The 71,636-nt window shown below is 45.0% G+C and overlaps 1 protein-coding gene across 2 annotated transcripts; it reads left to right on the top strand.

The window, feature by feature from the left end:
* Positions 1–18,811: 18,811 nt before the first annotated feature.
* On the top strand, positions 18,812–57,146 carry CAPN14 (calpain 14). 2 transcript variants are annotated; one of them, XM_053590098.1, is made up of 21 exons: positions 18,812–18,866; positions 30,244–30,523; positions 32,481–32,550; positions 33,301–33,419; positions 33,556–33,692; positions 34,652–34,826; positions 35,427–35,492; positions 37,113–37,198; positions 39,885–39,959; positions 41,348–41,511; positions 42,399–42,571; positions 44,784–44,989; positions 45,798–45,834; positions 46,321–46,377; positions 47,004–47,061; positions 49,613–49,677; positions 50,979–51,047; positions 51,719–51,797; positions 52,387–52,503; positions 52,891–52,946; positions 55,275–57,146. In XM_053590098.1, the coding sequence occupies exons 2-21, from the start codon at positions 30,296–30,298 to the stop codon at positions 55,299–55,301; spliced, it is 2,064 nt and encodes a 687-aa protein (XP_053446073.1). In that variant the 5' UTR covers positions 18,812–18,866; positions 30,244–30,295; the 3' UTR covers positions 55,302–57,146. The 2 variants fall into 2 exon arrangements, with proteins under 2 accessions (XP_053446073.1, XP_053446074.1); XM_053590099.1 differs by lacking the exon at positions 18,812–18,866 and adding an exon at positions 27,820–27,897.
* Positions 57,147–71,636: the final 14,490 nt, after the last annotated feature.

The raw sequence follows: 71,636 nt of genomic DNA, 5'->3' as shown, positions 1-71,636 counted from the left end.
TCATTCTAGAAAAATGCTATGTACCTCATTGTTCAATATCACTATGGCCACCTTCAAAGTACTCCCCTTGGAAGCTATGCACCAATGCTAGTGCCTAGTCCACTCTTTGAAGCAATTTTGGAACTTCTTTTCTGGAATGGCCATCAGAGCTATTATTGTATTAATCCTCATGTCCTGAATGCTATCCTTTCAATATTTCCTTTATTTTCAGGTAAGGAAAAAAATCTTGTGGTCTAGATCAGGTAGTAGAGAGGGTGTATCAATACAGTTATTTGTTTACTGGCTACAAACTCCCCCCAGACAGTGTTGTGTGAGCTGTCATGACAATGCACCAACTATGAGTTGTTGGCTAAGATTTTCTGTTAAGATTTTCCTGTTTACTTGGTCTGCTATGCTTACCAATGTTTACTTGGTCTGCTATGCTTCTGACAGTCAGCTTATGATTTTGATGAATAATTAGACGAACATTTGCAATGTTTTTGACAGTTTTGCTTGTTACTGGCCACCCTGACCTCTCTTATCAGTGGTGCTTTTTCCCCACAGAAAAATGTTTAATCCAATTGTACATTGCTTTTTCTTCATGGCATTATCCCCATAAACTTGGACTAACACATTCCTGATTTCACTTCCACTCTTGCCAAGTTTAATGAGAAATTTGTGAATGTTTGTTACTCTAATTTAAGCTCCAACATTCTCACAACAACACACAACAACACTGATGAAAACCACTCAGCAAGATACCACTACTTGTCCACATGAGCAAAACTGAGACACTGATATACCAAGGTTACGAAACCTTACCAAGTTGTTTGTACAGTGCTGCCAATGTGAGCTCATGGTGGCAAGTTTGCAAATTTCATTGTCAGACCCTTTTTTTTTTAGTTGAAATGAGTCTATTTTAATAAATAAAGGTTCCTGCAATGTTATAATATTGGAAAGAGATGTCATTAAGAGGTACACTGTGCAACAGGAAAAAAGATTTAACAGAGAAGTTAGAGACAGTTTCACATTTTTTTTCCACAAAATCCAAGAAGTTATGAGATTATGCCAAAAATTGTCAGACCCTTTGTACATAGGAAGAAAGGGCTAGGAATGTTGATTGTTTGTTGCAGCAAAAAATTATAAACAATTAAATGTCCCTCACTAAGTATATGGATAAATTATGCCATGTTCATATAATAAAATATATATTCTACAGATGAGAAAATGAGCAAAGTAGAGCTACCATTGCCAAAACATAATGCTGAGTGAATAAAGCCAGAAGTTGGGTATTATGCATAGAATAATACCTTCTTTTTGATGTTTTAAATCAGGCAAAAACTACTATCTGTTGTTTATGGATGCATATAGGAGGTGAGACAATTAAATTTGTGAACTTATCCCAGAAAAAGTACTATATTCCTCATTGCTGAATATCACTAGGGTCACCTTCAAGATACTCCCCTTGGGAGGATATACACCAATGCCAGCATCTGTTCTACCCTTCAAAGCAATTTTGGAATTCTTTTTCTGGAATGACCATCAGAGCTGTTGTTGTATGAGGTCTGACAATTAAGTTTGCGAACTCATTCTAGAAAAAGTGCTACATACCTCAATGCTGAATATCACTGTGGTCACCTTTGAAATGCTCCCCTTGGCCACCTGGTAATTATAGTACCTTAAAGGTGACCATAAGATAGTGAACAATGAGGTTTGTAGTGCCTTTCCTAGGATGAGTTTGTGAACTTAATTGTCCGAACTTGTATGTGTACAGAAGTCTTTCAGAAGATAAGCAAGGGAACACAAAGTTGCCAGTTATGAACTGGTGTCCTCTGGGGAAAAGGAAGGTAAATGGAATTGGGGATGGGTACACAGGAGCCTTCACTTGTATGTGCACTGTTTCATTTCTTAAGTTTGGTAACAGGTACTTGGCTGCTCCATTCTTATCCCCCCACCCCATTCTTTATTTTTTAAAAATCTGGTCCTTTTGATGCATAAAATTGAATTTTTTTGTAATGTGCTTCAATACAAACTCATTATACCTGGCTCTTTTATTGCATTTTTTTCTTTTTAAAAATTTAACGCACACTTAAGATATATAATGAACCCTCGATGAACCCATCATCCAATCCAAGGACTAGTAAAATTAGTAGTAATTTACATCTACCTATGTGTTCCTCCCCTATCCTGTCCCCTGTCTCTTCTCCATCCCTAGAGCCACCACTATCTTAAAGTTAGTGTGTATTATTCGCCTGCCTTTTACATTAGCATTACTACATATATGTGCAAGCCTAAAAACACATTGTTGAGGTTTAGAGTTTTGGGACTCCATACAAAACATATTCTGCCACGGTAGTGCCCCTGGAATTCGACTTTTCTCCCACTCAACATTTGTTTTCAGCCCCCTCTGGCTCCTTGGGGCTCTCTCCTGCCTCTTCTGCCAGCAGCCTCTTCCAAACCCAGCATGTAGCTCCTATTTCTGCTACCTGCTGGGAGCTTGGGGTTCCTAGTTAGACATAGCAGTACATAGAGTCCTGTTCTATGTGACCTTGGAGAAAGGACTTCACTCTCAAGCCTCAGATCTCTGGTGTCTGAAATGGAGATGGCAGCCCCATCTTTTCAGAATTAAGGAGACAATGTATGCAGAGTGCTTAGCACAGAGCCTGGCTCTTTGAGAGTGTCCGATACATGTTGTTAGCTCTTAATATTATAATCACTATTGCTTTTGTCCACTACATGGCACTGCCCTGTGTCCTATTTAACAAGCTGTTTAATAAGCTACTGAATAAGCTCAATATCTAATAGCTTTAATATTTAGTGAGCTAGCACCTAATAAGTTAGTGAGTAACTTCTTTCAGTTCATCTGTATCTTAACCAAGGATGACTCATTGACTCAGAGGAATATAATTGCTAACAGTGGACTCTGTGGCATTCAACATAGGCCCTGGGAGATAATAACACTATGAAACAGAGAACTTTCTCATCTCTTCCTTTCTCACCAAGACCTCCAAGTTCTGGCCAGAAGCGAAGGGAAAAGAAGATGAAAATTGCAGTAGTAACTGGGAATAGGAGTTTGGGCCCTAGCTAAGGAGATAAAAAGAATTAAGAAGTGAGGCCAAGTGTCCCTAATCCTGGCAATCTATGGTCCCTCTCAACCTGGCCCAATCTTACAGTCTGAGATTGGATGCCACGCATGCACGCACACCCCACACAGTTGCTTCCTGCTCCCTATCACTTGGGGTTCTTTGCACACCCTGTTCCCAGTGCCTCAGTCTTCCCGCCCTGCCCTCTGCCTGCAGGATGCCTGTTGATCCCTCAAGGCTCAGCGCAGGGGTGTCCATTCTGAACAGCTGAGTTAGCAGCTCTTGCATAACAGGGCTACTCCCAATCTGCACCTCCGTGTTACCTCACACGAACCTGTCACTGCATTTATCACACTTTACTATGTTTATGTGTTTAAATTATTTGTCTCCCATGTAGATAACACATGTCTTCGGCCTCGCATCGTGTTTTTTACTCATTTTGTTCACCTCAATTGAGGGGAATGTATATTACATCAGCCAATTCCTACTGGTGAGGTGAGGCTAAGTTATTAACCTGTTTTTATTATAATGTCCTCATCTGTGAAAGCAGGCCTAATGATGACATCTGACAGTGTTCCTGTGGGGGAAAGAATGAAACAACTAATATGTTTTCATATAAATAAACCAGAAGGGAGGTGAAAAGAGCAGGCCAGGCTGAGTCCAGTTGTTCAATTGTCCAGGAATAACATTCCTCATTCATACTTTCACCATCGTATCTGCTTCATAGCTCTCATGCACAGCTGCTCTTCTGGGCAGAAAGATTCATTCCTAGGCATAGCAAGAGGAGAGCTGACCTGAGAAATCCAACATCACAAAGAGGATAGCCCACATCTTGGGGGGGGGGATGGTGCACACCTGGATTTATTACAATCCCAGCTCAGTTTTCTCTCTAAGAACCTCAACTTCCAAAGACAAGACATTAATTACCTCTAAGATGTGAGCTATATTTAGAACACATCATCCTCACCACCACCGTCGGTCTCTGCTTTTGTAGTCGCATGTTTGCAGAGGGTAGGCCTTGCCATTGTAGCATCTGGTTCCTTCAGGAGTCCTGAAGGGGAAGACAGGGATGTTTCTCAGAGGGAAACTCAAGTGCAGAGAAGGGGGAAGCTTTGCCCACACAGGCCTCCTTTACTGAGCCTTTTATCATCCTACCCACTTTCCCCCTCAATCCACAAAAACTGTGAGGCAGGCTACCAAAATCTATTGTTTTCTACAAAACAGCAACAACAAACACTGGAGGCAGCAGATAGGCGGAGAATGGGCAGGTAGGTGGTACAGTCATAATGTCCGGTGAGATGTTTTATCATTCGTATGAATGTGTTTAAGTAATTATATATTGGTTTCATAATACCATTGAGTACATTGGATACTTTTCCCCCATTCTTGAGATACTTTACTAAGAAGAGGTAAAGTCTCCATATTTTTTATGGCTGCCTAGTATTCCATGGTATACATATACCACAAGTTGTTAAACCATTCATGGTTAATGGGCATTTGGGCTGCCTCCATGACTTGGCAATTATTAATTGGGCTGCAATAAACATTCTGGTGCAAAAGGCAAGCGGAGGGAGGGTGTTTGGTGGGATCTCACCTAATGTGCACAGTACAAAGGTACATTTCAAAGCAACTAAGAGTATATTATCAATGTCTTACCACAAAAAATAAGTAAGGTAATGGTTATTTAATAAGTTTGATTTAAGCATTCCACATTGTATATCAAATGATCACATTATATCCAATAAATGTTTACAGTTATGATTTAATAAAAATTAAATTTAAAGAGTACAAAGATATTTGTACCAGAATGTTTATTGCAGCCCAATTCATAATTGCTAAGTCATGGAAGAAGCCCAAGTGCCCATCAACCCACCAATGGACTAGCAAATTGTGGTACATGTGTACCATGGAACATTATGCAGCCTTAAAGAAAGATGGAGACTTTACCTCTTTCGTGTTTACATGGATGGAGCTGGAACATAGTCTTCTTAGCAAAGTATTTCAGGAATGGAAGAAAAAGTATCCAATGTACTCAGCCCTACTATGAAGCTAAATTATAGCTTTCACCTGAAGGCTATAACCCAACTATAGCACAAGACTATGGGAAAGGGGCCAAGAAAGGGGAAGGGAGGGGGGAGGTATTGGTGGAGTGAGGGTAATGGTTGGGGCCTCATCTACGGTGCATCTTAGAATGGGTACAGGCGAAACTTACTAAATGCAGAATACAAATGCCTACATACAGTAACTAAGAAAATGCCATGAAGGTTACATTGAACAGTTTGATGAGAATATTTCAGATTATATATGAAACCCGCACATTGTAACCCTTGATTGCACTAATGTACACAGCTATGATTTAACAATAAAAATAAATAAATTAAAAAAAAAACTTCTTTGAGATACCATCTAACTCCAGTAAGATTAGCCCATATCACAAAATCCCAAGACCAGAGATGTTGGTGTGGATGTGGTGAAAAGGGAACACTTCTACACTGCTGGTGGGAATGCAAACTAATACATTCCTTTTGGAAAGATGTTTGGAGAACACTTAAGAGATCTAAAATAGGTCCTCCATTCAATCCTATAATTCCTCTACTAGGCATATACCCAGAAGACCAAAAATCACATCATAACAAAGATATTGGTACCAGAATGTTTATTGCAGCCCAATTCATAATTGCTAAGTCATGGAAAAAGCCCAAGTGCCCATTGATCCACAAATGGATTAATAAATTGTGGTATACGTACACCATGGAATATTATGCAGCCTTAAAGAAAGATGGAGACTTTACCTTTTTCATGTTTACATGGATGGGGCTGGAACATATTCTTCTTAGTAAAATATCTCAAGAATGGAAGAAAAAGTATCCAATTCTCAGCCCTACTATGAAACTGATTTTTGGGTTTCATATGAAAGCTATAACCCAGTTATAACCTAAGAATATGGGGAAGGGGGAGAGGGAAGAGAGAGAGGGGGAAGGATGAGCGGAGGGAGGGTGATTGGTGGGATTACACCTGTGGTGCATCTTACAAGGGTACATGTGAAACTTTATAAATGTAGAATATAAATGTCTTAACACAATAACTAAGAAAATGCCAGGAAGGCTATGTTAACCAGTGTGATGAAAATGTGTCAAACGGTCTATAAAACCAGTGTATGATGCCCCATGATCGCATTAATGTACACAGCTATGATTTAATAAAAAAAAAAGAATTATTATTTAAAACATCCAATAATTTGGGAATTTAGAAACGATAGAACATTTAAAAATTAGCATATATTGCATTACAAAAAGGTTTCACATTTTTTGTTTATTAACCATTTGTACTTATTCTGATTATCTTTTCCATCATTTTTCTTAAAACACTTCATTTTTATTTTGTTATTTATATAGTAAGGACATTCATCATTTGTGTCTAATCTAGTTTAATTTTAAAGAAGTTTTGCCAATTACCTTTTCTGTCTCTTCTCTTCCCCAGAAAAAAAGTCATTTTAATATGTTAATCAGAGTATAATTAAACACATAAATTAGAAGAGGAGTGATATATTTTTAGTACTTAATTTTTCCATCCATCCAGGAATGTAGCACTACTTACTCAAACACCTTTTATATCTTCATAACTTCTTGTAGTTTCCCTCATATAGGTCTAAAATGTTACCTTTAAGATTGTTTCCAAGGCCAGGAGCGGTGGCTCAGGTCTGTAATCCTAGCACCCTGGAAGGCTACGGCAGGCAGATTGACTGAGCTCATGGGTTTGAGATCAGACTCAGCAAGAGCAAGACGTCGTCTCTAAAAATAGCTGGGCGTTGTGGCGGGCGCCTGTAGTCCCAGCTACTCCGGAGGCTGAGTAAGAGAATCGCTTGAGCCCAAGAGTTTGAGGTTGCTGTCAGCTATTGATACAGGACAGGTGGCGCGGTGGTGTCCCAGCTAGCTCAGCCAAGCAGAGCTGGAGAACCTGCCACCTCTGCCTTAGCAGTGTTGGTGCGGCGGCAGCGAGCAGAGGAACCAGCAGGCTGGAGGGTAGGCAAGGTGGGGGGGCCTCCCACCTCCCACCCTCACTGGAGGCTTCAATAGAAAAAGGGACTGAACAACTGCTGGGGAAACACGGGCGCCTTGATGTCTCCTTCCCCTTGCACTTATGACTGAATACAACCTCCATTTCCCATGCCTAGGTCAATTTCATGTAAGTTTCCTAGGCCTCAATTTCATGAAGGGACTGTGTCCATTCATTAATACCTTCATTCACCTTGCCCCAGCGGAAGGGACTGTATCCATTCATTTCCTGGCCTCATCCATGCTTTTCTCTCCGACTTGGGTTTTCTCTCCTTGCTGGGAGCTTTAGTGTTTTTGTATTCTTTTCTGTAAATAAATTCTGACTTACCACTGATCTGTGGTCCACGGATTTATTCTTCAAATCGCTGAGACCAAGAATCTGAAACTCCGGTATCACTATGACACCACAGCACCCTACTGAGGGCAACAAAGTGAGACTCTGTCTCAAAAACAAAAGAACCAAGCAACCGAACAAAAAGATTATTTCCAGTTATTTTATATTTTTATTGTTACTGTAAATGAGATATTTCTATTATGGCGACTTCTAACTGCTTATTGTTATGTGTTGGATTAATTTAAAAGTGTTTATCTTTTACATAGTAATTTTATTTACTACTCACTACTTTAACGATTTTTAGTTCATTCTTCGGTTTTTCTAATTATATGAGCATCATCAACCAGTGTTTTTCCTCTTATTAATACTATTCTGGTTTGTAATTTACAATTTGTATTTTTATTAGAATTTTCAGAACAATGTTGAAAATAAAAAAGGAGTGAACATTGTTGTGTTTTTCCTGATCTTGATGATATTCCAATACCTATCTGGAATATTTTTCTCTTTCTCTCCTCCACCTGCCTTCCCCTTGGCTTGGGAGTTATATGATTTATTTCAACACTTAATGTTAAATTTTGACCATATTAAAACACATTCTACCCAAACAAAGCATCTGATATGTAGCATCTTCCCCAATTTAACAGACATATTTGTGTGTACATAAAAGCCTATGTACATGAACACATACATATATTGTGTGCCCTGGGTGTTCTTCTCTGGGAGACTGGGTAGGTGGTGATACAATCAATGGAAAATGGGCCACAGGAGGGTCTCAAAGGGGGACAGTGGGTCTGAGTTCTCTGTTGATAGACACAAGAATATCAAGGCACTATTCCAGCAGCTTCTCACAGGGTTTTTCCTTTACAGAATGGAACAGGAGTCACATGTTAAAGAGACATGAGATTTAATTGACAGTGAAATCAATGTGTATCAACCCTGAGATGTAGTTGCCAAAAATGATAATAAGGTTCTAGCTACACAAACACAAACATAGGAAAATAAATGACTACCAACATTGATGGGGAGCCTGTTATATGTCAGGTATTATGCTAGGTGTTCACGCATGGGTTACTTTATTTCATTCTGAGAATGATAGCTCCAAGTGACATTGTTCTCACAGATAATGAAATGGAAGCCTGTATGTAGAAGGAGGAAGAGCAGGGCAGGAGCCACAGTCTTTCTGATGTGTGGAGTCTTGAACTCATGGGTGTGCTCCAGATGTGGTCTGATGGGACATGTTTGACAGTGTGTGAACAGGCCACTAAACCATGTTGTGAGTAATTTAAGGAGCTAGAATTTTAAAAGATGTATTTGAAGGGCTGACACATGGAAGGGCAAAAATAGTCAATAGAGGGTAAGCCCCAAGCAAGCAATCTACTACTGCAAATTGTCCACCTGCAAGATTTCAACTACCATCTGCATGTTGATAATCTTAAATATTCCCATCTCCAGCCTAAGCTTCCCCTTTGCCTTAGTTAGTGTGGGGTGCTATAATAAAGTACCCAAGACTGGGAGGTTTGTGAATGACGGACGTTTATTTCTCACATTTGTGGAGGCTGGAGGTCCGAGATCAGGGTACCAGCATAGTTGGGTTCTGCTGAGGGTCTTCTTCTGTGTTGCTGACTGCCCGTTTCTTGTTATATCTTTGCATGGTTGACGGCTAATGGAAGAGCTCTCTGGGGTACTTTTCATAAGCTCATTAATTCCATGTATAAAGGCTCTGCCCTCATGACCTAATTACCTCCTAAAGGCCCTATCTCCTAACACCATCACATTGGGGGTTAGAATTTCCACCTATGAATTTTTGAGGTCCACAAACATTAAGTCCTTTGAACTCCACCTCTATTTCTGGTGCTTTCACCTAGATATCCCATAGACCAAGCACACTCAGTCCCAGGGGTTAAGAGGTTCCTGAAAAACCTCACAGCAAGCACCAAATCCAATCAGTGGTTAACAATCATAATTATGAATTTCACAAAATGTATTGAGAGCTTATTATGTACCAGCCCCTGGACTAAATGTCATAATCATGAAAAAACAAATAATTACCTTGTTCCACTGATTATACAAAATATCAATTCCTCCCATTTTGCGAATGATGAAACTGAGGCTCTCAGAGGTGACTTAGTGTTCTCAGGCTATGAACTAGTAAGGGGCAGCTTTGGGGTCAGACTCCCAGGTTTATCTGGCTTCAAATGTTAGCTCTTCGTAGGACACAAAATCCAGAGAGGGTAGATCAGAGGGAAGCACAGCATGTTTAGGGGAGGCTCAGGTATGAGGTCACCTAGGTGACTAATGTTTTCATAGCTGATTTCTCATTCTTGAAAGCTCAGAATGGAGGGCTTATCAGACATTATTCTTTTCAGTCAAAGGGATATTTGGTCTTTATGTGTTATGCTTTGAAATGCACAGACACACCTTTCCACAGAACTATCAGAGGAAAACTTTTTCCAGTGTAAATCTGTGCCATGTTCCTGTTGAAAATGTGACTCCATACACAGCTCCATATAAGTGTGTTGTTTCTGGACATAGAGAAATGCTTTATTTTAAGATCATGCAAGCTTTAGGACGGCCAGTTGACACAGTTGTTAAGGTAAGGAATTCCTTTGACTAGCAGACCCAGAAACTCCTATGATGGATGCATCACTTTAGATGGTTATATGTGGCAAACTTTCAGGAACTGGGACTGTTGTGTTGGCAACTCTACTAGACACATCACTCTAGCCGGGGGGCTGCTGATTTCAGGACATGTGGCACCTCCTTTTTTGCATCTTCTGGCATGTCTTAATCACTTGTGTACACTTGAGATTAATCATGGTTTACTTAGGGCTTCTTTCCTAACTGTAACTCCAATGACGTGAAGCCGAAACCTTGCCATCATCTCTCAGAAAGCGATACAGAAACCAAACTCTTCTCTCTGGCAATCAAATTTCCCTGTCATGAGCATCATAATGGCAAATACATTTTATGCCAAAGAGGATAGGCCAGGAAAACCAACCAACCAACCAACCAAAGGAAAAAAAAATAGATATGTAAACAGTAAGACATTCAGGAAAAATGACGATTGGGAAGAAGAATGGTTAGAAATACATTCTTTTGGAGGCCTGGCCTGGTGGCTCACACCTGTAATCCCAGCACTTTGAGAGGTTGAGGTGGGAAGATTAATGAAGCCAGGAGCTTGAGACCAGCCTGTGCAACATAGTGAGACTCATCTCAAAAAAAAAAAAAGAAAGAAAGAAAGAAAAAGAAAAAGAAAAAATTAGCTGGGTGTGGTGGTATAACCCTATAGTCCCCACGACTTGGGAGGCTAAAGTGAGGGGAATGCTTGAGGCCAGGAGTTCAAGGTTACAGTGAGCTATGATAGCACCACTGCACTCCAGCCTGCACAGGAAACAGAATGAGACCTGTTTCCATCTCAAAAATAGAAAAAAGAAAGAAAGAAATGAAACACATTATTTAGTAGCATATTGATTTGGATACATTTGACAGTGCCAAATACACAATTAAGAATAAGGGCAGAAAATAAGAATGTACACTATGAGACTTTGAAAGACAAAGGTCTAGACAACATACTCAGGGCACTGGAGTAGGAAATAAAAAAGTAAATCCTGGGCAGCGCCTGTGGCTCTGTCAGTAAGGCGCCGGCCCCATATACCGAAGGTGGCAGGTTCAAACCCAGCCCTGGCTAAACTGCAACAACAACAACAACAAAAAAAATAGCCAGGTGTTGTGACAGGCACCTATAGTCCCAGCTACTCGGGAGGCTGAGGCAAGAGAATCACCTAAGTCCAGGAGTTGGAGGTTGCTGTGAGCTGTGATGCCATGGCACTACCAAGGGCAATAAAGTGAGACTCTGTCTCTAAAAAAAAAAAAAGTAAATCCTGATACTAAAATTGGAGAAAATATATTATTATAAAGGGGAAAGTACAAACATATGTTACTTATAAATGAGGATGCAATATCCTAAACAACATATTAACAAGTTGAATAAAAAATTAACGTGTAGGCGGCACCTGTGGCTCAGTCGGTAAGGCACCGGCCCCATATACCGAGGGTGGCAGGTTCAAACGCGGCCTCGGCTGAACTGCAACCAAAAAATAGCCGGGTGTTGTGGCGGGCGCCTGTAGTCCCAGCTACTCGGGAGGCTGAGGCAAGAGAATAGCTTAAGCCCAGGAGTTAGAGGTTGCTGTGAGCTGTGTGAGGCCACGGCACTCTACCAAGGGCCATAAAGTGAGACTCTGTCTCCACAAAAAAAAAAAAAAAATTAATGTGTAAGTAATGTACTTTGATCATATGTGAGAATTAGTCACTATTTTCTTATCTTTTCTGTTTTTTTTCTTCTTTTCCTTTCCCTCACCCCTACCCTCCTTCTCTGTCTGCTCTCCCCTTCCCCATGCCCCACCGTGTCATTAATTGTCTTCATATCAAAACTGAATACACAGGATTCATACCTCTCCATTCCTGTGATGCTTCACTGGAATAAAGTGTTCCACCTCCATCCAGGTTAGTACAAATGCTGCAAAATCTCCATTTTTTATGGCTGAATAATATTCCATGGTATACATATACCACAGCTTACCAATCCATTCCTGGGTTGAAGGACATTTAGGTTGTTTCCACATTTTGGCAATTGTAAATTGGGCTGCAATAAACAGCCTAGTACAAGTGTCTTTATAATAAAAGGTTTTTTTCCTTCTGGATAGATGCCCAGTAATGGGGTTGCAGGATCAAATAGGAGGTCTAGGTTGAGTTCTTTAAGGTTTCTCTATACTTCCTTCCAAAAAGGTTGTATTAGTTTGCAGTCCCACCAACAGTGTAAATGTGTTCCTTTTTCTCCACATAGGTGCCAGCATCTGCAGTTTTGAGATTTCGTGATACAGGCCATTTTCACTGAGCTTAGGTGATATCTGAGGGTGGTTTTAATTTGCACTTCTCTAATAATTAGGGATGATGAGCATTTTTTCATATGTTTGCTAGCCATTCATCTGTCGTCTTTAGAGAAGATTCTATTCATCAGGTGTACCCAAATCAAGTAGAATGATTTTGAAGTATTTCTTCTTTGTCTATTGTCTATAAGATTTGGCATGATCTGTTTTTCGATATTATCTTTTACTTTTATTTATAAATATTAGTTGTCTATTTTTTGAGACTTAAAATAAATAATAAGAAGTTAACAGATGACTCCATACTGAATCTCAGAGACAAAGCATTCTATAATAGACATACTCTTATTTGACATGAATGTTACTTTTTTGCATCATCATTATTATTATTATTGCTTAATATTTCAATGTAGCAATTGTCTGATTCCTTTTCTGATTGTATTTATGTTCATTCGTTCTTTGCGAGGTTTTTGTTTCTAGTCCTTATCTTACACATTGTTATTGTTATTAAATTTCAAGTCTTTTCTAGGTATATACCCAGAAGACCAAAAATCACATTATAACAAAGATATTTGTACCAGAATGTTTATTGCAGCCCAATTCATAATTGCTAAGTCATGGAAAAAGCTCAAGTGCCCATCGATTCACGAATGGATTAATAAATTGTGGTATACGTACACCATGGAATATTATGCAGCCTTAAAGAAAGATGGAGACTTTACCTCTTTCATGTTTACATGGATGGAACTGGAACATATTCTTCTTAGTAAAGTGTCTCAAGAATGGAAGAAAAAGTATCCAATGTACTCAGCCCTACTATGAAACTAATTTATAGTTTTCATATGAAAGCTATAACCCAACTATAACCTAAGAATATGGGGAAAGGGGAAAGAGAGGGGAGAGGATGGGCAGAGGGAGGGTAATTGGTGGAAACTTCTAACTGTAGAATATAAATATCTTAACACAATAACTAAGAAAAAGCCAGGAAGGCTATGTTAACCAGTGTGATGAAAATCTGTCAAATGGTATATAAAACCAGTGTATGGTGAAAAAAAAATTCAAGCCTTTTTAATTTTATGAAGGCAAAAAAAATGGAAACCTAATAAATACATGTATATGTTAAAAAAATAGTAAATCCTACTGCAAAGACTTGTTTTCTCGCTTTGGATGACTTTTTTAGAGGAATAATCTATTGCCTCATAATTGTGTGATTTCTGGGTATACCAGTGAGGCCCATCATGCCAAAAGGACCTCCACCAGTGGGTTTCCATTAATGGATGAAGTTTTAGGTATATTTTTAAATCAAATTATTGGCTCTTGACCATTAAACTGCTATCAATCATGAACATCTTTTCATGAATTAGGTTATCAGATTCTATCTAATGGTCATGGAAGAAAACATGTTAAAAAAAAAAAAAAGCCCAGAGTACTACCCGAAAATAAGACATCCTCCTAAAATAAGACCTACTTACAGGAAAGATAAGACGTCCCCTGAAAATAAGACCTAGCGCATCTTTGGGAGCACACCTTAAAATAAGACACTGTCTTATTTTCGGGAAAACAGGGTAGATGAATGTGTACTGAGCTTGCTAAAGAATGCACTACCATCTAAGTGCACCTGTCACGGGTAAGTGTGTGTCCCAATATTGCCCCAGTAAGATTCCAAGTGCTATACAAACCTTTTCCTTGGACCGATATAGATCAGGGAAGGTGGGGATAGAGAAGGCAATGACCAAAACAGAGGGTTACAGGCCCCTGCTCCTTCTGTTTCCATTTAACCTCTGTTCAGTCAAGGTTTGGTGACCAATTGTGGACCAACACTTGGGAAATATTTAAGGTGCAATTTAGACATTTTGTGGGCTCTTGAAGCCTTGTTTTGATAACCTTTCCCTTTACTTGTTTGATTTTCTGTGCTCAAGAAGTTACCTTGCAAGCTAAGATCACTCAGGGCTTCCTGCAGGGAGCCCCTTTTCCTAGAAGATGGAGGTTGGCATTAACTCTGCCACCTGTAGCTATGCTCTGTGGTTCATCACCACAGCCCACGTGGACTTTCTCTGGGGCTGTGTGTCTGTCTCGAGCTTGACCTTGGTGTACTTCTGCATCTTTTAATTTTTACTACTGCAGATGCTCCTGGCCATTGCTCGATGTCGGGATCATGCCCTGGGCCTGCCTTGCCTCCCTGACTGGGATGGCTCATGATGCTGTTCCCAAGACCTTCCCAGACAGAGCACTCCTTGTCAATTCAAGTTCACTGAGGTTATAGGTTATAAAAAATGTTCTCAAAATTCTAAGTTAACTGTCTGATAACTTAGGAAAACACCCTTCTGTTCAGAAAATAGCTTATTTTCTTTTATTTTCAAACTTCACTGTGAATTTCTTAAAGAATATTTTTCTATGATATTCTAAAAATACTTTGGGAAGGATTTAATAACTTAGCTCTTGAAATTTGCTTTGCAACTTTGGAGATAACTTTTAATTTATGAGATATCCCACAAAGCCTCTTTTTATTATCTTGGTTTTTGGATAAATTTCTAATTCTTGAAAGTTATATATGGAACCACCAATTTTTCCTTTAATTCTTCTGAATATTATTGTCCTTTCTCCCACCCACAAATCAAAGTGCTTCTCTTTTCCTTGTTGGATCCTGGTTTTGAAACAAGGAAACAAGATGAAAGAATAAAGGTCAAGTGGAAAGAATTTGGGGAATAGTTGATTTCCTTGAAGTTTTGGTGCTGCTCTAACCACCAACAGTTATATCCCTGTCTCTAGGACTGCCAAAAGTAATCCTGGTCAGAGCAATGGTAGCCCACCATTTAGTTTTAGTTTTATATCTGCTAAGTTTTTCTCATTGACAATTGTGTTGGACATAAAACAATTTTCCATAATTTTTAATGTGAGTCCAATGCAATGCTATTAATGACTTGCATGAGCGTGATTGAGCACTTAAGCAGTCAATGTTTACCATGTCAGGTAAACATTCTCAGCTGAGAATTTTAACATCTTATCTCACTGACCCAAATTGTAACAATCAAGGATTCATTTGGGTAAAGAGTTTTCGATTTTAAAAACATAAGTACTTATGGTAAGGTTAGGGACCTGCAAACTGTAGACATAGTGATGGGAACTAGTTCAATAGGATTGCTTTCCCGTGCCCTGAAGGATGAGAATTTTGATCAGAGGAAAAAGAAGGAATGCAGGTTCATGGCAAAGGTAATGTCTTAATTCATTTGGTTTGGGTTGCTATTAAAAAATATTTGGTTCATGTTTCTATAGGCTGTACAAGGGGAATGGTGCTGGAACGTCCTTGGCTCCTGGTGAAGGCTTCAGGGAGGGTCCACTCACGGTGAAAGCTGAAATGAAGCCAGTGTGCACAGATCACATGGTGAGGGTGTGCACAGATCACATGGTGAGGGAGGAAGCAAGAGAGAGAGAGGAGCAGGGTACCAGGCTCCCTTCAGCAACCATCTCTCAGGGAACTCAGAAAGCAAGATCTCACTCACTACTGTGAGGATGGCACCAAGCCATTCATGAGGGATCTGCCCACATGACCTGAACACCTCCCAGCAGACCCCACCTCCCAAATTGGAAATCACCAGACTTGAGCGGGGATGGGGGGTGGGGGGAGGGTGGAGAACAAACCATATCCAGACCACAGAGGGCTGGGTAGGGCATGTGGACTCTTCTAGAGGAAAGTACCAGGAAGTGGGAAATAGGAAGTTGGAAGGTGCCACTGAGAGTTTGACCTCCTTCGAGTGTTTGCTCAAGGCTGGTCCCGAACAGAACCACAGAATGTCATAAAAGAAAGCTGAGAGATGATAGAGTACAGCCTCTGTATTTTATATGTGATTGCGTCCCAGAGAGAGGAGGTGGCTTACCCAACTTCACGTAGTCCTTGGAGCTGAGTTCCATTTCCTGACCTTTGAATCAGTGATCCTTTTACAATACTCTGCTACCCCACCAGTTGAGGAAACACCTCCTTGCTCCCTCTGCTTTGCCTTCAGGACCTGGAACTCCAGCAAGTGTTCAAGAAGATCTTCTGGGAATTTCACTTCTCCTAAAGCATTGTTTCCACAGGAAAATGTGTATAAATCACAAACTTGCAAACCTAGTTTTAGTGCACGGCCCACTGCTGAATCAAGGACATCACGTCATGGAGAGACAGAAGCACCATCACCGGATGGACTTGACTTTGTATTATCTTTTTCTTAGAAATACCAGTCTCTGTCCTGAGTGAGAAATGGAAGCCTAGGGAAAGGATGTGTGACCCAAAGGTCACCAGATTAGTGTCTGAGACCAGCAAGCCTCCCTGGCCATCTGGTTTTTGCCACACAGGAAAATTATATTCAAGAGTTGTCATAAGAGGAAATGGCCACTGGGGTTGCCCTCTGCATCTGAGTGGCTCTGCTAAACCTCATCATGATTTCTGATGAGCCCAATGATGACTAAGAAAAACAGCTCAGACACAGAGTGAGCTTGACCCTGTGCTAGATATGGGGTAGCTGAAGCCCCCAGCCTGGAGTTCCTGAAATTATGAAGCATATAAGAGGATAACTCAGTGCCAGAATGAAGAGGTGAACATGAAAAAAGTATGTCTGGGAGACAGAAATCAATAATTATAATAATTTTCTACATATATGGAGACATCTTTTATAAAACTTTTTTACATGTTCATAATTTGATGTAAGCCTCAAATTGGAGGTGAATTAGTATTCATATTTTTCCAAAGAGAACATGGACATTTGCTTATCTAGACAGGATTTTATCCACATCTTTTGATTCCCAAATCCACTGCTTCTGCTGCACCTGTGACACCTTCAGACTAAGCAGTGTGTTTGGCACATGGGTTGAAGGTAAGGAGCCAAAGAGCTGTGAACGCAGAAGAAAAGCTTTGGATTTGACTTACTAGTGGGAGGGAGGCATAGTTTCTTGCCCAAGACAATAAGAAGAAGTTAGTGAAATGTGACAAGCCTGGGCTTAACCCCATCTCTGCTATTTGTTCACCAGGTGTGGTTATTTTGGGTGAGTGACCGTGCTATGCCTCCATTCTCTTTTTGTAAAAAGGCAATAATAGGGCGGCGCCTGTGGCTCAGTGAGTAGGGCGCCGGCCCCATATGCCGAGGGTGGCGGGTTCAAACCCAGCCGCGGCCAAACTGCAACAAAAAATAGCCGGGCGTTGTGGCGGGCGCCTGTAGTCCCAGCCTCGGGAGGCTGAGGCAAGAGAATCACGTAAGCCCAAGAGCTGGAGGTTGCTGTGAGCCGTGTGACGCCACGGCACTCTACCGAGGGTGGTACAGTAAGACTCTGTCTCTACAAAAAAAAAAAAAAAAAAAAAGGCAATAATAGCCTTGCCTCACAAAGTCATGAAAGTGCAATGAGATCCAGCATGTAACGTACTTAGCACTGCAGCTGCATGCCATAAGTGCTCAATAAATGTTGGCTATGGCCATCAGTATTAATTTCTTTATCAGTACTGATACAATGGGTGAAGTCATAATCTCACAAAAAGTTGGAGATCTGAGAGACCAGAATTAAGACAAAGGCAGAGAAGACCAGAGGCAAGGGACTCTTTTAGTCCACTGAGACATATGGAGAACCTGCTGGACAACAGGCATGGCGCTAGGTTCTGGGGACCCACGGTGTGCAAGCTTAGAGGCAGGCCAGCTGGAGCTGACTTGGTTGCTATAATGAAAACCTGTGCCAGTGGTGATGGTAGCCTAGGAGAAGGCTCTGGCATAAGTCAAGGAGGCTTCATACTAGGACAACCACAGAAGTGCCAGGAAATGTTCTGAGGGAAGAACAGCCAGGCTGGGAGCAACTTAGCCCAGGATGAAACAGAAGCAAACAACCAGCAGTGGTCAATGTTTCTAGTCCTAGATGGCTGAAATGCGAAATTTGGAAAGTAGATTTGGTAAGGAAGAGAAAAATAATAGCACAAAAAGATCAGAATGTCTCTCCTTAGCAGGAGACATCTCTGAGGGCTGCATCAGACTCTGATGACCACAAAAGAAAACCCACAGTCATCATTTACTAATACTTTCCTGGTTTCAGCCAATGTCTAGTTAAACATAGGAATGTCCAGAAATCTCACTTTCTGCCCTTTGGCAGCCTGTGAGTGGTGGGGATGTGAGAAGTGGGGTCATGTGCCTCTGCAAAAAAATAATGCTCCAAGTCACATCTACATATACCTTGCTTCCTAGGATTGGAAGTGAGATGACTAACTCTCTCTCTTGCCAAGGCATTACTGGAACAAGTTCTGTTCTTGTGTTGTTCTAAGATTGAGATTGGACTTGTGCAATACCACCCATCACAAAGCCCTTGGTGTTCCCCTCCCTTCCAGAGAACAGGCAGAGAGGGGAGGAGCCAAGGCCTAGGTAGGCGGGATCTCAGAATCTCAGCTGAGCACCATGTGTAGAAAGAATCCCTATATAAGATGTGGTCTAAGGCTGCAGGCTTTTGACTGCATCCTCCTGACAGCAACAAGATTAGCGCCCATCCGGCTGCTTACAGAAGTGAGATCTCCTATAGGAGACAGGTACATTCCTTTAGTTCTGAGGGTAGGTCCAAGTTAGCCCAGAGCTTCTGTGGACCACTGCAGGGTTTGGATTCAGACGGTGACAGGAGGGCATTTGCTTCCTTTGGTTTGAACTTTGCAGGTTAGAGCATGTGTGGAAAAAGCCCCAGAGTCTGGAGATCTGAATTTTGTTTTCAGTTTTGCCATCATTCATCAGCATGTCCTTGAGGAACAGACTTCAGCCTTTGGCCTCAGTTTTATTAAAAACAACAGCAAAACCACTGAAGGGTGTCTTTGCACCTGGGTAATCTCTGAGGTCTCTCTAGCTCTGGTTCTCTTGATGGTCATTTGGTGGAGTTATCGATGCTATTAGGTGCTGTCGTTGCCCAGGACCATCCCAGGAGTCTTCTGAGGCCCCACTTGGAGGGATCTGGAGGCAGCTGGTCCCTGCCAGAGGCCTAGTGAGATCCTCGTAGTCAAGGAGGCAGGCTGCTCTCGAGTTCTACTAACAGGCTGGTGTGACTTTCTCTGTGACATGAGATGTGAAAAAGACACTGGTGGCGATGTCCACCTTTTGAAGGTGAAATGGCACCTGATGGGATAGCTGTCAGTATGGTGCTGGGGCAGCCCTTCCTTACACCAGAAATCCAGAAACTGCCATTTTCTGAGCAGTTTTCTAGCCTCTGGGCACTGGAAATTACTAACAGAGGATCTGGAGGACTCTGGATCAAGGAAGTCAGCTCTTCATTTAGGATATAAAGTTGGACAATGAAGTTCCCAAACTAATCCTAGAACAAGTGCTACAAACCTCATTGCTGCATAATACTACGGTCACCTTTGAAGTGCTCCCCTCGGGAAGCTACGCACTGACACCAGCGCCTAGTCCAGCTTTCAAAGCAATTTTGGAACATTTTTTCTGCAATGGCTATCAGAGCTGTTACCGTAAGAGCTCTCTGACAATTAAGTTCAAAAACTCATTCTAGAAAAAGTGTTTTGAAAGGTGGACTAGGCGTTGGTGTCAGTATACCACTCCCCAAGGGGAGTACTTCAAAGGTGACCCAGAGATAGTCGGCAATGAGGTATGTAGCACTTTTTCTAGGATGAATTTACAAACTTAATTGTCAGACCTCACATAACCCTCTTTTGCGGAAGCAGAGAAAGGGTAACAATGTTTGGTGGGTGGGATGCAGCCTGGACCTGGATTGAACGGTTTTGTTCTATACATGCCAGATATAATCTTTGGGAGCTTATGGAACTGTGAATCCTAGCTTGAGCCAGTGGGGTAGACCTGGTTTTTTCAGTGTGGGGACATCTGCTAGGCACGACAGGACGAGGGGTATCCTTGATTTTCTGGAGTGAGGATTCTTGGATGGGTTAGGTATTGGCTGTTACATGGAGTGGGCACCTTCAGAGTGAAGAGTGAAAGCCCTCTCTACAGAGTGGCCTGGCCATTGGAGTGTGACTCTTCTGAGGGCAGAAATCCTGTCTAATTGCTCCTGGCCACCATCTAGGGCAATGCCTGGCTGCTAGGGAGGCACCCAATCATGCCTTGTTTAAATGAACCGAATCTCCCCCTTCTCCAACTCCCTTCTAAATCTCTCTCCTGACCATGAAAGTAATCAATAGAAAAGGAATAGACCTGATTTAACTATTAGTAGTATAATAGACTCGGTGATAAAATCCTCCAACTCTAACCACTGAGCTGATTTCTAACACACAGATTGGTTTTGCCACTTTTGAAAGTTATGTAAATGGACTCGTAGAGTTAGGTGTCTGGATTTTTTCACTCAGCATTGAGTCTGTGAACTCTATACATATTGTAGTGTATAGCTCTTGGTTGTTCATTCTCAGTACTGTACTGTGTGAATATACCTTAAAATTATTTATCCATGTTCACAGGCTTTCGAATAATTTTTGGTTTAGGGCTATTTTGAATAGTTTTGTTGAGAATATTTTTTTTTTTTTGAGACAGAGTCTCTCTTGCTGCCCCTTGGCAGAGTGCTGTGGTGTCATAGCTCACAACAATCTCAAACTCCTGGCCTCAAGGGATTCTCTTGCCTCAGCCTCCCAAGTAGCTGGGATTACAGGCACCCACCACAATGCCCGGCTATTTTTAAAGACGAGGTCTCCCTCTGGCTCAGGCTGGTCTTGAACCTATGAGCAATCTACCTGCCTTGGCCTCACAAGTGCTGGGATTACAGGAGTGAACCACCATGCCCGGCCAAAAATATTCTTGTACATGTCTTTTGGTGCATAAATTTCTTTTTATTTAGGTTTTATTTTTTATTTTTTTTAATTAATTATTTTTTATTAAATCATAACTTTGTACATTGATGCATTATGGGGTTCAGGGTACTGCTTTGATATACATTGTGAAATGTTTACATTGAACTAAGTAACACATCCATCACAATTATGCTTATTTCTTAATAGTTTTGAAATGTGCCATTGCATCAGTGGTGCATAAATTTCTGTTGGGTAATACCAGGAATGGAATTATTGTATTATTCATATATGTGTGTTTAGCTATAGAATTTACTGCCAAATAGTTTTTTCTAAAAGATATTTCTAATTGACTTACTTCTCTCAAAAGTTTGCCTGGGTTTCTAACTGCCTACCTTGACATCCTGGAGCACTGTAAATCATAGCCTAAAATGAGAGACCATCAATTTCTCCAGTCCAAAGTGAGCTTTGGAGAGGGGGTGCTGTTATCTAGCTGCCTCCTGCCCAGTCATAGCTTGATTAAAGGGCAAGCCTCATAAAGAGAACATGAAGAGTTATAGAAGAGGCTCCAGGGACAAGAGAAAATTACCCTGAGCTTTGAAAGATGGGGGAGCTCCAAGGCGTGAGAGATGAAAAGGAAGAGACAGCCCCTTTGCGGGGCATGGACAGAACAGAGGTTGTGCGCTGGAGGTTGTTGACACAGAAAGGGACCAGCACACTGACAGCCTGGCCATTTGGACTTAAGACCATGAGCTGTGTGGTTCTGAGGCAGATGATCTGAAATGGCCAGTCCGATAGTGAATGTAGGATCAGAGAAGACACAGCTTAAATCTGTGACTCTTTTAGGAAGCAAGCATGTCTGTAAAAACAAAAGGGAACTACTTTACTTCTGTTTTAAAACTCTTTTCCTGCCCCAATGTGTTTTCAAATGTTTGGAAACATTTGAGTTTTTTGTTTTGAAGGATCCAAATGGCTGGACCTTTAGAAGTATGAGAGTTGATGGAAAAATTAGAGTCGGGGATAACTCCTAGCTAGAGCACTGCTCTCTCCTAGGGCAGGAAGCATCAGACCAGAGCAGGCTGGAAAGGAATCGAGTGAGCCCACTGAGATCGTGGTTCAGGAGGAGGCTGTACTAAGGATGTATCCAAGGGATGTTTGTCAGGCCGGCACAGTGTGAGCCGCTCAGAGGTCATACCTCTACAGGAGTGTGCTGAGTAAGGTGACCACGAAGTTCCAGAATTGCTTTGAAAGACGGACTAGGGGCTCGGTGCCTGTAGCTCAAAAACTAGGGCACTGGCCACATACACTGGGGCCTGCCAAACTACAATAACAACAACAACAACAACAAATAGCTGGGCGTTGTGGCAGGTGCCTATAGTCCCAGCTACTTGGGAGGCTGAGGCAAGAGAATCGCTTAAGCCCAGGAGTTTGATGTTGCTGTGAGCTGTGACGCCATGGCACTCTACCGAGGGTGACATAGTGAGACTCTGTCTTAAAAAATAATAATAAATAAATAGAAAGATGGACTAGGCCCTGGTGTCATTGTATAGCTTCCCAAGGGGAGTACTTTGAAAGTGACGGTAATGATATTGAGCAATGAGGTATGGGAGCACATTTTCTAGGATGAGTTTGTAAACTTAATTGTCAGACTGCGTACATGCTCTGGGGATATCTGTGGAGTGTTTGCACTACTGTAAAGATCTGTGGCTATGCAGTGGCTCAATGAACCAGATCGAAGATGGGGCAATTGTGGGAGGGTAGGGAGCTCCACCAGCTAAGTTCTTAGAACTTCCCCTGTCATGAGCAGGTCAGAATGTGTACATAGAGATGTAGGTCTTCCTGTTCATAATCAGTAACCACAGAACTGCCTGAAAACTGCCCAGGAATGTGTGATGTCATTGTATCTAAAAAAGGGATTAGAGATGAAATTTAAGTAGAGAGAAATCACAGGCCATACCTTCAAGTGTTTTGAGGCATGAATGTAACTACGGATATTAAAAGTCTATAAGAAATTAATGATGAATCAATTAGGAATAAAATTCTGTTGCATTGAGATAAATTCTTAATGATGGATTCAACCAAAGACATTATATTCTGTGAGTTCCTGCTTGGTGCTTGTTCCTGTGCCCAGCACTGTATGACAGCAATAGGGTTGGACAGTGCTTTAGAGCATGGCTCTGTAAACTTTGTCTGTAAAGGGCCAGATAGTGAATCTCTTAGGCTTGTGGGTCATAGGATCTCTGTAGCAACTACTCAACTCTGCTGTTTTAATGCAAAGCAGCCATCAATGATACTAAATAGGTAAGTGTGGCTAGGTTTTGATAAAACTTTATTTACACAGGCCTTAGTTTATCAACCACTACTTTAACAGATTTTTTCAAGCCCCTTTCCATTAAAAAGTCTCTCTTTTTAATCCTGAGACAAGGCACATTATGTGTCATCTCATATTACAGGTGAGGAGACCAGCTCAGAGAGGGTAAGGAATTTGTTTATAGGCACATGGGGAAGAGGTGGCAAACCCAGCCACCTCCCGGGTTTTCTAATTGCAAATCTAGCACTCTATAGCCACTGTACACCACATATTACACAAAAGAAGTGCAATCCTTGCCCAAGATAAATCAAGCAGGTCTATAGTTAGTCTTGTTCTTTTGTTTGACTGTTAAGAACATAGTATTGATCACTTTTTCAACCCAGGGCTCTTTCTCATGTAGACAGAGTCATTGTGTAAGCAGCCAAGGTTTCTACTCCAGTTTTGGCTCAGACAACTCAGTGGGTTGTGGCATGATGGATGGATTTCCAGTTCTCTGGAAATCCATCATCCCCTCGGAGGATTTTATAGTTCACAGCCTCAGTAAAGGAGGGTGTGGTGCTTCTTTCATTTCTACCGTTCTGGGCAGAGTAGGGTCTGTGTGTGTGTACCCAGACCTCAGGGTGGTGTCTAGCACATCACAGGTGCCAAGTAAACACATGAATGAACTGACCTTCAGAACAAGGACTCACGACACTAAAGACCCCTGGGAACTAGGCCCAATTTTGGTATTCTTGTGAGATTCCTGGGAAACTCATTCCTATATAGTAGAGTCTCAGTTTTCTCAGCTTTAAAATGGAGCCCACCATTCTCAACTCTTTCATGGGTGGTTGAAGGAGCAATCACCACAAATGCATGCCAGTGGTTTGGCCAATCTCATACTCCAAGTCAAGGCCATAATTCAGCATGATGATGCCTCTGGGACAGGATTCAGACTGGCCCCTTGGTTTTCTATAGTAACTTCCAAAAATTTAATTTGAATCAACTTTGTGGAGGTATGATTATAAGTAATAAAGGGGATTACATATTTTTTACTGTATTGTGCATAGTTTATTGATTTTGATAAAAACAAATACATATACAACAGTCAATGCAGGACATTGCTTTTACTTCGAAAGTTCTTTGTGCCCCATCTCAGTTGGGTCCCCACCCCAAACGCTGACTTTCCTTTTCTATCCTATATTTTTATTGAACATATTTTTTTCTCATGATAAATTAATACTGTTAATTGTGGAGGCCAGAAAAATGTAGAAAGATATAACAAAGAAAAATAAAAGTTGTGAGTAGTCACATTATTCAGAAATCATTAATACTATTATTTGGGGCGGCGCCTGTGGCTCAGTCGGTAAGGCGCCGGCCCCACATACCGAGGGTGGCGGGTTCAAACCCGGCCCCGGCTGAACTGCAACCAAAAATAGCTGGGCATGGTGGCGGGCTCCTGTCGTCCCAGCTACTCGGGAGGCTGAGGCAAGAGAATCGCTTAAGCCTAGGAGTTGGAAGTTGCTGTGAGCTGTGTGATGCCATGGCACTCTACCCGAAGGGCATAAAGTGACACTCTGTCTCTACAAAAAAAAAAAAAAATACTATTATTTACATATATTTTCTTCCCATCTTCTGTGTGTATGTGTTTGTTTAATGACATTGGGGTTATGGCTATAGACAGCTTCCTGAGTGACTGCATGTGTGGCTATGCTGACTGTACCTCAAGTCATCATTTTGCTCACAGAACCTCGAACTGACTCCTTACCTTGATCAATGGCACCGAGTTACCCATAGCAGTAACCTGGGCTGCTATTAAGAACAGGTCTCTTCTAAGTCTCCTCTTACATTTCCTAGTCATTCATTGTTGTTACAAAAGAACATTGAGTTTTTACATAGTGTATTTTACTTGTATTCATTGACCTTGATTTCTGTTATTATTTTCTATACTTTTTCTTTGATATTCTACATGTGGAATAATTTCTGTGAATAATAGTCACCTGAGTTTTGCTTTCTGATTTTTATGCTTCTTTCTTTTTTTGTTTTGTCTTATTGGGTTGGCTAGGAGTCACGATAAAAAATGAGTAATTGACATCCTTATCTTTTGCTTACTTTAAAGTATTTTTTTCTTTCCTCAAAAAGTATAATGTTACCCTAGATTTTTTAATAAGTGCCTTTGTTTTTAAGTTAAAGAAATGTTATTCTATTCCAATTTATCTAGGGAAAATAACCAAACGTGTGCTCAAAGACATAGTTAAAATCTAGTAATTCTGTCTCAGTAGAGTACAACATCAAATTCCAGAAGCAAATACATTTTTGAAATAAATTTGGTTGAGCTATGATGTGGCATGCCTTGCAATAATTAAATATGCTTTCATGTATTCTATTTATTGGCAAAGGAAAGTGAACATTAGATATTGTCTAGTGAAAAAAGATGTAAGACACAATGTATAATATCTCACTTTTTATATTTATAAATATAATTAAGCATAGAAAATTTTCTTCTAAAGGTAGACAACAAAATGTTAACCATGGCTATCTTTGAATAGTAGAAATATGGGTAATTTTATTTCCTTCTTTTACCCTTGAGTTTTCTACAGAAATATGTTATTTTGACTTCAAAATGAAAATAAATCAACTCACAGCTAAGTGAGAAATAATTCTCTTGTCTTGAAAGTCACTAGAACAAACACACAAAAACCTGTAGTCAGATGAAACTTTTGACGGATGTGGTATTCATTTCTGTCTAGTTTATCAGAGTCATTTTTTCATTAATACTAACCCCTTTTTCCAAATGAGTTGAAACACTGCCATTTGTAAATGCTTTAGGGATTCTCATCTTCTATATTCATAGAAAACAGCAGAACTTCTAGCTGGGCTACTTCACAAGAGCAGGCAATGTTCTGTCTCCAGGTCCACCCGCGGCGTGCTGGCAAATGTTGAACAAATAGCTCTTAACAATTTTTTTTTTTTTTTTACAAAAAGCTAAGTACTCTTGATTTGTAGTATTTGATAATTCACGGTGTAAACACTCCCACCAAGGCCAGTTACAAGCTTCTAACGTGCATTTTGGAACACAGACTTGGGAAGCACTGGCAGCTGAGCCCAGCACAGAGGAGTAGTTTTTGACACAAGGTGTATCTAGAATCTGTCTCTTCTCCTCCATTTAAAAATTTCCCATTGACCTTTACAATAAACACTAACATGTTAAATAGGCAGGGGGTTATCAGGAGAGATGAGCAAACTCTGCCTGCATACAGGGACTAGGGCATAGGGCTTGGCACTCCTGGGTCAGGGTACCCTCAGCTGCCTTGCCTGGTGATGCTTCTGGATGCTCACTGGCCAGTTGGCTCCTCCAGATCAAAGCACTTAGGTTATCTGAGCACCAGGGTTACCTCTCACCATGACAGCATCTTCCCTAGCACCCAGCATCTAGAGACAAGGCGAGCATAGCCAATATGGAAAAAGTGAAGGTTGAAACTCTAACTCTCTATTCTGAGTGCAAATGAATCCCGATGTGATGAACGCTACAGAGCAGCCTAGCACACGCGGCCCCCTCCAATGTTTTGCACCCTGGTTAGCTTTCCCCTACCCATCTACCCATATCTTATGGGCCTTCTCCAACATTGTTCATTTACAATAATCAAAATGAGTTTCCAAATAGGACCAAGACCCATATGGCCCTTTGAAGAAAGCTGTGCCAATCTGGAAATGAGCCACTTTCATCTATAACATGTAACACGTAGGAAACATACAAGAATTGCTAATCACCCACATCAGGGCCTAAAGTCTTATTAAGGCGACTCAGGAATATGTAGGGAAGGATTAGTGCATGTGTGTGTAACCTCATTCTGAACTTTGGAGGGTGAGTAGCACTTATGATGGGCATTTTGTCCTCTGACCCCAGGATGTGCCACGCTTGTCACAAGACCCACTATTTCCATGTTTGGAGAAGAGCCTGAGTGATGGGGTGGTCCTTAGTAAGGAGGGTATGAGCCTGTGTCAGGTTCTGAAGACAAGTTACCCTCTACCACTTGCCATGTCATAGCGGGAAAGGATTTTGTTCAGGAGTGAAGGGACAAAAAAAAAAAAAAGGAAGACCTTGCCTTTGTCAGGCCTCGAGTTTGTTTACAAATACACATGTGGCAGAAGAAACTTATTAGGAAGAAAATGGAGTCAGGCTAGAGGAAGCGCTGCCTGCTCATCCATATTAGGGGAAAACCCAAGGCCTGAGTAATAGCTGTGGGATCTCGGTGACCTGGGTTTGAAGAGTGCTGGGGCTTCACCCAGGAAGTGTGCATGCACCAGTGGCGAATAAGATTAGCCAGGAATCGGGTTGTCATAAGCTCTCAGAGAGGTAAAGGTGTGACCCAAACAGCATTCCACCAGTATAAACTCACAGGGGCTTGAAAAAACTGGATTAGGCAGCAGAGGCTTCAGTGTATGAATCACTCAGAGCAGAATCAAAGTGGGATCTGAAGACAGGGCCATTCCACAAGCTGGTCACTAGCAGTCCCTGATGAACTAAGTTCAAAGCTGAGGGTAAGTGTTTAGAAATGTTTAGGGCAAGTGACTAAATAATTTTATTTCTGTTGACTTAGATTTTTTAAAAGGGGAGTTTGATTTTATATATCTTTTAAAAAGTCATGTTGCTATTAATTCATTTTCATTAAATTTCCATGACAGGATGGAAGTAAAAGAATACAGGCCCTTCACTGGTGAGAACTTGAGAAGCGCGAATGAGAGGAGAGCAGGGCGTCCTATGGGGTAGATAGTGGGTCTAGTTAGGAGGAAACTCAGGGAACGAATGCCAGGCATACCAGGTGGGCTTCCTGGGCAAGGGGCAAGATCTTGACAGATGGGCCCTCAGGTCACTCCTGCAGCTACAAGGGAGTACTCACACTTGGCGTAGAGGGATTTGCAGGCTGTGTTCAGTGCATGTAACTTCTGTGGCCAGCTCTGTGCTAGGTATAACCAGTAGTAGCTGGTATTGAGGGCTGAACACTGGTATGGGAGTCAGGGTCCTGGATCCTGGGTATTGCTCTGATAAGATCTCCCTGGATAGCACCAGGAAAATCCCGCCCCATCCCCACCCCCACCCTCAGACTGCAATAGCTGTGAGGAAATGTCTTTGGTGAATGATGCCTAGCTCACGCCTGGCATACTACATGGCAAGTTCCCAGCAAAATATTTGGTGAGTGAATGGGTGAATGGGTTTCAGTTTTAACACCTGAAAAATGAGGGGGCTCTAAGATTGGTGGTTTTCCAACCATAAAATGAGAAGCCTTGCAAAGATACCTTGTGGTCCAACCTGCAAACTCAAGCCTTCCCTCTTGGGTTTCTGTAGGATTTTATGTGCGGAAGGAATTCTGCTATTTTGAAAAATGCTAGACGAATGATTTCTAAGGTCTCTTCTCTTTTGTCATTCTCAGTGGATAGGAATTCAAATAATAGAGGCCATAAAATCATCAACCAATCATAGTTGTGTATAATTACATGCAGGAGATCTAAGGACATTGGGGTTGGCTGGGCCCAGATGGCTTTGCAGAACTCTTAATATGAAACTTAGGCCTGGGCTTCAGAAAAGGAACCCATTGCTCCTAAAAATGTATGCAAAATTTTATTTTACTCTGCTAAGAGTTCTGTGGTCGTGTGTAACAAACGCACAGTGAGTAACATAAACACTGCCAAGGAGTCTAGCTACGACTGTGGCTTAAATGACCAAGTGGCTTGTCCTTCTGTTGTAATGAAGAAGTCTGGAAGAAAGCTTCCCAAGGCTGGTGCATTTGTTCAAAGAGGTGATCAAGATGCAGGCATCTAGTGGGTGGCTTTTGTCCTAATGGTCCAGCAGGGGGGAAAGGGGAAAGTCAAAAGTGGTGCCCCCTGAAGCTATGGGGAAAAGTGACAGATTCTCAAAAAGCTCTAACTAGCAGCCTTCCACCTTCATCTCATTGGCCAGAAGTGACCTGCAAGAAGCCCCAGGAAATTAAGTTTTGTCACTAGGTGATCAAAACTGGGATTCTAATAACAAGAAAAGAAAAGAAAGGGCATGTACAGGTAATTGTTAGTATTTGCCACAATAGGTATGTGTGATTTTTTTCCCATTACATTATCAAGAAATTCTTCAAGGAAGGCGTTCTTTTTAAAGGGAATGTAGGCGGCTTGGACCTGTAACTCTGTGAGTAGAGTGCCAGCCACATACACCGAGGCTGGCGGGTTCCAGCCCGGCCCAGGCCTGCTAAACAACAATGACAACTCCAACGAAAAAACAGCTGGGTGTTGTGGCAGGCACCTGTAGTCCCAGCTACTCGGGAGGCTGAGGCAAGAGAATTGCATAAGCCCAGGAGTTTGGGGTTGCTGTGAGCTGTGATGCTATGGCACTCTACTGAGGGTGACATAGTGAGACTCTGTCTCAAAATAATAATAATAATAATAATAATGAATAAAAACAAAGAGAATGTAGGAGATTTTGCAGGGAAGAGGAGGATGCTGGAGCAGGAGCAGGACTGACGCGTGCAGCGTGGAGGCAGGAGCTGGCAGACCCAGGGTAGACTGACCAGGCAACCACTGCTCCCCCTGGAGCCCAGGAGGCTAAACTTCAGCTTCCTGTTTCTCTTCTTCCCACGTGCCTGGTGCAGTCAGGCCCAACACTTGGCCCTGAGGCTGGAAGACCCTTCCCTGTGGGATCTCAGATCTGCACCAGGTCCCCAAGCACTTGAGCGGAGGCTCACAGCCCCCCACCCTCTGGGAAAAGAATCAAGCCACCCGCTAGAGTCTCTCTCTCCCTGGCTTACCTCTCCCACATTCTCTCCTCCCTTCTCCTCCTTTCTGGGGAAGACAAAGTGCAAACATAAGGCGCAGAAACTGACTGTGGGCCCTCCATTTCAGGAGCTGCAGAGACCATCTGGGAAGACTCGCAGGACCCTCTCCACCACCTGTCATGTCTCTGTGGCTGCCCTCCATCTGTGGCATGTGGAAACTGGGGCAGAGGGACTCAAGCCACTCTTCTCCCCAGCTCCCCCAGCAGGACTTTGAGGCCCTGCTGGCAGAGTGCCTGAGGGACGGCTGCCTCTTTGAGGACAGTAGCTTCCCTGCCACCCTGAGTTCTGTGGGCAGTGGGCCCCTGCTGCGGAAGCTGCCACCTGGCCTGCAGTGGAAGAGACCCCCGGTGAGGTCCAGGAGGGGCTGCAGGGACACACACAAAATGCCCCGGGCTCGGGGCTGTTGTATACTAGGTCCAAGATACATAAGGAAAAAACAAAGTGCTTTTCCTGCTCTCTACTCATATAACAAACACTTTTGACACCAGACGTGTGGGAAGTTTTGCTCACACACAGAGCAATTCTCCTGGGGACACCAGCTGAGTAACCTCCAAGTCACTTTGGTCACTATCTACCAAGAGATAACATCAGCCCCCACAGGTTAAGAGTTCAGTACCCCAAGACTGACCCTCCACTTTAGATATCAACTGGAAGTCCCAGTTTGTGACCTGCACTTCTAATGACCAGCCATAAATTGGGGTTCCCAGGACCCTCTCCTTGGGTGGATTGATCTTCTAGAGAGGCTCACAGAATTCAGGGGAACACATTACTCCCATTTATTGGTTTACTATAAAAGCTGTTATAAAGGACACAGAGCAAGAGATGTGTAGGGTATAGCCTGGGGGAAAGGTGTGAAGCCTCCATACCCTCTAACTGTGGAGGAGCTCCTCAAACCCTGTCCTTTATGGAGGCCTCATGGCATGGGCGTGACTGATGAAATGACTGGCTTTCCGTAACCAATTCAACCTTGGACCTGCCTCCTCTTGCAGAGGTTGTGGGGTGGAGCTGACCAGCCCCTATCCTGAAGCTATCTAGGGGACCCCAGCTGACATTCATCTCATTCGCATACTAAAGATACCCTTATCACTCCAAAGACTTCAGGGATTCTAGGAACTATGTGTCAGAGACTGGATGAAAACCAAATACACATTTCATAATCTCACACCAGGTGTTACTCACTTCACTGGTCCCCAGGAGAAAAGAACTGTGTAAATTCCCACTTTCCGGATGAAGAAAATAGGGGTTGACCCTGAAAGTGGTCTTAGATGGAGCTCTTCGTAAGGCCCTGCCCGGAAATACAGAGAGCAGGTGCAACCAAGAATATGTCAAGGTACTATTTAGTTTCATCCACCAAGGCATGGCATCCTGGGTCACAGCCAATACCCTCTGCTGGAGACACATATTTTAACATGCCTCTACCTCCAACCCCTAGATGACTCGTGAAACATGCAAATGAAGAAGCTATTAATCATTTTTACAAAAGTATTCTTCACTTTATAAAATGCACCAATTCTTTTAAAAGTCAACATCTTAATGTGTTCAAATGTAACCCATTTTCCCTCCAAACTTAATTTACAAACAAGATTCCAGGAACACAGCTGGTGAACAAAGTGAAGGCAGTCTGAGACACACATTCTGTCCCTCCCTGTTCCCTACACAGCCATCACCAACAGTGCTGCAGTCCCAGACTTCAGAAGTCCCTAGTCTGTGTAAAATTCCCAGCTGGGCCTCTAACTGGATGGCACCACAGTTCTACTTTCCCGCAAAGTCTTAGGAGCTGCCGACATAGAGACTGTCACACATCTGAGTCTTGGGGGAAATGTGTCCATGCTGAGACTAAGGGATTGAGAGCCTGTCAGAGAGCAGAGACCACCTGCCTGCTACCCCCACCCAGCCCACACCTCAGCGTGAAAAGCCAGAGAAGGTGGCGGGGAGGAAGAGACAGAGGGGTAAGAAGAATAAAGAGAATGTGAAGGTCCCTAGGAAAACTCTGAACGTCCCTTTTAAAATGTATTTGCAGTTTTAGTGGAAACTTCAGGCCAAGGCATGGTTGGCGCAAGTGCTACTTCTCGGTATCTATACCTGCTTCTCCAGGGCTCTGACTTCTGGGAGCTGAAAGAAACAATGAGAAATGCAATGGACAGACTGTGCATCCCATTTTTTTCTGGGATAGCCCTGATTTCACGTATAGTCTACATCTTTTCCCCCATAAGTCCAGTTAAGGGGTGTGGGAAAACATGATCATTGTCACTCCAGGAGCATCTTCATCCTAGGTCAGGATGACAGCTCTTTCTGTCCTTGCAGGAGCTGCACAGCAATCCTCAGTTCTATTCTGCGAAGGCCAAAAGGCTGGATCTGTGCCAGGGTGTGGTAGGTGAGTCCACGCAGTGCCAGACACATGGCGTAGTGGGTGACAAAGACGGGAATCCAGAGTCCCCACGGGGGAAGGGGCGGGAGGGCCACGATGGTCACTCAGCAGCAAACCCTGAACTCCACCTTGACGTGCACTGTCCTTGGATGTGACATTTATGAGGACGTGTGGGAATGCCACGCCTGGCCCAACTATCCACAGTCTATCCGCAGTCTGCATTACCAACTTGCAGGTCTAAACTTTGCGCTGGGAAAATGTGCTCACTCTGTTTTTGTCCCCACCATGGATCCTTCTTGGGACACCCATCATTAGACTCCCCAGAATAGGGTCCAAGGGGCCTATCCTCAGCTCGACTTATTTTTTTTAGAGTAAAATGGAAACAAGCTTTGGCCACAAGGAAAGGTCCAAGTCTAGTGACATCCATTTCACACAGGGGAGGCATGAGGCTTTCCCAGAAGAGTGTAAAGCAGGCACAGAGGATTTAGAAAAACGTTGGTGGGGTTTGGGTCCAAATTCCTGAGAAGGGGGCATTCAGGAAACTAAAACCTGGTCCAGGAAGATGGCTCCATTTTTGGTATCAGGTTTGGATTCCATCCAGTATTCCTGTCCACTCACCACCCTACTCCCTGGAGGAATTCCCTTCTCCTAAGCTAGACCCCGAGCCCCGAGAGGAGAGAGGTTGGGACCAGGCACTGTGGGCCTGGGAGGAGTCCCCAGTAGGTTCATGCAGACCCAGTGTGCTGTCTGGCTTAGGAGACTGCTGGTTCCTGGCCGGTCTGCAAGCTCTGACTCTGCACGAGGACATTCTGAGCCGGGTTGTTCCCCTGAATCAGAGTTTCACTGAGAATTACGCTGGCATCTTCCGGTTTTGGGTGAGTGTCCTCTTGGGGCCTTGGCCTGGGCAAGGGGCTGCAGGACAGGGTTCTGGGAGGAGCCACATCTTTGCCTCTTGGGATGACTGCCTCCCGGGGCCATCCTCACTCACCAGGGGCCGCTCTCTCCCCCCAGTTCTGGCACTTTGGGAACTGGATCCCAGTGGTGATAGATGACCGACTGCCCGTGAATGAGGCTGGCCAGCTGGTCTTTGTTTCTTCCACCTACAAGAACTTGTTCTGGGGAGCGCTTCTGGAAAAGGCCTATGCCAAGTAAGACAGCTGGTGGAAATATTCCTTCCCAGTGTCTCCTTCTCTCTCTCTCTCAATGTGGAAGGAGGGAAGTGGAATCAGGCAAAGTTTGTGAAATGAGACACTGAGGCACGTCTCGGTCAAAGTTGAAGTGACAACGTATTCAGGGTCTTTATCTGGGGGTCACCCACCTGAACAAGCATTCAGGAATTTTGCCTTTCCCTATTGGACAGAGTTGTTAAAGGGGGGTAGGCTCAGGGTCTGTATTCTCTCCTTTGCTCTGGGGATGGAGAGAAGGAGCAATAACACACACCCACAGGCCAGCAAAGCAAAGGCAGCTCCTTTGAACCATAGCTGTACAGCATAAGCCCCCCTCCCTTGTTTCGAATGAAACTCCATCAGTTTAGCCAGTAACTGCTGTTCTTAGCAGCTGAAAGGTGGGGAGCAAAGGAACGCCCACATGAGATCCCCTTGCTTGGATCCCTTGGGGCCAAAATAACAATGTGAACATTTCTAAGAGTTTTTGAAGTCAGGGAGCACAGGCAAAAAGAAAGAGAAGGGACTGTGGGTCGGTACCTTTATTGGGTCAGTGCCTTTACTGGGTCCAGGGTGCTATCCAGTGTTCCATGGGGAGCTTTTGCCGGCGGGTTTAAAGCAAGTAGGCATGAGCTCCAGGAGACCACACTGTAATTGAGAGGAGGAGCTGAATATCTTGTAAGTTCTCAGGCAAATGTCTGAGTGGTCTGTTTAAAGGAAGAGGATCAGGGAGCCCAGCCTGGCAGGCAGGACAGATGCCTCTGACATTTATCCCTGGTCACCAGCTGGAGCCATTCAGGTGGGGGATAGCACTGGGAAACTGAGCCCTACTTCTGGAAAGAGAAATTTAAAGTTATATTTAAAAAAATGGATTTCAAGGCAACATCAAATAATCAGTGCTTGCTGTACTCTTCTCTTCTCATGGTTCTGCGTTCCTTGGTCAGGCTCTGTGGTTCCTATGAAGACTTGCAGAATGGACAGGTGTCTGAAGCCCTTGTGGACTTCACTGGAGGGGTGACAAAGACCATCAAACTGGCGGAAGCCCCTGAAAACCTCTGGGACATCATAGAGCAAGCTGCCTACAGCAGAACCCTCATTTGCTGCCAGACTCATGTAGGGGTGAGGCTAGGCTGGCTCTGGTGGAGTGTCCTCCTCCCTTCGCCATCCCCTTCACCTGTCGGCTGCTGGCTTTGCTTGGATGTGGGCTTGGGCCTCCACACAGCTCCTGCACCAAGGGTCCTAGTGTTCACATGAGAGCGTCAGAGCTGGCTCCTCTGGGCAGGCTAGGCAGCGGTAGAACAAAGACAGAGTGCAGAGAAGGGAGCCAGCAGTTAGGAAGTGCCAACTCCACGCAAGGCACTTTCCATGCCCAATTTCATAACCAACACTGTGGAATGGGGCTAGGAAGCCCCCGCTTCAGCCCTGTCCTCACCAATGGCTGTGTGTGTTGCCTTGCACACTGACTTAGCAACCTTGAGCCTGAGTTTGTCTTCTGGAAAATGGAGGTTATAATCCCTGCAGAGTGGCACACCTGTTATGGAGAGGGTTGAAAGAGACCACAGATGCGGAAGAGCTTTGGAAACTGTCAGGTGCTATGCGGTGATTCCACCCCACTCCTCTTTCCATAACCCACTGCTCCAGCCAGACAGGCCTCCTGTGACTCCACAGATAAGCTCTGTGCAACAGAGGACCAATCAGAACCTGTCTGTGTCTCCACAGAAGGAGAAGGTGCTGGAGAATGGGCTGGTGGATGGCCATGCCTACACTCTCACAGGACTCAGGAAGGTGGGTTGGTTGAGGCTCTCTGCACCCCCTCTCAGCCCCCTGCCCCCAGCCAACCCCTGGACCCCTCACCGGGCCTTAGCTCCTCTCAGGGAATGCTGGTTTCTGCGCCCAGTCTGGGGAGTGGGTAAAGTCTCTGGTAAGTCCTCCAGGGCCCAACAAAGCAAGTAGTGGGCTCCTATATCTCTGCACCTATTTCCTGGGGTGAAGGTCCAGCCTTTGTCATCTCCAATACACTATCCCAACCCTGTCCCATGGGGGCAGCCCTCAGCCACTGGCCACCCAGTCCCACTGTGCCTCATGCCCTTTCCGAGCTTCGCCCTGGGCTACCCCCATCAGCCTTCGCAGCTAGTTCTTCCCTCACAACCCCCTGTTCCGCTCACGTGCTCTTTACAACAGTTACAATTGCTACTTGACATTTGGGCTCTACTGAGCATTGAAAGGAAGATGGATCAGACAGAGACCCTACCCACAGAGAGTTAGAGTCAAGTTGGAGACAACTGATGACGAAGCGAAGCAGAAACTCAGAGAAGACTTAGGGGTCCATAGGTAGGAGAAGGGACATCCACTGGCTGCACTGGGGGGAAGTCTTTACACAGGAGGTGACACTGAGGTAGCTCCTGAGAGAGAGGTAGACTCGGATGAGGGGAGAAGGGGATCTGGTGGAGGGAGCGGCATGAGCAAAGCTGAGAGGTGAGAAAGCAGCAGCTTCAAGCTTACAGAGGCTCTGACGTGCTCTAGCAAGCCCAGCTCTCCCCAAGTCTTGCAATACCCTTTCACTCCGTTTCAAATTTCTGGAACCGAACTCACACCTAACTGTTTCCATTTAGATTTTTTGTTTATGTGCCAAGAAGTTTTAATTTATTCTCATATTTATTTAACAAAATGTACCCAGCACTCACTATGTGCTAAGTACTGTTCTAACTGCTTTAGAATAGTAACTAAACATTAATTCACCTTATCCTCACAATGCCCCCATGAAGAGGTGTGCTGGTTTCCTGGGGTTGCCACAACAAACTACTACAAGCTGGGACAATATAAATGAATTTTCTCATGGTTCTGAAGGCCAGACATCTGAAATCAAGGGGTCAGGAGGCCCACACACCCTCCAAAGGCTGTGGTGAAGAGTCCCTCCCCCTGCCTCTTCCACCTCTGACAGCTCCAGGCATCCTTGACTCAGGCTATGGATCTCCAGTCTCCACCTCTGGCTTCACATGGCTTCCTCCTCCGTGTCTTCTCCCCTGCTCTGCTCTTCTGAAAATACTTGTCATTGGATTTAGGGCTAATTATCTCATCTCAATCCTTAACTTAATTACATTTGCAAAGATCCTTTTTCCAAATAGAGTTGCATTTGCAGCTTCTGAGTGGATGCGTCCTTCGGCAGGGAACACCATCCAGCCTGCTGCAGTAGGGATGACTACCAGGGAACCGAGATAGTTAGGCAATTTGCCCCAGGTCTCCTAGCTTAGCAGTGCAAGTCTCAGAGCCGCTGTTTCCTCTACCAACCCTTCCTGGACCTCTGACTTCTCATTGCAAGTGCTCAACTGCAGGACTGAGTGTCACTCAGATCCCAAGAACAGGTGCATCAGACCAGCCACCTAAACTACCTCTCCTTTTGTGCAGGTGACCTGCAAATATAGACCTGAATATCTTGTTAAACTACGCAACCCCTGGGGGAAGGTGGAATGGAAAGGAGACTGGAGTGACAGGTGAACTTTGGGATGTCTTGGAGGGGTGAGAAGGGGGCAGGTGAAAAGCACAAAGGAGGTTGCCATTTGCACACAAATTCAAATGTCTGCTTCCCTTGACCTCAGGCTGGATCAGAACACTTTCAGACTGCAGGGCTTAATTGCTCACATTTATAAGATGCTTTATGGTATATAGACTGTTTTTCCTTTCATTATAATAATTAAAGCTAATGTTTATTGAGGGCTTGCCAGCACTTTGCTAAGCCCTTTGAATTTTTATTATCTCATTTAATCCCCCAAACAACACTATTATAAAGACGATAGTTTTATCCCCAGTTCACTAACTGATACTTAGATTAATTGAATTGCTTAAGGTCACACAGCATAACTCAGCCAAGGTCATTGGAGCCTTTGTCCAGTTTCTCTCCCTGGCATAGCTTAGTACATTCCTGGTTAAGTCAAAGGTAGACATATCTGCATTGACTCCTACACGTGGGCATTCTGCTTAGTTGTTGACATTTACGTTGTTTCTTCCTAAAGTCAACTGTAAAGGGATGTGGGTTTTAGAGGCTATGGGCTAGCTGTAGAGAACAGGCAGAAAGAAAAGCCAAGTTCTACTATATCCCTTCCCCCGGTTGTTATGAAGACTTACAATACTTATCCTGTATGCCAACATGTCCCACATATACATTATCACTCGATCATTTTTATAGTGAAAAAAATGAAGGCTTAGAAGAACAAGTTGAATTTTACTCCTGATAGTATGTGCTGCATTACGTTTGTTATACATTGATAAACAGAGTTGTCAGAAGGGTCTATGTGGAAAAATGTCATCCAAAGAAATACACAAATTTACTGTGCCACAGAACTATAGCATTGTAATGTTGTTGGTGCTGGATTGTCTCATGGAAGAACAAGTATTAACATTAGACACAGATGACGGGTAAAATTAGTTTTGTTACATTCTAGCTGTGTAATCCTAGGGAAGCATCTTCATTTCTCTGAACCGGAGATGTGGGGAAGATTAAATAAAATGATGTGGTTTTAATACACAGTATTTAATTTGCTTTTAATCCTATCCTCCTATCCAATATATTCTTTATTTTAAATGCAGTAGAACCTCTGTAAGTTGAGCACCTAAGTGACTCTAACAAACTGGTCAACATACAGAGGTGGTCAGCATAAAGAGCTGGGCCTACTGTGCTGATACCTATATATGGTGCATATGCGGTCTATGAAAATTAGGTCAACTGAAGGATGTGGTCAATGGAGGGAGGTGGTCAACTATGGAGGTTCTACTGGATTGTATTTTTCAATTCTAGAATTTCCACTTGGGACTGTCTTCCCTTTCTCCCCATTATGTCCATATTGTCCTTTCTGTCCTTGAGAATATGAAGCATATTTATGGCAGCTGTTTGCTAAGGTCATCATCTCTCTCATTTTTAGGTAGGTTTCTATTGACTGTTTTTAATTTCTGTTCACGGATCACATTTTCTGCTTCTTCAGATGGCTAGTCATTTCTTACTAGAGGCTGGACATTCCAAATTTTAGTTTCTGAGTGCTGAAGTTTTACTGTATTCCTTTAAAGAGTATAGGGCTTTTTCTGGCAGGCAGTCACATTGCTTAGGGATTATTTTGATACCTTGATGTTTTTGAGCACTTTTAGGGCAAGTTAAGAGCAACCTCCACTTCAGTGATAATTTGATACCGCTACTAAGTTGTAAATCCTCTGGGATCTCCAGCAAAGACTCCATGTATTCAATAAAGTCTTTTAACTCTGGCTGATGGGAATTCATATGATCTGCAGCCCTGCGTGAGCTCTGGGAATTGTTTTGCTTATGGTCCTTTCTTTTGGAGTTTCACTTTAAGAAAGCACAGATTTGATGTAGCCAAAGACTCAAGGGAAACCCTTTGAAGTTTTCTAGAGTTCCTTTGTTAAGTAGTTTCCTCCTTTCAGGTACTTTGCCAGCAAATTCTGGCTGTCTTGGTCTCCTTGAACTCCAGAGTCTTGGTCTCCTTGAACTTCAGACTCTATCTTCTCCACTGAGAAAGACTGATAAGTTCTCTTTGGGTTCACCTCCCTGAATCACTACCCAGAAAATTCCCTTCAGGAAGGAGGCCTATGTGATGCCAGGGTTCACTTCATTTGTTTCTTGCCTCTCCGTAGGGCCTGCTGCTGTTCAATGCCTGTCCATTTTGTCCCATTTTTAGACATTTGTGGCAGGAGGCTGATACAGAACAGTCTTACTCCTTCCTGGCCAGATGTAGAAGTTCAAAATGATTGGCTTTGAAAATAAGCAGGTTCAAATGCTATGAATAGCATTTAATAGACATTTAAATATGTCTATATGTCATAAATAATCTATGACATTTAATAGATTTGTGATTTCAGGCAAGTGACTTAATCTCTCTTGACCTCAGTTTCCTAATCTCTAAAATGGGGATAAATATTTCTATTTTTCGAAGTTGTTCTTAGCCTTAATGAAAGAATGTATATCAAGAATCGAGTGCCTGACTCATATAAGTGATCAAAGAATATTAAATATTACTTTTATAATATGGAATGTAAGATTTAGTTGTCTATAAAGCAGCATGAAAATGATAATAGCTAATGACATGACAGATAATTTACTGAAGTATTTATAGCGTGAGCGTGCCCTGCAGAGTCTTTTCATTCTCTGTGAAAACATTTCTTTTCTGTTTTCAGTTCAAGAACATGGGAACTGCTCAGCCCTAAGGAGAAGATTCTGCTTCTGAGGAAAGATAATGATGGAGAATTCTGGTATTTGACTCATGAACTTGGGACAAATGTCCTTGCTTACATTTGGACACCCATCCAGGATTTTGGGTGTCTCATGTTGTGCCAGGCACCTTCTGTACAGAGATCTGTAAGACACCATCCCCTCTGGAGCTCCCAGCCCAGCAGGGCAAACAGCCCCTGTAAATCAACTGTCACAGTCTCAGTAATGAGAGTGGAGCTCAGCGGGGGGCTCGTGTCCTCCTCTCTAGTTTCCACTTTGCTCTCTTGTCCAATATATTCAACCCCAGGGTTTTGCCCTTCCTGTCCTAAAAAGGAGATGAGGAAGGAACTTGGACTATAAAGTCTTGCCAAAGATAAGCTCCCTCACGCCACCGTCCCCCCCCACCCCAGCAGAGTAACACTACTCCCACCACCCTGAAATGACTCACCCCTTTTTATGAAAGGCCACCATGAATTCTTGAGCTGCTACTGCTGCAGGGTGTCTGGTAGGAGCCCCGTCTGTTCCACTTTGCCTGGGTGTGTCACTTTTACTATTACATGCAACCCTTGTTCCAACAGACTTCTGTACTCTCATTAACCATCCATTTCAGACCACTCTTTTTTGAAGGTCTTTCTCTCTTTTGAAGGTCTTTCATTGAACTCAAGAGCCCTACAAATCATGGCATGTTAGCTCATGCCTGTAATCCCAGTACTTTGGGAGGCTAAGACAAGAGGATTGCTGGAGGCCAGATGTTCAAGACCAGCCTAAACAATATAGGGAGACTCTGTCCCTACAAAACAATAGAAAACTTAGCCGAGTGTGGTGGCTGGCACCTAGTCACAGCTACTTGTGGGGCAGAAAGATTGCTGTAGCCTAGGAGTGTGAGGTTGCATTGAGCTGTGATGATGCCACTGCACTCTAGCCTGGCCAACAGAGCAAGACCCTGGGTCTTGCAAAAAGAAAACAAAACAAAACCCCTCTTTTTCTTTTTGGTATAATTCAGTTGTTTAAACAAGAAATAGAGCCCTGCAAATTCTGTTGTTTACATTGTTAGAGGTGAGTAAATGGAGCATCAGACAGTTTAAACAGCATGTCTTAGGTCACAAAGTTAGCAAGTGAAGATGTTTATCAATTAATGATTGAGAGTTGATTTGTACAATTCTTAACGAACATTTATAAACCAAATGACTAGTTAGGGACACCTCAATTCAGCTGTTATCACTGTGACCCTCCCTATGATGGACCCCCATGGGGCTCTAGCCAGCTCCATCCTATGTCTTCAAAGCCAGCTCAGGTCTGCACAAGGGCTGGGAAAACATGGCCTTGGCCTGGGGACGGCTGCCCGCTGCTTAGCTTTACCCTCCTCTTTGGGATTGTCACTAGGTGTCATCTCATTCATCTCCTGTGCTGGTCCTTCTCCTCTCCACAGGATGAATCTGCAGGACTTTAAAGCACATTTCACGCTCCTGGTCATCTGTAAGCTGACCCCAGGACTGTTGAGTCAGGAGGTGGGCAGGAAGTGGACATACACCATGCGGGAGGGGAGATGGGAGAAGGGGCGCACAGCTGGTGGCCAGAGGAAGGCACGGGGAGGTGAGTGTGTGTGCACTGTGCGTGGGGGCGTACCTAGTGCCTGGGGGAGTGGGGAGGAGTTGTGTGCACTCAGCCTCCTGCCCTGGTCCCCTGCTGTGTCCACACAGAAAATGAGGCTCTTTGGTCCTAATGTGCCCAAAGGTAGAGTCCCCTTGGTCAAACCATCAGCATGTGGGACTACATCTCTGCTGAGGGATGGCCCTTCCCAGTCAGCTCGCAGGCACTATGAAAGGGTCTGTGATTTTAGGACAAGGCCAGTGATACTTGAAAGTAACCACCCATGAGTGGGCAAGATTGAAATAGGAATTGTATCTTATATATCCGGCCCCACTGCCTGAACCTGGGGGGGGACACACACTTGGGGGGACTCCCAGGCTCAGTAGATATAGGAGATAAACTCATCTACATCCTCAAGAAGGACAGGTTTGGTGACTGTGTCCTCTCCTCCACAATTCAGATAGGGAGCCTGGCTTTTGCTGGAAAGGCTGGGGGTGGGGGTGTGTGTGTGTGTGAGCTCAGTGGGTCAGGGCGGCCCTGGCTCTGGCATTCCCCTTCCCAGAGGCTGACGTGCCCTTGCACTGAGGCTTTGCGGCCGTGCAGTGCAGAGGCCCCCGGGCTGCAGGGTGTCTCCTCAGTAACTTGATGCATCACTCACCCAGGCTGTGCTTGCCTATGGGGCATGTCTGGATCAGGCACAGTGGTGGGAACAGCTCTGGGTGGGTGTGTCTATGGAGAAACAGGAGGGAGGGGCAGGGGGTCTGTCCCAGTGGGCCTCAGCATGTGAGTCCCAATGGAGGTGTCCTGGGGCTGGCCACCTCTTAGTGGTCTGGTAAGCCGGATGCTTGGGGACCCAGGGCCTGTTCTCAGTTCACTGTGTTCTGCCTCAGGCACATTTTGGAAGAACCCTCAGTTCCTGCTCTCTGTCTGGAGGCCTGAGGAAGGCAGGAGGTCCCTGAGACCCTGCAACGTGCTGGTGTCCCTGCTCCAGAAGCCCAGGCACAGACACCGCAACAGGAAGCCCCACCTTGCCATTGGCTTCTACCTCTTCTGGGTAGGTGGGGTAGGTGGGCCTCAGGGCACAGAGCCATGTGGCCAAGCAGGGGTCTTCAGCAGTTACCATTTCCCGTTTCTCATCTTCCTCACTGTCTGTCTCTGTCCACAGCCCTGGGTGCAAATCCTGGCTCTATCCCCTAGGAACATGTGATCTAGAACAAGTCACCTCCTCACATTCAACCACCAGTTCATTCAAATGTAAAACAGGGACCATGATATTTATGCAAAGGTAGAATAAAAGGACATTCCCTGGCAGTGCTTGTCATGGTGCCTGGCACATAGTTGGTACAATCAGTATTGGTTTCCTTTCCCTCTTCCAAGAAGCCAAGTTCCCTTCACCCTTTTCCAGAATTTCCAAAGATGTATTCAGATGCCACAGACAGAGCAGCAGATCCTGTAGGGGGGAGGAGAGTGATGCCCCTTCTCTGGGTGGAAAGTCGTGTATATCAGCTTCTATTCCAGTTTGGGCTTGTGAAATTTCTGGATTTCCTGCCTAATGAGATCTCTCTCTCCTTTCATCTTTCAGATGAGTAAGGTGAGTCCGACCCTTGACAGCTGACCTTGGCTTGGAGCAAGGGCCCTTGTGGCCAAGCCGCGGCAGGGCCTTACACCGTGTAAGAAGCTGTGGTAATGTCTGATTGTACTGCCAACTGCCTGCATGTATGTGAACAGTGAAGACATCTGCTCCTCTTTTTTGTCCAAGGACTCCAAGAAATCCTTTACATCTATAGAGAGGTCTCTGAGCCTGGCGTAGAACCAATAAATTTTAGAATTAATTAAATTCCTACATAAATACCTAGGGCTAGTTTTGAAGGCTGTCATAGCACAGGTAGGATGATAAATCACAATTTTGCCTAAGTTACGGAATCCACAATTAAATAGACCTAAAGCATATGGGCCAACAGAGATCACGAAGTCTCCCTCCCTAGGAAGGAACAAAAGCTTGAAAAAATGGGGCAGAAAGACAAGAACAACTCTATGCTTCAGCTGAGGGGGCTGCCTGGAGGGGTGAGGTAAGAAGGCCTGAGAAACCCCAGCTGCTGAGGGTGGCACTGTTATTTCCCAAAGAAAACAAGAGCAAAAAATTTGATTTTCTTAGGTTGGACTAAATGAAGTTAGAGGAGTTTTATAAAGAAACCATTTGCAATTGCTTTTTTCTCCCCTCCCTCTTTTGGGAGCACTTAGAGTTCCCCAAGTTGCCTATTAAGTTACAAGGAAAAAGTTACTCATGTCACATCTACTTCTAAATAGAATTTGGTCAACCTATAATAACAAAAGAGAACTTCAAACCCCATACAAAATTCAAAAGGCAAGAAAAGACTAATATATGAATGAGAGCTAGATAGGCATTTGACCTGCCAGGAAAACTCAACCCAGGGTAGCTACTATTATAAAATTTAGCTCTGAGATTCCTAGCAACCAAGGTAAGGAGGGAAACTGGACGATTTCCTAATTCTCATTGTTTGATAACAGAAAGCATTCATCATCAGGAGTTAAGTTTTGTTAGAGGAGAGAGAAAGAGAGAATATGAGATAAAACAAAGCAAATGCTCAAGCAATGTCAGAACCAGAGACCTGACTCAGGTCTTCCGAGCTGCTACCCAGTTCTCTGTCCCCTTTACGAGGCTGTTTTTACTGAGGTGACACGGAATGCCCCGGTTATCTGGATGCAGCTATTGTGATGTCAGTTTTTTTCCCCTCTGTAGTCCACCTGTATCTGTGATCACAAACACGCCACAATCAACCCTGAAATTGTATCATGTACTTACCTGGGGGCAGCATCAGGACATGTAAAGAAAATGGGCCCTGGAGCTCAGCTGTCCTGAATCCTTGGCTGGACCCTGGCCTGAAACTTTTGGCTGGGACTCATACCAGCTGGGTGACCTTGGGCAGATGACCTAATTTGCCTAAGTCTCAGACTCCTCAACTATGAAAAGGAAACTGCAGGCACAGGGCATTTCTCACGTCGTTTTGTGTCAGAGTTGTTTGTAACGTAATGTCTCGTCAACTGACTTGTTTATTTGGTGCCAAGAGGGTTCCAGCAAAGCCTCCCCCCACAGTGTGTTCAGGAGGTTTTCTCCTTACTCCTCAGTCTCATCCTCCACTGGATTTGGCAGATTAGAAGCCGCCTGGGTCCTGGCTCCCCACTAAAGGCCTCAGGGCTGTCCACAGGCCCTGGGGGGTCACCTCTACTGATGTCTTTCTGTCCTCCACCCACAGAACTATGATGACCAAAAGAGATTGCCCCCTGCGTTTTTCTGGAGAAGTGCTCCCCTCAGCCAGCCTAAGACATTCATCATGGAGAAAGAAGTGAGTCAGGAACTGTGGCTGGAGGCAGGGACATATCTCATCGTGCCCTGCACGGCAGAGGCCCACCAGGAGTCGGAGTTTGTCCTCAGGATTTTCTCCAGAAAGCACATCTTCTAGTAAGGACATGAGGCCTCTCCCAGAGGTTGGGGCCCCCTCGGGTAAGTTCAGGTGTGGAGGGTGAAGTTTGAAATGGCAGAGGCCAGGGAGAGCAGGACACCAGGGCAGCTCAGCATGGACACCATCTTCCTTCCCATTCACCCTTCACTACAAACCAGCACGTGCTAGACAGCAGAGAGAAAAAGATGGCACAGAAAAAGATGAACCTCAGGCTTAGGAAAGGACGCAGATGTGTGCGCAGTTACAGATCTGACAATGCACTCAATGTGAGATATGCTCAGGGTGTTAGAACAGCGTCAAAGAGGAGCCTCTGAGCCAACCTCCAAGGGCCTGGGGAAGCAGGGTTAGCTTCAGGGAGCAGGTGACTCCTAAGAGCAGCATAGGGGTTGCTTAGCCGAGTGAGGCTGTTACTAACTAGCTACTACTGTATGCAGTTGAATCAATACCCACATATGCAACCAAACTTATTATTTTGCCTATGATTGTTTTGACATGCCAGCCCTTCTGTGCCAAGTGTGTGTATGTGTGTGTTTTGTTTAGTTATTCATATCTTGGCCAGAGGTGACTTGCTGTTGGGCCTCACTGCCATGTCAGACTACTGAGTCTTAAAATATGAGTAAGAGTAGCCAGATGAGGGTGTGGGGAGGTGCAACCAGTGCACTGAACTGGCGCTGTAAGGAGAAGAGGCAGGTGAGGCAGGTCCCCATGGTGCCTTGACTAAGAAAGTTGGCAGATGAGCTCCCAGGGAAGGGAGAATATTGGTCGAAAAATTCTCCAAAGGAAACTCTTTTTTTTTTGCCCCCTCAGTGAAATTGGCAGTAATCCCAGTGTTGTCTTCACTAAGGTGAGTAGTCAAGTGGAATTCCACATGGCTGGGACTGTTTTCTAAGCCAGGATGGTGGGTCTCTTCCATCAAGTTAAGGGGTCAGAGGAAGATCCTTGCAGACCTCTTTCGATGACAAATACACAACATCACTTGTTGTGTCCTAAGAGTACCTAGGTTCTGTTATTTTTGCAACAAGAAAGAGTAGAGAACTGCCCTTTCGGCCAGGTCCTCGTCACTGAGGGTCCAGAGCCCGGGTGCACGAGCTGCCCTCACATTATACCTTCTTCTGCTTCTCTCTACCTGGCGTTTCTTTTGCCCAGTTCACTATGACTTCCCCAAAGCCAGGGAGAATTGGCACGGCAGGGGATGTTTGTAGAATGAAAGATAATGCAAGGTCAAGCTCCTGGACTTCAGGGGCATGGAAGCCCTGAGATGTTAGTGTGTGCATGAGAGTCCGTTTCTACAGGTGAATTATGATGTATTTCTATGTGTCTGTTCCTATAGGAGATAGAAGAACAAAATGAAGGGCAGAATGAATTTTTCACCAAACTCTTTCAAAAGGTTGGTCGATCAGGTGTGGTAGAGGGGCTGGGAGGAGCCAGGACAAAGTGGAAGTATCATTTTATGAAGTGGGTTGCATCTGCTAGAGGCTGAGTACAGACTGTGATTGGAGGCTACCTAGTCCCCAGACTGCCTCTTTCTATCAAAGCCCTCAAGTTTTTAGACAAATAAGTAGAGCCATTCTCTTTGAAAGGCTCCTTTAAAATGATTATCTGTTTGTAGAGGCTGCATTGATTAGTCGTAGGAAAAGCATTTTATCCCTGAGATAATGGGGTACAGAAGAGCAGAGGATCAGTGATGGGGATGGGGGTGGTAAAGAGAGTGAGAAGGAGATCTTGACAAGGACAAGCCTGGGTGCATCAGGGTGAAGTCAGGAGGAGGGGGTGGGCCTGCTCCCCCTGAGTTCCTCCCTTGGGCTGGCCCAGATCTGCACCTGGCGGGAGGTGAGTGGTTTAAGTGCAGGGCTCTGGAGGCCACACTCTCTAAAACGTGCAAGGCCCTTCAGAAAAGGGCAAGAAACATACTGGAAATCCCTGTTTAATTACCTTGTCTAGGCACTTGACCTCTCTGCCATCTAATGAGCCTCAGGAATGGTGATTTTCTCTTGCCATTCTGCTTTCCCTTAGTATCCAGAGATCAATGCAGTTCAATTGCAGCAGATCCTGAACCACATGACCTGGTCAGGTAAAGGCTTTGGAGCCACACTAGAGGACTCTGAGGGGACATGGCGTTTCTCAACTCTGCCTCTGCTTCTCTTTCTCTTGGTGGGACACGTGAATTCCTGAGCCCTGCCCCAGCTAGCTGCTATGTTTTACTCGGGGGTGGGTTATATGGTCTGACAAAGCAGTAGAGGAATTCACGCAGCTTTGAAAATAGGGCTTTTTTTTCTCCCCTCTTAGTTTGGATGTAGAGATATGAGGTGCTGAAAATGATTTCTGCCATTTTGCCGGCTTGAAAATAAAAGCTATGCATTTCTTTCTTGGCATATCAATTTCATGTGGAAGAACTGCCCCCATTTCCTCAACCTGGGATATAAATATTGAGTATTGACTAGCCTACCCAGGGAGCTCTCTGATGAACTCGAGTTTAAATTGATCAACCTATAAAAATCTGGAAGAGAGTGCACACCCCCTACAAAATGCAAGTGGGCAGTGTGGCTGCCTTCAGGCAAAGCCTGGGATAAATTATAAGAAAGGCTTAAAGTTCATATAAAAATATTTTATATTATACATATATTGGGAGTGAGAAGAACATGGAAGAAATAGGCTGATTTTTCCAGAAAGGAGAATGAAAAAAGTGAAAAAACAATTAAAGAGTATTTGTGACTTAAGACAGATGATTACTTCTCCCTTATACGAAGCCAAGATTTCAAACCTAGACAAATTACAGTCCAAGCTATCATATGATTCAAGGTTTGAAAGAATTTCCTCACAGCTTCTCAAAGCCAAACTTTGTTATCAGTAAAAGGGCCAGAAGGGAAGACTCTGGAAATGATAGAACATAAGAAGAAGCCTCCTTTCACTTCCCCACAGAAAAAAAAATCTAGGTCTGATTCTAGGGAAGTTATCTAGAAGAGAAGGCTCCTACATGTTTAAAGTTTTTTAAATACCTGATCACAAATATGCCAAACACTTTTCCAAAGAATGTGTGGACAAACTATTTTTATTCAGTCCTAGGATAGGGTTTCTGGATTGATAGATCAGAGAACTACTATAGATTTTGGTGAAGCATTTCTCCCATGATAAATAATAAAATGTGGGATGGAAAATAATAATAATAGATGTAGTCATAACAAATCTTATCACCATTCCCAAGAGTTATACAATATGGATAATACTATCTAGTTATAGTTGAGAGTCTAGATGTTTGGATGTTTAATGAGAGTTCCTAGATTCTGCCCTTGGTGGTCCCATTCATTTCCCCAAATTTTATTAATGTCTTGGGAGAAGACCTGGAATATAGGCTCATTGGATCTAAAGGTGACAAAAAGCTGGGAGACATCATTGATGTAAAAGACAGCAGAATTGAAATCCTGAATATTATCAACAAGCTGTGCCCAAATTAAAAAAAAATGAAATGTAGGGTCAGAAGAATAATAAACCACTGCCATAATGATGTTTTTAAAAAATGGTTGCACAGCTTCTTTGTGGAAGACACCTCATTTTTGCAGCAGCTTACGTGAAAGATATTTGGTTAATGTAGTTGACCTTCAGCTTCACATGAGCTAATGGTTTCAAGTTGCTGCTCGTACAAATTCAGGCTGCATGTAATGGAAGCATTTAGATTTGTGTGTTTGAAATCATGTCCCAGGAAACATTAGAAACTAAGAGGTTTTAGTAAGTGTTCCATGAAATACATGTGAAAGGGGTTAGGTTCTGTGGTCAGATGTACCTGGGTCCTTATTACCTATCACGTGCTAAGGTCCAGGTGAATGGAAAAAAGGCTCTATAGATAGAAAGTATCCTGCATTTACTTGATCACAGAACTCTTTTTTTTGCAGAACATTACTCTTGAAACATAATTGGGGAAATTTTGACCAAAACCTTTTTGGAAGTGATAGGTACTCTGAATTCTGTTTAACCAAATTGCATCTGCATGTTCAAGTTACAGTAGCATATTTTGTAATACTAGTGAAGTATGGAGCCCAGAGAGGGGGTGATGAAAGTTGGAATACATCTGAGGAATAGTTGGAAAAACATTTAGATGTTTAGAAGGTATGGCAGAAGTCGAAGAGGAGACAAAGGCCATTTTGTGCTTCGCTGGGGCAGAACTAGGTTTAGCAAGTGGCTATTACAGGAGGTCCCTTTGCACTCCACATAACAAGGTTCTCCTGGCGGGAACTTTTTGCATGTGAAAAAGTGAGCACCCCCAACTGAAATCATCCATCAAGACACCTGGGGAAGGAATCCCCCAGTTTCAGTGGGAGCTTGAACAAGCTGGCCTTAAAGAGCACTCAGACTTGGGGGCCTGTAACTCTGGGATCCAGACCCTCCTTACATTAGCGGACATGTTTATAGGGGTTACTGTGTGAGCAAAGCCAGGCTATCGCTGGCTGTTCTCTACAAGGTGTCACCGTATTCCACTGTGTAGGAACCCCCCACAACCCCTTCTCTGTCCACTGTATTTCCCCCTCTCCAACCCATGTATGTGGTGGTGGTCATTAGGTCTTTCTGCTCAGAAAAGGGTGAGCATCCCTGGAGCCAGCTCCCCACAGAGCCCTTCTGCTCCCTTACAGGTCTGGGGAGCACACAGCCCCTCTTCAGCCTTGAAGCCTGCCAGGGGATCCTGGCCCTCCTGGACGTATCTTTTCCGGGTGTGGGGTAGATGTGCCGGGCTAATTGAGATCTTTACACTGGAGCCAGACAGTCTGGATTCGACTCCCAAACCCAGCCCTTACTAGTTGTGGGATCTTGGACAAGTCACTGGGCCTCATGGTGCCTTCAGGTGCTCCTCTGAAGAATGGATAGTGTTAAAACCTGTTCTGTGGGATTGATGTGAGGATAGAGATAGGATAACACAGGCAAAGTGTGGAGGACAGAGCTATGATCTAACAGATGATCACTATTAGTTACCCACAATAATAACCTCATTTCCTGAGAGTGAGGATGCACCAGCTGCAAGGTGATGGTGAATTTACACTTCCCCATGTTTACAAAAGCCTTTACAAAGGCCTTGGTGCCCTGTATTTTCTACTTGGTGACTGGGTGGTGACCCTCCCCTTTGCAGATCAGAAAACTAGGGCTCAGAGAAGTTAAACAACATTCCATGAACTCAGCTTTTCTGATATTAGCCCTGCAATTTTTCTAGTAAATGCTGTCTCAGTGGACAATTTTAATTAAAGTTTGGTTATCCAAACTGCAGAGAAGCATATAGGGGTGATAGTCTGAGAGGGATTGTCACAACAAAAACAATGCGTAGAATTTCAGAGACAGTGTGGGATGGTGGTTAGGTGTATAGCATCAGAGCAGGTCCAAGCCTTGTCACCCCGTGGACAAGATCATGAACTCCCTGAGGAATCATTTTGTTCTCTGGAACACGGAGTTGATGCCTACCTCACCTGCTACATATAGGTGAAATAGCACAGATGGTAAGCATGGAACAGGCTAGACCCACAGGGAGGGCTCCGAGGTGGTGCATGGTGGCTTTTTGATCCAGTCTCTTTGGTGCCGGGGGTACCAGGACATGGCACACCAAGCTCACCATTAGACTTTGAATATATGAGAGGCGTCCTTAGTCACGCTATGCCTGAATTCTTCCATAAACTGGTTTTTAAACAATAATGAGAAAAGGTTACCGTTTTTATTTAAATTACATCAAAATGGCCATGTCAAAATGTCCCGCTTCACTAAATAATAATTGTGGTCACCACTGTTATCACCTCCATTGACATTACTTGTCCCAGAGCTGCTGTGTCCTGTCCTTTCCTACCAAGGGCAAAGGAGCCCTGGGCTGGACTGGCCAGTGACTCAAGGCAAACTTGGGATATCAGACATTGCATGGGGTCACCTACCAAGTGCACACAGCTGTGTGGAGGGCCGATGGCTGCCTGCAGGGTCAGGGTGGAACTCTCCCTGGCAGCTTGTGCCTTAACCTGTTATCAGCTTAATGCGTCGGGCACTGTGAGCATCCAGGAATTCAGGGACCTGTGGAGGCAACTAATGCTCTACCAGGTAAGAGCAAGTCTTAACCACACCTCTTTGGAGGGTGGCACAGAAATGGCAATTCTGCAAAGCTATAGCAGACAGTTCTGCCCGCACAGCCCTGGATGTCCAACCCACCAAAGCTCTGCTCTCCTGTCGGTGAGCCTTTCCTTCCCTCCCTCTCCCAAGCCAGACAGCCTGTTGCAGTAGCGTTCCGTATTTCCAGAACACGTATCTCATCATGGTACTTCCTTACGGAAAGCTTTTTAAGACTCCCCCTTGGCTTCAGAGAAAGTCCAAACCCCCTCGCACGCTTGGCATTTAAAGTCCTTCATCAGTTGGCTCTGTCCTCCTCCTCTAATCATTACTCACAGCTCACAGTTCTCCCACTTGTCTGAGTCATGAAGTTGGAGCCACTTCAAAGGGTGGTTAATGTGCTTAAGCACATTTCCCTACACCCAGACTGTCACTATCCCCTGAGAAAAAGTCCTTTCCTTCCTCAGAAGCCTTGTTCCATGAGAAATGTGAGGTGGTGGGAGCCTAGTGGGGACTCACTGCCACATTGTTATCCCAGTGGCAGGCCCTGCTGCTGGAGCCTCAGATGTCCCCGGCCTTGTGCAGGACACTGGGGCACGTAGAGGCTCTCAGGGGGAGCTCAGAAGTGCCTGGCTTCCTTAGCCTTTGATTGTGGTTCTTTGCAGGAGGTTTTCCACAAACAAGATAACAATGGGTCAGGCTATCTGAACTGGGCGCAACTGCGGGCCGCCATGAGGGAGGCAGGTAGGCACAGGAGGGGTGGGGCTGGCGGCCTGTGGGCAGGTGCACACTCGCAGGGAGGAGGCAGGGTATTCTGAGTGACTGACAGGTGACTCTCAAAGACATGGATCTGCACGTAACGCAACACTCATTGTTATTGTGGCTGTGATCAAAGGTAATTCATTGAGGGGCGGCACATCCAGGTTCTCGTTTAATCTTCAACAACACCTTATTATAATCTCCCTTGACAGAGAAAGAAATCGAAGCTCAGAGAAGTTAAATAACTTACCTGGGGTTTAAATCCAGGACCTCCAGGATTTAAAAGCAGATGCTCTTGACTGCGGAGCCGACTGCCTCTGGCCTTGAAGGCCAGTAATTCACCTGATGAGAAGGGCCTCACGCAGGCTGCCTAACTGGGCAGGGGTAGGGAATGGAGAGAAAAGAAAAGAAATTGATTAAATAATTAAGGAGTTCAAAATGAACCCCATAGAAGGTCTCCATGCTGTCAGGACTCAGGTCTGTGAAGTGGAGGGACCACTTAAGGGGCCTCGGGTGGGAGGGGAGCTGAGGCCGGGACCCCAGCACCCCCCATGGGAGCCTGTGCTCACTGCAGGGATCGTGCTCAGTGATGACGTCTGCCAGCTGATGCTGATCCGCTACGGCGGCCCCAGCCTGCACATGGACTTTGTCAGCTTTGTTCACTTGATGCTGCGTGCGGAGAACATGGAGGGTGAGCTGGCGGGAAGGAGGGACAGCCAGGGCTTCCTCTGCAGGGCTGTGATTGCTCACTTGTCCCTAGTTCAAGCATAGGGGAGGACAGCTGCCAGCCCAGGAATGACAGGCCAGGGGAGCTACTGGAACCTGGCCCCGTGCCTGTGAAACTTGGCCATGTCTACCCACACTAATTCATACCCTGCCTCTTTCCAGAGGCAAAGATTTGAAGTAGCTCAGTTAGGTAAAGTGTGGCCGCATGTGCTGATATGTGGGCAGGAATTGGGTTTCCTCACATCTTCAGCATGGATGTGGTTAATGTGAGGCATGAATGGGAGGAAGTAGATCCTAGTGTTCCCAGCACACACACAAATTAATTCTTTTGTTTTCTGCTGCACTTTCACAGATGTTTTCCAAAACTTAACTCAAGATGGCAAAGGAATATACCTGCGGAAGCCGGAGGTAAGACACTCCCCAAGGAGGCAGTTGACATCTTCTTAGGTAGAGGTGGCCAATGCAAGAACTGGCTCCTAGGATGGAGAAGGGCACTGGGGACCCTTCATTCTACTGAGTTTGAGACTCAGCACTACATTCATTGCACTCACACATTCATTCATCCATCAGACATTTATTGAGTGCCCGCTTTGCACCAGACTCAGATGAAGGCAGCAGGAGACTGAGTAAGTGTACCCAGTTTGTACGGTCACATTAATGCCAGGTGACAGATCCACGAAACTTTGGCAGCCAACAGCAAGCAAGCACCTAGTTCCCAAGTTGCATGGGTGGGAATCTTCAGATCTTGGCTGGCTTGCTCATGCATCTATGGGTTTGCTGGGGGCTTTGTTGAGTACCTTAACTGAAGAAATTCCAACAAAGATTGCCTTCAGGACAATGGCAGAAGCACAAGAAAATGAGTTTAAATATGCAAGGCCTCTGAGACCCAAGATCTGACCTGACACACCCGCCACTCATTCTGTCATCTAAAGCAAGTCACATGACCAAGCCCATTTCCAACAGATGGAGAAAGGGTCTCCTCCTCTTCCTCATCCCTTGGCAGGCATGACAGGACATGGACACAGAGAGGGGTAAAGACTTGGGTCCAGCAAGGAACTCTAGCAAAGACAGTAACGGGAGAGCCAGTCTAGATAGGGATTCCACCAAGGCTTTTCTGAAGGAGGTGGCAGTGAAGCTGAAACCTCGAAGACAAGAGGGAGCCATCCGGGCAGAATGGGGGTGGGGGAGGAGTAGGAAAGGCCCAGATTGGATGGAGCAGCTGTGCACAGTCCAGGCATATAGGGAATGAGAGGAAGCTGACTCAGGGTCAGTGCCAAGGTCAGGGTCAGATCAGGCAAGATTGCAGGCTAGAAACAAGCCTTGCTGAAGGGCTGGTGTGGTCTTCCCCACGTGTAGAGGGACTACATCTAGTCTTGCTTTTGTGTCCTCTTTCCACATCTCATACAGTGCTTTGTACACAGTAGGTGGTTAACAAATGTTTGTTGAATGAATCAGTGATACAGCTAGGAGAAGTCAAATTCATGTATGGTACCAATTGTCTTTCCCAGTCATTTCAATAGCACTGATTTACTGAGCACCTGCTAGGTGCCAGGAGTGGTGCTAGGTAGTGTTCACTGCAAGGACATTGGAGTCTGGAGTTGAAGCATCTGCTCTTCTTTTTCCTGCAACACTTCCTCTGCTTGGGTTTCTTAGAAAGGATTCTGGAAAAGATGAGTGTCTCTCTTGATCTTAATGTCCATTCTATGGAATAGTCCTCTAAGAGGTAGGGGCCCTCAGCCTGTGTCTCCCCTCAGTCTCTGCAATGTCTGTCTGTAAAGGCGAGAACCAGCTGCAGGGACACTGGTGAGAGCCTCTGAGCCCATCCCCTACTGCTTAGCCCCCAACCAGGCTGCTGAGACATTACTTCCTGACCGCAGGCACTCCTTTCACAGTGACAAGCTCAGAGCTGGAGGAAGAGGGAGATGTGAGTGTGGCACCTGACACAGGACAGCCCACCACGTGGCTGACTCCAGCAAAGCAAAGTGCTTTCATGGGAGGAAAACAGGATGGGGTCTAAGTTGAAGCCACAGCATTTCTTGTTATTAGCTATGGGACCTAGGTGAACATACTGCATCTCTGGGCCTCAGCTTCCCCACATGCCATGAGGGGGGCTCGGTGGTCTCTGGGATCACCTCAAGTTCTGACTATCTCAGCTCAATGAGCACAAGAACAGCAGAACCACCCAAGGTCTGCAGCGAATGGAAGCCGCTTGTTGGAATTCCACTCTGGGGCTTTCTCTGACACCACTGGTGACTCTAGCATTATCAGCTTCATCATCAGCATCATCATTTTGATGGACTTGCCTGTGGAGTGGTTTCCCCAGAGGTCCCCTCTGTGTGAGTCAGAGAGATTGTTCATCACACCCACATAAAGCTGTCAGACCGAGGGGCCCATAAATGTAAACATGTAGAATATGCTCTAATGGGTTTCTGTTACCAGTCTGCACACCTGCACTGGCTGGCCTGAGCGTGCCAAATTGAATTCATGGGGGAAAAAATTCATTGAGAATTGAATACAGAATCAGCCTCTACCTTGGCTGTCATCATTCATAGGCACCTGAGAAGTCAAGGTTAATTATATTTTGGGTTGATTTATACTTACTAATGGATGGTGTGGTCCCTCTGGCTAAACCATTCATTAATGTCCTGTCTTGGTGGCTCCCCGGGAGGGAGAAGGAGGCGACTGAGTCAGAGGTAGATTTGAACTGACCGTTCTTTGCTTTCCCGTCACGTCCAGTGGCTGATGCTGATACTGTACTCCTGAGAAGCCTCATCTGCTCTCACTGAGGACTCTGCATGTGGCCCAAGGGTAGCCTTTGGCTGAGACCAACCTCCACCCTCCAGCTCACTGTACTTCAGGGGGACATCGTCAGCCATCACCTTCTCAGCTGGGCAGATTTCTCCTTCAGATGGCCAGCATGCGGGAAGGGAAGGGAGGCAGTAGAAATTGTCTTGGATTTGTAAAGGACAGCTTTCCTTCCCCATGACCACAATTTTTTCTTAAGTAGGGATGCTTCCTGACATGGTCTAACCAATCTGACTCCAAAGATGGTACCCTCGGCCATCTATATGACACTGCCTTCATAGCTTGACTTGCCAAATGTCATCACATGTGGGTAATAGTGTATGTTTCAAGGTCTGAAGCAGGAATGATGTGTCCTTAGACATCTATACCAGCATTTGTAAATTGCTAAAGACATGGGCTTTCAAGAACATATAAAATAAGAGAAACAGCAGGGTGTAGGTGGGGTGGGCTGGCTCTGCCATCTGAGGTTACTGGATGGCCTTCTGCTGACAGTAGCTCCAAATGATAGGATTTGGAGGAACCCAGTGGTTTTATAACACGTGATTTCTCAAAAGACTTCTGCTGGTGACAGATGTCATTCTGTTTACTTAGCCTGTAGACTATCAGATATATTTCAAATTAGTCCAGAAACTCTTGGTGTGCCTACTTTAAAAAAGAACAACAAATCCATGATAAATTGAAGAATCAATCAGTGGACAGCTGGTATATCTGATTTTTTTTAACTATTGCCATGATACATCATTTTTGTGGCATTCCTGCCAACCCAGAACACAGGTGCAAAGCCAGAAAAAAGGCCTTTTTCCAAAGTCATTGGATTTTATTCATAGGTTAGCACCTCAAAGCCAGTTATTATCTCTGGTTGAGCATCTCAAATCTGAAAATCCAAAATACATTTATTTATTTAATTTATTATGATTTTTTGAGACAGAGTCTCACTCTGTTGCCCAGACTAGAATACCAGGGCTTCAGCCTAGTTCACAGCATCCTCAAACTCCTGGGTTCAAGCAATCCTCCTGCTTGAACTCTCCAGAGTAGCTGGGACTACAGGTGCCTGCCACAGTGCTCAGCTAATTTTCTTATTTTTAGTGGAGATGGCACCTCACTCTTGCGCAGGCTGATCTAAAACTTCTAAGCTCAAGGGATCCTCCCACCTTAGCCTCCCAGAGTGGTAAGATTACAGGTGTGAGCCACCACACCCAGCCTGAAAATCCAAAATTTAAAATGCTCACAAATCTGAAAGTTTTGAGCACTGACATGACCTCAAAAGAAACGCTCATTGGAGCATTTCATACATTATATTAATGTATAATGCAAATATTCTAAAATCCGAAAAAATCTGAAATCTAAAACATTTCTGGTCCCAAGCATTTTAAGAAGGAACACTTAGCCTACATTCTATCTACTGTTAATTTACAAACAATTCTAACCAGCGTGGCTATCTGGCTTCCAAGTCCACAGCAGATGAAGGAAGGAAGCTGAGCAAGGGGAGAAAAGGGGCCCACTGAGAGCAGAACCAGAGGAGATTTGCTCGTCTGCTAGGTTGGTACTGTACCAGACAAGGGAGCACAGCAGGGCATGGTGTATGCAGGGAGAAACGCATTTTATTTAGGAAAAACTTGCATTTGTTCCAAATGATAAAATGTAAAATGGTTTTCTGTTAAGTGCCAGATACATGAGAAATTACTGTTTACATGTAAACAATGATCACCTTTATAGTCTTTTAAAGACTTTTATGTCTATTTATTAGTATCTTTGCCATGAGATTCCACCATTGTAAATAGTTGTTTTAATAAAACAGTTCTGTGTTGATCTGTGAAGGCAATTTTTGAAATTTGGGGGAGGGGGTGAAGTGAAGGTGATAGATACCATTAATCCGTATGATACTTGGATTTATTTCCAAATTAAGTCTGATAGAGTGCCTCCTGCTGGCTTCTTGGTAGTCTGAACTGCCCTCCTGTGTCCCTCAGGACAGGTGTTACCCTCACTCCCCTGAGTCCATGTGTCACTGTGGCAACTCAAGTATGACGTGTCTTTGCTGACCTTCCCCCATTTCCTCCAACCCCCCCCAAAGCTAAGTCCTGGAGAGCAGGGGCAGAGCCATCTCTGTCCTGGCAGCCCTTCCCATCGGCTGTCCCTCCAGAATATGGGGGCAAGTAGAAACCTGGGGCTGATAAACTGGAAAAGAGCCAAGGTGAGGTAGGCTGGAGAGCTGGGAGGTAGAGATCAGCAGTTCTGGAAGACAGAAAGTCAAAAGTTTGCTGTGACCAGAGCAAGTGGAAAGTGCAGCCAAAGAGGGAGAAGAGTCACCTGCTGGTGCCAGGGCAGGTGAGGTCAGGGAATCCAGATGCCAGTTGTCAAGTCCAGCCACGCACACAGGGTATAGCAAGGTGAGCCCTATTCTAGGCTGCCAACATCTCAGGGAAAAAAATGATTTTAATTGGTACAAGTGGGGACTAAAATACCTACTACTTATTTATCCCTGTTTTTTTTTTTTCTTCTTTTAAGTTTTGTGTAAAAATTCAGTCACCCAGAAAGAACCTCCTGCATTGTAGATGGGGCCTGGAGCAGGGCAGTCAGTGACTAACTATAAATGGCATTGCTTTCCTGCCATTGCCATGTTGGGTTAGAGAAGGACTTTAGCTCCTGAGATTTCCAATCCGATGTTTCCTGGATGAAATGTATGTATTTATATTTATAATGAAAGAAATAAGGGGATGAAAGTTGAGGCCCACGGGTAGGAAAAGTGGGTGCCCTGAAGGTGGGCAGGCTGTGATCAGTTCCCAGGGGTCCTGCAACAGTGGCCTCGGGGGCCACCAGTCTCAGATCCTCAATCACTCATCTCCAACGTCTTGAGGACAGAGGGGTACAAAATCCAGCTGGAATGGAAGAGAGGAGAGAATGGGGAGGAACATTCTAGTGTGACAGTGGATCCAGTTTATTCATTTGCAAAAGGGAGCCCCAGATGCCTACATCACTGGGTCATTATAAGATTAAATAATACCAGCATGCTGTGGGAACCCAGTAAATGAAGCTTCAGCTCCCCTCCCTCAGGTAGGACAAATAATTTTTACAATTATTATCATTTATTTTTGTTTTGATTTTTAAAGGACATGGTCACTCAGTGACCACTCATCTGAAACACCCAAGGTTTTATACTTTACTTCTATTTTCCTCTTTTTCCATATCCCTTCTCTGAACGTGGGAAACCACTTCCTTAAGTGTGGCCCCAGGAGGCCCCACCCAGTCGCCAATGCAGGGACTGAGATAGGACCCTACCCTCTGCTTACCTCGGACCCCAGAAGCAGCAGCTTCATTTATGAGAGCACTGGGAACTTTCTTGACCACAGAACAAGCAACTTTGGGGAACTAATATGACCAGAGTTGTTCCCAAAATCCTGCCAGGCAATTCAAATGTTACTTTGACACTAGAGATGGAAGGTGGGGAGAGATATATAGTCTAGAATACACTTACTCCCATGAAACCTGTGTTGCTGCCCTGGTGCACTGTCCTGACCAGCTCTGCAGATGAACTCAGCTGGTTTGCACATGCCTGATGAGGCTTTGCAAAGGTGAGGCTGGGAAGGCAGTGAGCTCTCATCTCATCCATCTGTCCATCCATCCAGTTGTCTGGACATCCAGCCATCCATCTATCCATTTATAAGGCTCCTGAAGTGGGTCAGACACTGTGCTGAGCACCCCAGTCTCCTGGGGGCTGCAGGGGCTTGACAGGTGGTCAGGTGCACCCTGATCAGGATGCACAGAGTGCTGTGGAAATGCAGAAGGTTATGGAAGCTTCTTGGAGGATGAGCTTTACCATCTTGAAAGAAAAAGATGAGCTTTACCATAAGAACCTAAAAGGAGAATGGTACTCAGACAGAGGGCACTGCTCATGGAAAAAAATACCAATATGAGGAATGAAATGGGTGCTTGGAACATAGTAAGCAGCTCAGGGGAGCTAAGCATGGTTCTGCTGGAAGGGGGCAGCAGCATAAGACAAGACCACCCAGGTAGGCAGGTGTTGACCCCTGCAGGCTCTGCTGTGGCGTCTAGATCCTGTCCTGAGGGGCTGATATGCCACCCAAGAACTCTAAGCCCGGTAATGAGAAACTTGAGCCTTTCCTTTCCACGGGCAAAGCCAGGAAGTCGGCAGAGTGCAGGGGCAGCTGGATTCAAATCCTTGCCTTGGCCTTTTAGATCAGGGGACCTTTGTCAAAAGACTTCACCTTTTTTAAGCTCTACAGACTCTTCAATAAAATGGTGATGATAATAGGAACTCGAGGCGCTCTTATAAAGTCTAGGAGAGATCACTTATTTTAGCATTCCTGGCATTTGGCAATGCACTTGAAAACTCAGAGCTGTGCCAATTTCTCTGTGCAGAGCACCTTCCTTCCCACATCGGTGCTGTGCACCCAGGCTGACGCCAACGCTAGGTGGTGCAGTGTCCTCACATCAGGACGCTGCCACAGCTGTGAGCCTGCAGTTGACAACTTCTGCCCAGGCCAGTCTGGAAAACTCAGGCTGATTTAGTGGTCCACCAACCTAACTCAGCCCAAAAGGCCAACATTTCTTGACTTGGTGCTATTTTCTGGCTAGTTTTTAGTTGATGTACTGTTTATCTTACACATTGCATTTGTTTCTGAAAAAAGGGAACCATTTATTTAAGCACTCCCTTTAAATGCACCTCCTTGAGGGAAACAACAGCTCCCAGCCCACTCACCCTTTGTATTCCAGGCCCTGGTTTAGTGCTGAGCTCGTGTTTAGTATTTATGAATTTAATGAATAAAAATGTGTAAAGTTAATTCAGTTAAATCTTGTCATTTAAATACTCCAATGATTGGAGCTGCTAGCTGAAAATACCTAAAATATATGTAAGGTTTGGGTAAAGAGACGTACGATTCCTCTCTAAAGGGAGAGAGTGACATAAGTTTGAAGTGACGTAAAGTTTGGTGTCACTCTGATGCCACATACCAGGCAGTTCAAAGATCATAGATGCTATCAGAAGACTTCTTTGTACTTGACACCCAAGGCACATGCGCATCATTTTCCATCACCCATTCAGAATTCCTCCAGGTCCAGAGCCTTTACCTTTCAGGTTGCAAATCATGGGGTAGATGCTCTGTGAGTAGGGAGAAGTGAGGGGTCCTGGGTCAGACCTAGACTCGGGTGAGGCCTGCTTGTTAAGCCCCCCTCTAGCTCCCTGTCCTCACCTCCATACTAAGTCTTGACTCGCATTCACTTTAGTGCTTTCAAGAAGAAAATTTTGCTAGAAGTCGTATATCCCTAGACAGGCAGCGTGGGGTGGAGAAAGAGCAGGTCTCAGCGTGGCAGGGGTCTGGGTGCTTTTAGAGCTCCTGAAAAGTGGTCTGTGGGGCCTCAGACAAGTTGCCTAACTTCTCATTTTGTCTATTCATATTGGAGGAGGTTGCACAAAAATTTCTAAATGTGCATGTGGCTAAAGACAGCAAATTTGCCAAGAGCACAGGCTGGCCTCTAAAGCGGTGCCTGATTGAGTCCAGCTTGCGTAAGTTATCACTGGTGAGTCGCCAACGTTCAGATCCGTGGTCCACAGGACATGGTCACGTGCCATCACTCACACAGGCTGCTTGGTACAGTGGCGGGCGTTCTGCTGTGGTTCACTGTTACCTTTTCCAGCATGTTCACCCTCAAATGAGAGCCCCACCCCCTCTACGCAATGGTTCTAGCACTCCAGGGAGGGAGAAGCCAAGTGGTTTCCAAATCAGAGCAAACCTCAGGCCAGGAGGCTCTGGTGCCTGAAACCTGAGCTTTGGTTCTGCTTGGAATACATCTAATTGAGGGCTTTTGCACAAAAGACTCATTTCCCAGAGGGATCTTTTTGCCAAATGAAATTATCAAAGAGATTGTTCTTTGTTCTGGCTTCTATTGTCCTCACATCAAGTCTCACCCAAAAGGGAGCCTCACCAAGGGCGATGTTCCTCTCACCCAGCTACGTATGGAGCCCCAATGGTTCGATGGCAGCAGTGGCATAAGGCAGGCCTGCCAAGGCTCCTTGGCAAGCAGCTGCAGCACAGGCTCAGGCAGGGTTGGGGACCTGCCTGCAGGACCCTGGGCCAACCCCCTTCCTCTCATTCACTCTGGGGATTGCACACACTTGGAGAAGTGGTCTGGGTCAGCCCCCCCCCACCCCCACCCACCCACAAGCTGGCTTGTGCACTAATGCTTACCCCTGTTTCATGTGGCCTGTGAGTCCCTTGGGTGCAGTTTGGTTGGTTAACTCACAAAAACATACTTTCCTGGTCCTTGGCTTCCTTGACAAGGGATGAATGAGAGATCGTTAGCGTGCACTTGGCCTGGGTTTCCATGCTGGGAGGACTGTGATGTTCTCAGGGAGCAGACACTCTTCTGCTCAAACTGCCACCTGTCTGCTGGAGCAGATAAGCTTCCGGAGGCCCTGCGCTGCAGGGAAGTTTCCCATGGACTCCCATTGTGGAATAATGATCATGCGGTTGGGAGTGCAGGCTTCCTGAGATTGCTGTGTGGGCCTGTTTGTTGCTGCACCCCCTTTCTCTGTGAAGCTTGTGCATATATGTGCACTCATGGTGTGCATGGTGTGTCCAGCTGATACTCAGGGTTCCTGAAGCTACACTTTCTTCAGATCAGACTGTAACAAGCTTAGAAGATGTGACAAGATCTGAATTCTGCGAGTTCTGCGGTGAGAATTGGGGGTCCTTAAGGGAGTGGAAATGTTTCAGAGGTGGACTGATAAAACTAGAAACACATTTGACCAGGGGCCAGAGGACTCGAGCTGGTGTCACCTGTGCCACCAACTGGCTATGTACTTGTGGCTTTAGGAAAGGCTTTTAATCTCTCGATTGTACTTGTCTGAACTGAGATGTTTACTCCTGCCTCACAGGATGGTAGCAAAGAAGAAATAAGGCCTGTGCAAACTGTAAAGTGGGGTTCGAAGTAGGGGATTACTGCTCTGGTGAGCAGGCCTGGTGTAATGTGCCTTTGCTGGTGTGAGAATTTCAGATTCTGCTCTAGTAAACAAGGGAACAAATCAGGAGACACGTTAGACATAAAGATGCAAAGCACATGTGTGTGAGCACTGATAGGGACGAGGAGCTGAGCATTCTGCTCCCGAGAATTCATGATGTGCACTAAATATACATGAGGTGCGTGAAGCAACGAATATTCAGGATTTATCAACCACATGTGAGATGCACGAGGCCTCAGTATTCAGTCAGCCACCCACTGGCGATGCCACTGTGGTCCCATTTGAGCACCTGGAAATGCAGATAAACACTCTTGGTTTTCAGCAATGAGTAAATAAGCTACATCTGTGGCCAGACGTACCTGCCCTGTGTCTCTTTGATGGAGCACACGTGAGATTGGGCCCTGAGCACCGTCTATCTTTAAGGCCTGTTTGTCTAGGCCCCAGCTCTGGTGCTTGAAATCACACCATGAGCCTGTAAGGCTGCTGTGGGAGAGGGTCAGGGCATGTGATCATTGCGTGGCCCGGACCTGCATGTGTGGTCCATTCACTCTCTCACTCCGTGTTCTGAGTGTGTTGCCCCAGCCTGTCTCTCTCCTCTTGCTTCTCCTTGCGTATTTATTTATTTATTTACTTATGTATTTATTTTTTGAGACAGAGTCTCACTTTGTTGCCCCTGGTAGAGTGCCCTAGCATCATAGCTCACAGCAACCTCAAACACTTGGACTCAAGCGATTCTCTTTCCTCAGCCTCCCAAGTAGCTGGGACTCTAGGCACCTACCACAACGCCTGGCTATTTTTAGAGACAAGGTCTCACTCTGGCTCAGGCTGGTCTTGAACTCCTGAGCTCAGGCGATCCCCCCACTTCAGCCTCCCAAAGTGCTAGGATTATAGGCATGAGCCACCCAGTTTGGCCCTCTCCCTATATGTTTTAAATTGACTTAACCCTGTAACCAGAGTCCCTTTGATCTGTGAGCCTTTTTGTTGAGTGACTTAGAGGCTACTATTGCAGCAAGGTGACTTTCCCAATGATACATGGGGCCAGAACAAGGGAGCCAGAGCTGGGGTCGGGAAATCTGCTTCAACAGTTAGCTTGGTTTCTGAGATGTGGTGCTGTGCCTATAGGTGTGGGGCCTAAGCGGACCCGTGCTGGTTCTTCTGGTGATGCCTGTCCATCCTCCTCCCCATCAGTCCTCATCAGCAAGAATCAGTTTCCAGACAGAAAACAGCAATGCTTACGACCACCACGTACCTTGGACAGTTTCCCAGTAACCCTGCCACTCCGCCCTAGTCCTAGAACAGCGGTTTTCAATCTTCCTAATCCTGCAGCCCTTTAATACAGTTCCTGTGGGTCGTGACCCAAAGGTTTAGAACCGCTGTCCTAGAAGGACAGAGAGTGAAGTAATTGCAACAACCACTTGGGAGAATCTCATGCCCTCCTAGCTGGACTGACCCATGTTTTGAGAACACTCTGACCATCACCTTCCTGCAGCCCCTCCTGATGTCATCCATGAACGATCACCTGTCAGAGTCCAGCTGTGTGACTTGAGCAAGTCACCTAAACATTTTGTGGCTTGGTTTCTCATTAGTAAAAATGACACCTAACCAGGCTCCGGTAACAGCAAGCATTTATTGAATAATCTCAAGCACAGATAAACCAGGTAATCCTTCATTTTACTTTATTTTATTATTATCTATGTACCTTTTTGTTTTTTTAAAAAAAAATAGGCACATAGGCACTGGGCTAGCTCCTAGCATGCAGAGATGGACAATCCAGTTCCTGTCTATAAGGAGATGGCAGTCTGGCGGTGGGAAAATACAAGAAAATCAGCCCAGCAAGGGGTGTGAGAAACAACACCTGGGTACTCAGATTGACCTCCAGAGTCTTGGAAGACTTCCTGGAGCAGGTAGTATTGGACTTGAAATCTTAAAGACTTACCCATGGAAAGAAGGATGCTCTAGGTAGGAGCAACAGCCTGGGAAAGGGACAGAGCATTCATCTGGAGAGTGACAAGTGGTTATAACAGGACCGAGGGTGTTTTAGAGAAATGGCTCTGGTAGTTGAGTAGAGGAAATGTTCGCAGAAGTGGAAATAGGAAGAAGTTCAGAGAGTGTCCTGCCCCAGGTCCACAGGAAGGCACAGGTCTGAATGACCTGCTCTTTCTGGGCCCCTGCTCAGGTTTCTTAGAACCCTAGAAATCCTGACAGTTCCTTTCTGATCAAGTCTGCTATTATCCTCCTCATGCCATCAGAAACCCTGATGAAGCCCAGGTTGAGAGTGTGAGGGAAGGGGGGCAGCTCAGGGTGTTGATCCAGCTTGGGTGTTGGTTGAGGCAGATAGGGGTGTTGATCCAGGCAGATGTTCCCAAGCCCAGCTATTTTGCCCTAGCATTCCTCCCCAGGAGGGGTATGAGGGAGGGGAAGGAGGGGAGGGAAGAAGGGGCTTGACAGTCCATTTCAAGCTGTCCTTCAGCTTTGGCTTTCTTACACTCAGAGTGAGGACATTGTAGTTCCATCCAAGTGAGAAGAAATAGGCAGAATAGGGTGGCGCCTGTGGCTCAAGGAGTAGGGCGCCGGTCCCATATGCCGGAGGTGGCGGGTTCAAACCCAGCCCCGGAGAAAAGAAAGGAAGGATAAGAAAAAGAAAGAAAGAAAGAAAGAAAGAAGGAAGGAAGGAAGGAAGGAAGGAAGGAAGGAAGGAAGGAAGGAAGGAAGGAAGGAAGGAAGGAAGGAAGGAAGGAAGGAAGGAAGGAAGGAAGGAAGGAAGGAAGGAAGGAAGGAAAGAAAGAAAGAAAGAAAGAAAGAAAGAAAGAAAGAAAGAAAGAAAGAAAGAAAGAAAGAAAGAAAGAAAGAAAGAAAGAAAGAAAGAGAAAAGAAAGAAAGAAAGAAGCAGAATAGATTCAGCCCAGGAATCATCCGGGGCATTCAGTCTCCACCCAGACTCATGCTAGGCAAGGCCACGCCCACTGGGTAGGGGCATAAAAATCTCTCTCTGCAGCCAGGGAATCTTAATGAACATTCGGGGCACAGCTGGACACAGGATAGGATGGTCTGGGGGCTCATTGTGGACAGAACCATCTCACTGGCAGGCGTCAGTCCAGGTCCAATCAGGAGAAAGAAACCACACAATGAGTTAAGCAAAGAAGTTTAAAATAAGGACTTTTAAATTATCACAGGTTGTTGGAGTAACATGGGATTGAGTAATAAAACATAAGGAAGGCATTAAACAATACAGTAGCAAATATGAGGGTGACTGCCAAATATGAGGCTGAGAAGGAGTGACTGAGGAAGAGGCCTCTTCTTTTTGTTCATAGCTGACTTGGGCCTTACTCGAGAGTGCAGAGCTGTGGCTCACTGAAGGGCAGAGCTGTCACTGTGGTGCCATGCTGCAGAACCTGCTGGAAGTCTGTCCTCTAGGGTGCCAAAGACAGCTGTTCATGGGAAGGGGTCTCCACAGAGGCACTGTGTCACTAAACTACTCACTTTACGTGTAATTTCCTCACACAAAATATTGAAAAGACATGTATTGAAGGGTTGAGATTTAATAAAGGGAACCATTTGTACTGCTTCGTTGAATACATTCTTAAATGAAATTAGCTTTCCCCCTTCTTTTTTTGCTGCGTGCATGGCGGTAAAGAACACAATGACAAGTGGCACAGTGTGGCACCGTTGCCTTGATTCAGGCACCAGCAGTGTAAATGCCAACACAACAAGAAAGAAAATAACATCTTAGTGCCATTATTAAACTGTTCTGACCCCACAGGCTCCCTGAAAGGATCCTAGACTCCCAGGGCCACAAACAGCCCTTGGAGAGCTGTTGAGTTAAATGACTCGCCCAAACTCCTAGACTAGGAACTGACAGAGTCAGAATTCAAGCACTAGGCTGGCTCCTCGCTTCCAACCCCGTGATCTTCCCACCAAACCCATCGGGGTTCCAAATAAATAGCATGCCTCTTCCTTGTCCAAATGCTTTGTAAGTTGAGAAATAACACTAGAGTCCAAATGTTATTTTAATTACTGATAGAAACCAGGTTAGGGAGATGGCCTTAGGTCTGCTGACCAAGTGGGCATGTGGGCTTGATAATACTAAACCCCATCAGCCTGTGCAGCCCGAGGGCAGGGGAGGGGCATTGCCCCCAGAGAGGCAGAGAGAAGAGGGCTTCCCTATAGCTGCTCACCCCAGGAAGTACAAGGGCAAAGCTGAGGGTGGTCAGTTATTTCTAAGTCAGATAAGTCTCTTAGCCTTTGTAAGATAGGAGAAAACTCAGCTTTAGCATAAGAGGCTTAATATCTCACATTTTGTATGTGAGATGTTTTCCCTCCACCTCGTACCTGTATCCTCATCCGTAGGTATCCCCAGCCAAATGGTTTCTGTAGCCAATTTGTCGGACATGCTTAGCATCCTTCCTCTTACCTTTGCAACTTTCTACATCATAGTTTAAAAGTACTCAAATGCTTTTTTAGACAGATAAAGCATTTTGGAAGCACAGACATAACCCCACCCTTATCAAGAGCCAGTGGGGAGGTGGGGGAGGGCTGCAGGCTGGTTTCCAGTGGGCTCTGAGGGGCAGTATGGTGACAGGCACCTCACAGCTCCGGCTCAGCCAGTCAGAGGCACCCACATCAGTGCACCCAGAAGTGACCAGTCTCTAATAAATTGGGTCCCCACCAGGTCCGTTTATGTCCTTGAAAAGTGTCCTGGGAATCTAGTCCACCAGTTATCAATGGAGGAGGCTCCTTTAAAGTGACTAGATGTTGATGTCCACCCTCCAAGAACAGCTACTGGCACCTGGAAAAGCAAAGAAACCGTTAGATGACTAAACACTCCTGAAGCTCCAGGGTGAGACGGGCCTCATCCGCTGTAAAGCGGGCCTTTCTGGTGATGCCCCACGCGGACTGTCTTTGTACTGGAGACAGCCTCCTGAGCAGTGGTGAGCTCTGCTCGGGAGGACTCCACAGTGACCGGCTTGCCAAGTGCTCTCACCCCTCTGCTCATGCTTGTCCTGACATTACCTTCACTTTAGCACATCGCCCTTTCATGGCAGTTGCGCTGCCTGGGTTTACAGCTCATTTTCTGTTGATCGCATTTTTCCAGTGGCTGCTTCCGGGTGGCTCTCCCAGTCCTGCAGCACAGTTTACCCCTGGGAAGACTTCCTTTCAGGCAATTAATGCCCATCAGGCCTGATCAAAGCCTTCCTGCAAACTGTCTGCACTTAAAACCCCACATGTTGGTTTATTTAACTAATAGCTGCGGCCTTTAATGTTGCTAGGAGCCTGCAGGGGCTTACATAAATATCCTGTAAGCCAAAACAATGGACCGCCTGTAGGGCGCTTAGCAGTGCCATCCTCTGAGTTTGGGATTTTGAAACAAAAACCTTTCCCTCTCCCTTTTTTACAAACTTTTTTTTTATGTAAGCAAATGATTAAATGTTAAAAAGCATTTAAGAACTAATGTTTAGAAGAAACCGAAATCTTAAAGATAAACCCCAAGTCTTTATCTTCCAATGTGAGTCCCCCCATCCTTAAAATCCTATATTTAAGAAGTTTCCTTTGGAGATTATATATTGTTCCCTGTGGGGTCTCTTAATTGTTTGTAAAAACTCTCACTAGTAAAGTCCATTAATAAGGAAAGTGGTCTTCAAAGAAGAAAGGGCAAGGTTGCTTAAAAACTAAGGTTCTGACCAGGCACGGTGGTTCAGCCTGTGGATCCCTGGAGCTCAGGAGCTGGAGACCAGCCTGAGCAAGAGTAAGACCCCATCTCTAAAAATAGCTGGGCGTTGTGGTGGGTGCTTGAGAGGCTGAGACAAGAGGATCGCTTGAGCCCAAGAGTTTGAGGTTTCTGAGCTATGACACCATAGCACTCTACCAAGGGCAACACAATAAGACTCTGTCTCAAAAAAAATATTTTTTTAATTAAAAAAAATCCCCTAAGGTTCTTAATTGATTACTTGGTTTAAAAGTAATCAAGTGACTCAATGGGTTTGAGTAGTTTACATGTTGTAAGATAAGTGGGTGCCTTCTGGTGTCCATTCAATGTGAGGGTGGGAATGGTGGGGAAGGGGTCTTATACAAACAGCTTCCAGGATCTAAGGATCACCATCTTCATTTGAACACATCATGCTTTCCTAGCATGGCGCATTCCTCAGGTTTACAGGGATTTTGTGTTGGTTACATTTTTTTTTTTTTTTGAGACAGAATCTCACTCTGTCACCCTGCGTAGAGTGCTGTGGCATCATCACAGCTCACAGCAACCTCAAACTCTTGGGCTCAGAGTAGCTTGCCTTAGCCTCCAGAGTATCTAGGACTACAGGTGCCCACTACGACACCTAGCTAGTTTTTCTTTCTTTTTTTTTTTTTTTGTAGAGACAGAGTTTCACTTTATGGCCCTCAGTAGACTGCCATAGCATCACACAGCTCACAGCAACCTCCAACTCCTGGGCTTAAGCGATTCTCTTGCCTCAGCTTCCCGAGTAGCTGGGACTACAGGCGCCCGCCACAACGCCCGGCTATTTTTTTGTTGTTGTTGTTATTGTTGCAGTTCAGCCGGGGCCAGGTTTGAAACCGCCACCCTCGGTCTATGGGGCCGGCGCCTTACCGACTGAGCCACAGGTGCCACCCCCTAGTTTTTCTATTTTTAGGAGAGATGGAGTCTTGCTCTTGCTCAGGCTAGTCTTAAAGCCCTGGGTTCAAGCAATCCACTTTCCTTGGCCTGCCAGATTGCTAGGATTACAGATGTGAGTCACCGTACCCGGATGTTGATTGCATTTTAAAGCATCCTGCTCCACCTTAATTTAGCACTAAATCCAAAATTCTGGAGCCAAGACATGAAAATCCATGTTTCATGAAAAGCTCTTTTGGCAATTCTTTTTTTGTTGTTTGTTTTTGAGACAGAATCTCACTTTATTGCCCTTGGTAGAGTGCTGTGGCATCACAGCTCACAGCAACCTCCAGCTCTGGGGCTTAGGTGATTCTCTTGCCTCAGCCTCCCGAGTAGCTGGGACTACAGGCGCCCATCACAACGCCCAGCTATTTTTTTGTTGTTGTTGCAGTTTGGCCAGGGCAAGGTTTGAACCCGCCACCCTCGGTATATGGGGCCGGCACCCTACCACTGAACCACAGGTGCTGCCCTCTTTTGACAATTCTGATGTACATAAAGACCAGTGTTTCAGAACTTACCAGACAACCTCTCTGACAGTTATCATTTGTTCCATCCCTCTCCAAGATGGTTTCCTGTCATAGGTTTCCAGGACATACCAGACCCTTGTAAGGTTCCCATCAGATGGGCAGGGGCAACCCCAAGCTCCTGGCAGGATGGGAAATAGTATGCTTCTGCGTGGTTCCTCCTGCCCTGCTGTCTCAGACTTGTGCTTTCACCAGGGCCTCTTTGCCCTGAAAGTGAGTCTGCTGATGTTGAGTCCAAGCAGGGGGCAATGTGTGTATGTTGTGGATAAGAGGGTGGAGGAATGAGCTCTGGGTTCCCTGGTGCTGGCACATGCACATTCATTTTAGGGTCTTCATCTGCTTTGGTAGACAAATCAGAACCATTTCCATGAACAACCACGTCTATTATGCAAATTGGTTTCCGTCTGCTGGTCTGTTGAGAATAATCTTCTGTAATTACAACAGTTGCTTACTTATGGGCAAATCAGCTATCTCACCCCCTTCTCCATTGGAGAGAGGCTTTCAACTGCTGCTGGAGGCCGTGTGTCTGGTGGGGCTATGTGGTAAGCATTCCGGTGGGTACTGTTGTTGTGAGTTAGCAGGTCCCAGGACAGGAGGGTCCACCAGACCTTCAGCCCCGCCTGGGGATCAGGCTCCCGGTGCTTCTCTGCACTAAGATGTCCAGGACACAGTCATCATGGGTATTACAGCTAGCTGAGGAAACGAGGGCCTATCTGGGTATGGGGGCAGTAGGCCTCCTGGCCTGGAAGGAACAGACGTGCATTGAGCACCTACCCTCTGAGCTGTCTCCCAGCAGGCCCACTGAGTTATCTGCCAATCGTAGTGAGGGTAGGGAGGGAGGCTAAGGCAGGGAGAAGTGAGAGGAGCCTCCCTAAGGTAACAAAGCCAGAGGGTTGAGAGTCCATGTTGGAAATAGTGGCAGGATCAGAAGGCAATGGACTTCCAGGAACGGAGGGGGACTAATTGGGACATGGCTCCCTAAGATCTTGGTCTGTGGTGAGATAGCAGTGTTGGGAGGATGACTCAGATTAGGAGTGTGGTGGGGGTATGGAGAGGGTGGTCGTGCTCATGTTTCTGCACTTCTCATCATCCCTTCTCAACGTGTATTTTTTTTTTTCCACCTTGATTTTGTAAATTGAAGAACCCAGTAATAATATTACCCAGCAGGACAGGATATACTCTCCATATATTTTACAGGAAAAGAAAATGAAACTAAGAATGAGAGTGTCACCTGCCCTTTAATCTTTTTTTTTTTTTATGGGTTAGTAACAGGGTGTGACTCTCTTGTCTGTCACTCTCAGTTATAATTAATAATCACCTTGATAACAAAGGAAACTGAATGTGGGTCATTCAGTTCATACTTTTTGTATTGTCCACAGTACCTCTGAATAGCCTCCATTGTCTCCAAAACAGCCTCCATCCCAACATGGAAGGATTCAAAGTTGTGCAGGGGCTTAGGAGAGCTGCTGGGTCACAGGCTGGGAGACTTGCGTCATTCCCTAGGTGGCAGCCTTAGGGTGCTCATTCTTAGCTAGCTCCGGTGTGGGAAAGGGCAGAAATCCGAAAGACTGAGTAACCCAAGGAGTAGGAAGTTACATACAGAGGCTGTTAACAGATCAAGTAAAATCTGAACTGGATGAACTAAATACAGTCTTTCCCCCTCACTATCTAACAGATGGAGGGCAGGATTGAGACGAGGAGGAGAGGCTCGGAGGAAAATCAGATCAGACAGGGAGAAATAAGGGAGTAACGCGGTGTCTGCACAGTAAGTAGGGTTGTCATGTCAGCCGCTTGGTGGCCTGATCGCACTGGAGCACAGGGAGTTTCATGGCAGGAGGGATTTGTACATTATTCATTCGCATATTTATTCATCAGAGAGTATATCGAGCACCTTGGCGTAGACCAGGCACTGTGCGAGACTGAGTACGCAGAGATGAACAGACCCCGTCCCAGTGCTCTGCGCTTCACGGTGTGGTCAAGGAGACTCGGATATTCAGGGAGTTAGAATCAGTGCAGTGCTCTGATGAGGGCTGAGTGTAAGGGTGGAAATCCAAGGAGGGTAGGAGAGGCTTGTAGGAAGAGAGGACATTTATCCACCACGTGCAAGCCCGCTGGCCTTCTTGCAGGCACACTTTCCT

Source organism: Nycticebus coucang, chromosome 4, assembly GCF_027406575.1.
Source record: "Nycticebus coucang isolate mNycCou1 chromosome 4, mNycCou1.pri, whole genome shotgun sequence".
Lineage (NCBI taxonomy): Eukaryota > Metazoa > Chordata > Mammalia > Primates > Lorisidae > Nycticebus > Nycticebus coucang.
Note: the sequence above shows the minus strand (reverse complement) of the source record. Positions and strands in the feature narration are given on the sequence as shown.

Excerpts from the sequence above, each read along its gene's own strand:
- CAPN14 (XM_053590098.1), top strand. The coding sequence starts at position 30,296 with ATGTCTCTGTGGCTGCCCTCCATCTGTGGCATGTGGAAACTGGGGCAG. Across the intron at positions 35,493-37,112 it reads CTCTCACAGGACTCAGGAAG|GTGACCTGCAAATATAGACC; the intron begins GTGGGTTGGTTG and ends CCTTTTGTGCAG. Across the intron at positions 42,572-44,783 it reads ACCTCTTCTGGGTAGGTGGG|AACTATGATGACCAAAAGAG; the intron begins GTAGGTGGGCCT and ends CTCCACCCACAG.